This window comes from Miscanthus floridulus, chromosome 10, assembly GCF_019320115.1.
Source record: "Miscanthus floridulus cultivar M001 chromosome 10, ASM1932011v1, whole genome shotgun sequence".
Lineage (NCBI taxonomy): Eukaryota > Viridiplantae > Streptophyta > Magnoliopsida > Poales > Poaceae > Miscanthus > Miscanthus floridulus.
In genome coordinates this window covers 19,803,819-19,875,907 of record NC_089589.1, presented here as the reverse complement: position 1 = coordinate 19,875,907, position 72,089 = coordinate 19,803,819, and the positions used below count along the sequence as shown (strand labels likewise).

Sequence of the window (72,089 nt, the reverse complement as noted above, 5' to 3'; positions counted from 1 at the left end):
ATGATTACATAAGAATCGCCACAGAAGCTGCAGGAGCTCTATCATATCTCCACTCAACAGCTTCAATACCAGTCTTCCATTGTGATATGAAGTCCTCTAATATACTCTTGGATGGGAACTACACAGCTAAAGTTTCAGACTTCGGCGCATCAAGATTGCTTCCAGCTGATCAAACACACATTGTTACACATTTGGTTACTTAGATCTGGAGTATTTCTATACAAGGCAGCTAAATGAGAAGAGTGATGTGTATAGTTTTGGAGTGGTACTACTGGAGATGCTTGTTAGAAAGAAACCAGTTTTCACAAGTAAGGCTTGGTTCAAAACTTGTCAAACTATTTTCTTGAGGCATTGAAAGACAAAGAAATCACTAGTATAGTTGATTCTTAAGTTGTTGAGGAAGCAACCAAGGAGGAGATTAGCAGTGCTGCCTCTTGTCGGGGACCAATACTAGGGTACCCGAAGAGGAGGAGCTAATGGTCATCAACAATGATTCATCCGAGCAGTCAAGAGCACGACTACAGCTCCAACCGACCCCCAGGTGCGTGGCTCTGCCTCGCCCGACCTCTGGGGGCAGGCTCCGCCTCGCACGACCTCTGGGTCGGGGACCCACCTCGCCCGACCTCTGGGTCGGGGGCTCCATCTCGTCCGACCCCAAGGCCACAGGCTCCGCCTCGCCCGACCCCAAGGTCGTGGGCTCTGTCTCGCCTGACGGGGACCCATATCGCCGCCAACCACTCCAGGTCTAGGTGTATGGGACTGGGTCAAAACTCTGACACCAGGGAAAAGATGGGCATGACTCGATGTAACCCGAGGCTATGACGGGCCATACCTGAGGATTCACATCAAGAACAGCGCCGGACGTACCGGTGCTGTTCTGCCTAACCCTTGTAAGAACGCTGACAGGCGCGTCAGTTCACCACGACATCCGCCGGGACAAGATGGAACACCATGACTGGCAGATGACACCTACGCATGGCACCAGTGACGGACAGGGCCACGATTTGGAGCCGTTCCTATTGACATCTATAGGATCGGTGGGACCCGCATGAAAGAGAAGAAGGACCCGGTGATCCTGGAAGTCTTCCTCTCTCTGGTTCTTCTCCTTTTCCTCTACTGTAACCCATGCTTTCCCTTGGCCTATAAAAGGGAAAGCAGGGTGCCCCATGATGGGGACCCGAGCGATCCAGATTCGCACAAGACCGAACCACGAGATAAAACCACAAGATCATGACATGAACACACGGTTGAGCAGTGATCGAGCTCTCAGCACCTGTTCATTCCTTTCACTAGAGACTTAGGATCCTTTCCCTCTCTCGCCTGTTTGTAACCCCTACTGCAAACCAAGTACCAATAACACGAGCAACAGCAAACTAGACGTAGGGACATTTCACCCGAACTAGTATAAACCCTTGTGTCCTCCAAGCACACCATCCGAGCTAGACGCGTAAATACAAATTTACTCGTCGGTGGTCCAAAAACATCGATAGTTGACGCACCAGGTAGGGGCTTTTTGCGAGTCTCGATGTCCACATCAGGCCTCGGATGGCTAGTCACGATGTCAGCTGGGTCCTAGGCACGCACGTATGCTTTGGGAACTTGGACTTCATCGCCACGATGGGGGGAGAGTTGGTGCAGGCTCCCGGCGCCGTCCAACCTCTCCACTCTACCGACCTTGACAAGATCACCGAGGCGCTTGAGGAGCTATGGCTGCACGCACCAGAGGCCCGTGCCCTCGAGAGTGACCAGCTCCTCAGCTTCGATTACGGGAGGCTAGAACGCCAGCTCGGCGCCTTCCTGGGACCCCGACCGTCCCGGGAGGACCTAGGCCACCTCACCTTCTCGTTCGCCAATGTCATGACGCAGCTTGCTGAAGGGGAGCCGCTTTCCCTGGAATACCTCATCCAAAGCGCCTCGATAGCGCTCTCGCTCGGTCTGCCCAACGCCACCGAGACCATTGGCCAGCTTGTGGCGCAACGCACGGCCCCATCCCCTATAAACGATGAGTTTGTGGGGATGACCGAATATGTCGCGGAATCTTTCTATGACCTCCTCGCAGGAGAATCGAAGTCGCCCTCTAGCTCTGACTCCAACAGGGGGAGCCATCACCGCTCTTTTAATGTTTCATGGTAGGTACCCCCAAGGGACACGTCGAAAGCATCCACGAGGGAGAGGCTACCCCAACGAACGACTTCAACAATGAGGTCGAGAGGGATGCAGGACCCAACTCGCCTACGGGTAGAGCAGCTGAAGGCCCAGCACCAAGAGCTCGAGGAAGCACGACTCCAGCTCAAGCAGGAACGCGCGGAGCTCGAGCGAGAGATCAGGCACCACGGAGACGGTGGGCGTGCACGCATCGTGGCTCGTGACGTGAATCGGAGGATCATCGAGGACGTTGAAGCCCTCCCACACTTCACCCGGGCAATCCAGAACATTACCGCCGCAACGGCCTAGCTCCGAGGGCTTCTGGGGCCCGCGACGCTCGAGGATCGTCGGGCCCATCACGAGATTTGTAGGCTACTCGAGTGTGCGGCGGCGCAATAGGCCGAGAGCTCGATGTCCCGATGACGCGAGCTCCATGCTAGCCAGCGCGCGCCCTCAGAGCGACCCAACATGGACATGTCAGTGCACCAGGCGCAGCAAGGCGGCGATGCGAGGGAGGGGGCAAGCCGTGGCTACCACCCTCATCGTGGTAGACTCTACGACAGCGGCGAGGACCGAAGCCCGAGCCCCAACTTGCCGGGACCTCAGGCCTTTGGCCGACACATCCTCAACGTCGTCTTTCCACCGTGGTACCGATCGTCGACCAACATCCCAAAATACTTTGGGGAAACGAACCCCGAACTACGGCATGAGGATTATCGGCTTGCTTGCCAAGCCGGTGGAGCGATAATGATGATTTCATTATCCGCAACCTTCCATTGTTCCTGGCCGATTCGGCGCGAACGTGGTTGGAACACCTTCTACGAATAGAATCCAAAGTTGGACGGACCTGAAAGAGATCTTCGTGGGAAACTTCTAGGGCACAAACGCGCGTCCTAGGAACCCATGGAATCTCAAAAACTACAAACAGAAGGCCGGGGAAACTCTTCGTGGGTACATCCGGCGCTTCTCCTGGCAGTGCAACGAGCGGCCCAACGTCGCCGACGCTGAGGTCATAGGAGCCTTCCTGTCTGGGACTACCTGCGAGTCCTTGGTTCACAAGCTGGGATGTAAGGGCCCGCGAACCACCAAGGAGCTCCTCGACATCACCACCAGCCACGCCTCGGGCGAGGAGGCGGTCGGGGTGATTTTCAATCGCCTCAAAGGCAAGGCGAAGCAGGACGAGGACGCCGGCGAAGGCGCCTCCAACCATTCCAGCAAGAAGAAGAACAAGCAGCGGCGCGAGGGCTCGCTCGTGGCCGCCACCGACCACAAAGGGGGTCGGAAGCCCACCGAGGGCACCCCGGACCACTTCGAGAAGCTATTTAAAGGACCATGTCCGAACCATGCTTTCCCCGTCAAGCACCTATACAAGGACTGCGTCCTCATGAAGCGGTTCTTGACCGGAGGCTCCAACAAGGGGAAGCATAGGGGGGACCCCAAGCCGGCCGTAGACGACGTCGAGGGGAAGGACGGTGGCTTTTCGACGCTGGATGGCTGCCTCATGATCTTTGGAGGGTCGGCGGCATACGACTACAAGCGCCGCTAGAAGCTTGCGCGTCGCGAAGTCTATATGGCCGAGCCGGCCACACCTACCTTCCTTCGATGGTCGGAGTCCGCCATAACCTTTGATCAGACCGACCACTCGGAAAGCGTCCTGCAGCGGGGAAGATATCCGCTTGTGGTCGACCCGATCATCAATACGAAGTAGCTCACCAAGGTGCTGATGGATGGACGTAGCGGCCTTAACATCATGTACGCTGAAACGCTCGATGTCATGGGCATTGACCGAGCGCGCATCCGGTCGACCGGGGCGCCTTTCCACGGTGTCGTGCCAGGAAAGCAGGCCGTGCCACTTGGGCAGATCGATCTGCCCGTCACCTTCGGGGATCCGACCAATTACAGGACAGAGACCCTTACCTTCGAGGTGGTCGAGTTCCACGGAACCTACCATGCCATCCTAGGATGTCCACGCTACGCGAAGTTCATGGCCGTCCCCAACTACACCTATTTGAAGTTGAAGATGTCGGGTCCACGTGGGGTCATCACCATCGGCACCTCCTTCTAGCGCGCCTACGAGTGCGAGGTCAAGTGCTGCGAACACGTCGCGGCAATTGTCGCCTCCAAAGAGCTTGCGGACATCAGGGAGGAGGTCGTCGAAGAAGCACCCGACCCCAAGCGATCGACCGGGTCTTTTGAGCCTGTAGAGGGCGCCAAGGAGATCCTCATAGACCCCAGCGGCTCCAAGGGCAAAGTGGTGTGCATTGGCACCACGCTTTCCTCCGAATAGGAAAGCGCGCTCGTCGACTTCCTCTACGCCAATAGAGACATCTTTGCGTGGAGACCCTCGGACATGCCAGGCATTCCAAGAGAAGTCACCGAGCATGCCTTGAAGATCAGGCCAGGCTCCAAGCCAGTGAAGCAGCGCCTGCGTCGCTTCGATGAGGAGAAGCGTAGGGCCATCGGCGAGGAGATTGCGAAGCTTTTGATGGCCGGGTTCATCAAGGAAGTATACCACCCCGAGTGGTTAGCCAATCCTGTTCTGGTATGAATAAAGAGTGGGAAATGGAGAATGTGTGTTGACTACACGGGTCTCAACAAAGCATGTCCAAAAGATCTGTTTCCTTTGCCACGCATAGACCAAGTAGTCGACTTGACCTCAGGGTGTGAAACCCTTTGCTTTCTTGATGCATACTTCGGGTACCATCACATCGCAATGAAAGAGTCCGACCAGCTCGCGACATCTTTGATCATCCCATTCGGATCGTTCTGCTACGTCGAAATGTCGTTTGGTCTGAAAAACGTGGGGGCTACGTACCAGCGTTGTATGCTCAAGTGTTTCGGGGACCTCATCGGGCGAACCATTGAGGCCTACATGGATGACATCATGGTCAAGTCCAAACGGGCTGACCAGGTCATAGCCGACCTAGAGCAGACCTTCACGAAACTCCGAGCAAATGGCATTAAGCTCAACCCTGAGAAGTGCGTTTTCGGGGTCCTAAGGGGTATGCTGCTGGGGTTTATCGTCTCTGAGCGTGGCATCGAGGCCAATCCGGAGAAGATCTCGACCATCACAAGGATAGGCCCAATTCAGAACATAAAGGGGGTACAACGAGTTGCAGGGTGCCTCGCCGCGCTCAGCCGCTTTATCTCGCGCCTCGACGAATGAGGTCTCCCCCTCTATCAACTCCTGAAGAAGGCCTACCGTTTTGAATGGACGCCCGAGGCCCAAGAAGCACTTGACATGGTCAAGCGGCTTCTAACGAAGGCCCCGATCCTGGTCCCTCCGACCAACAGGGAACTGCTTCTGCTCTACATCGCGACCACCACGCAAGTAGTCAGCGCTGCCCTGGTGGTAGAGCGAGAAGAAGAGGGACACGCCCTCAAAGTACAGCATCCCGTGTACTTCATTAGCGAGGTCTTGTCCGATTCTAAGGCTCACTACCCCTAAATCCAGAAACTCATGTACACCGTCCTTATCGCCAATAGCAAGTTACGTCACTACTTCGACTCGCATTAAGTGACGGTCATGGCATCCTTCCCTCTTGGCGAAGTCGTCCAAAACCAGGATGCCACAGGAAGAATCACAAAGTGGGCACTCGAGCTGATGGACCAAGGCATTTCATATGCTCCTCGAATGGCCATCAAGTCCCAAGTGTTGGCTGATTTTGTCACGGAGTCGACCGAGGTCCAAATGTCGCCAGCAGTCATCGACCAAGAGTACTGGACGATGTACTTCGATAGATCGCTGATGAAGAGAGGCGTTGACGTGGGGCTAGTCTTTATTTCGCCCCTTGGGGTATGCATGAGGAACATGGTTCGCATCCATTTCCCCTCCTCCAACAATGTGGCCGAGTATGAGGCGCTCAAAACGGCCTACGCATCGCCATCAAGTTGGGTATCCGACGGCTCGATGTCTGGGGCGACTCCCGGCTGATCATCGACCAAGTCATGAAGGAATCAAGCTGCCACAACGCCAAGATGGCTGTGTATTGCCGAGAAATTCGCCAGCTGGAGGACAAGTTCGATGGTCTCAAGCTCAATCACATTCTGAGGTGTCTCAACGAGGCAGTCGACGCGCTGGTAAAAACAACGTCCAGCCGAGAGCCGGTGCCGACAAGCATCTTCACCAGCGATCAATACAAGCCATCAGTCCGCTATAAGGAGCCAGAACAAGCTGGTGACGGGCCGCCTGTCCTGGGCTCGGAGGTTAACCGGTCGTTGGCTCCATCCGACCCCGAAGTCATGGAGCTTGACGAGGATCCAGCGACAGAGCCCGACCATCTGGGCGACTGGAGGACACCTTACCTCGACTACCTCCTCCGTGAGGCGCTGTCGACGGACAAAACGGAGGCTCAGTGGCTCGTACATCATGCCAAGTCCTTTGTCCTTATTGAGGGCGAGCTCTACAGGCAAAGCCACACCGAGATCCTACAGCGCTGCATCCCCATCAAACAAGGAAAGCAATTGCCGAGCGATATCCACGGTGGGGTCCGCGGTCACCATGCCGCGCCTAGAACCCTGGTCGGAAACATGTTCTGACAAGGCTTCTACTGGCCGACCGCAGTAGCCGACGCTGAATAGATTGTGCGCGCCTGTGAAGGGTGTCAATACTACACTCGGCAGACCCACTTGCCGGCCCAAACACTCCAAATGATCCCCATCACGTGGTCATTCGTGGTCTGGGGGCTTGATCTAGTCGGACCTCTAAAGAGGGTGCCCCGGGGCTATACACACTTGCTTCTCGCCGTAGACAAGTTTACAAAGTGGATAGAGGCTCGACCGATCTCCGCGATCAAGTCCGAACAAGCCGTGTTGTTCTTCCTTGACATCGTCCATCGCTTTGGAGTCCCGAACTCCATTATCACGGACAACGGCACGCAGTTCACCGGGAAGAAGTTCCTTTGATTCTACGATGAATACCACATCCACATCAATTGGGCCACCATGGTGCACCCCCGCACGAACGGGTAGGTCAAGCGCGCGAACGGCATGGTCCTATAAGGCCTCAAGCCTAGGATCTTCAACCGGATGAACAAGTTTGGCGAACGATGGGTCGCGGAGCTTCCCATGGTGCTCTGGAGTCTGAGGATGACCCTCAGTCGGGCCACCAGCTACACACCTTTCTTCATTGTCTACGATTCCGAGGCTATCCTCCCGACCGACCTCGACTATGGAGCGCTAAGGGTTAGGGTGTACGACAAATAGGGAGCCAAGGCGTCCATCGAGGATGCCATGGACCAGCTAGATGAAGCACGCGACGTTGCCTTCCTCTGCTCGGCCAAGTACCAACAAGCGTTGCACCAGTACCACAGCCGTCGAGTGTAGGGTCAGGCCATCAATGTCGGGGACCTGGTGCTCCACCTCATCCAGAGCAACAAGAACCGCCACAAGCTCGCTCCGCCGTGGGAGGGACCGTACGTCGTCGCGGAGGTGCTCCGACCAGGCACCTACAAGCTCAAGACCATTGACGGTGAAGTCTTTGTCAACGCCTAGAACATCGAACAGCTATGTCGCTTTTACCCTTAAATTTACACATGCTTTCTCTTATTAGTTTCGCTACCAACTCCTCGATCTTTAGTGACACCCGACCCCAGCAACGACAGGGGGTCGGGCCTCACTCGGGAGTTGATAAGAACATATTTATCCGGTAGACATTCTCTATGCCCGACTCTTTCTCACGTTAAGACCTAGAAGCGAAGGCCGTGGAAATAAACACTGAGTAAAATTGGTCGGACTGTAAGAAACCTACGCCCCAGCGGCTACGGCGTTTTTGCTCACCAGCGTGATCAGAGTTTTTTCCGCACCCCGAGCTTCTTAAGCCTTAACTACGAAAAGAGTCAGAACACATTTAAGAGTATATCCACCTGGCAAACGTTCTCTATGCCCGACCCTCTCTCACGTTAAGATCTAGAAGCAAGGGTTGCGAAAACGAACGCTGAGTAAAACTGATCGGACTGTAAGAAACCTACGCCCTCGCAGCTACGGTGTTTTTGCTCACCAGCGTGATCAGAGTTTGTTTACTCGCACCCCGAGCTTTACGGCCTTAACGATGGAAAGTATCGGAACGTACTAACCTTTTTATACAAAAAGGGGAGAAGGGCTAAAAATCTATTTGGCCATAACGAAATCTAAGAGCTTATTCACTCATTACGAGTTCGCCGCCTGGCATATCTGCCTAACTAATTTGTTGGGGGGATGATCTCATCCTCTATCTCCGTAGGCAAGTCCTGTGCCAGCGGGTCACCTAAGTCGATCGGACGACTCGAGCCGCTGCCGAGGGATAAGGAGAAGTAGAATGCCCCATACGGGTTATACCGACTCCGTCACGAACGATGGACCCGGATTCCACTCGAACATATCCAGTAAGAGCTCCCCGAACTCATCACTCGAGCCATCAAGGTAAGTCCTGTGCTAGCAGGTCACCCAAGTCGACCGGACGGCTCGGGCCACTGTCGAGAGACAGGCCACCCTTAATTTATGCATATTTTCTCTTATTAGTTTCGCTATCGACCCCTCGATCATTAAGTGACGTCCGACCCCAGCAACGACAAGGGGTCGGGCCTCACTCGGGGGCTGGTAAGAGTATGTCTATTCGATAGGCATTCTCTATGCCCGACCCTTTATCATGTTAAAAAATGTAAAGGCAAGTTTTGCGGAAACAAACGCTGAATAAAATTGGTTGGACTGCAAGAAACCTACGCCCCAGCGGCTACGACGTTTTTGCTCACTAGCATGACCAGAGTTTTTTTTTTGCCCGCACCCCGAGCTTTAGCCTCCGCCTTCCCAGGAAGGGTTTGGAGGGGCCCAACGGCAGAATCTCCATCGAGGAGAGGCCAACGGGTCACGCAAGTCGATCGAACGGCTCGGGCCGCTGCCGAGAGATGGGTAAGGAGCAGTAGAATGCCCCATGCGGGTTATGCTGACTCCGTCATGAACGACGGACCTGGATTCCACTCAAACATATCCGGTAAGAGCTCCCCGAACCCGTCACTCGAGCCATCGAGGTAACTTTACCAACCCCCACTTTACTTTTCCAGTGCATGAGCATTCATTCATCCATTCCCATACATCTAAGCATCGCATATGCAATTATTACGTCACAACGCTTCGCGTCGCGTCACAAAGCGGTAGTCGTCTCATTCGATATGAGCGGCGACCGACCGAGGTTCGAAGGCTAGCCCGCGAAGGGCTCGAGGCCGCCTCGCGTCAAACAGAGCTAGGGAGAAAACGCAGATGAGCCCCAGCGGCCTTTGCCCGACCCGCTCAGAAGCGGACAGGGTCATCTCAACCTTCTCGTTTGATCCTAACCTCGAGCCAAGCCCACAGAATCTCCATCGAGGGGAGGCCAGCGGGCCACCTGAGTCGGTCTCCGGAATGACTCAGGCATCTGCCGGGAGGTGGGTTAAGGAGCAGTGGAATGCCACATGAGGGATATGCCGACCTCGTCATGAACGACGGACCCAGATTCCACCCGGACATGCCCGTTAGCGAGCTCATCGAGCGCGACACTCAAGCCATCGAGGCAAGTGTCGTTAGTTCAACCCCTCCAGTTGCGGAAACCACGGACGGGGTGACGCATAAAACTTGTCCGACCACTACCGAGCCCAACGGGGCTCGGGGGCTCGAGCCGCCTAACCCCGACTCGGGAATCTGACCGACTAAGGTTCGAAGGCTAGCCCACGAAGGGCTCGAGGTCGCCTCGCGTCGAACAGAGCCAGGGGAGAAAACGCAAATGAGCCCTAGCGGCCCTTGCCCGACCCGCTCAGAAGCGGACAGGGTCATCTCGACCTTCTCGTTCGATCCTAACCTCGAGCCATACCCACAGAATCTCCATCGAGGGGAGGCCAGCAGGCCACCTAAGTCGGTCTCTGGAACGACTCGGGCATCTACCAGGAGGCGGGTTAAGGAGCAGTGGAATGCCACATGAGGGCTATGCCGACCCCGTTACGAACGATGGACCCAGATTCCACTCGGACATGCCCGTTAGTGAGCTCACCGAGCGCGACACTCGAGCCATTGAGGCAAGTGACGTTAGCTCAACACCTCCGTTTACGGAAACTGCGGATGGGGTGACGATCACAAAGATGAGCCGACCCTCAACCGGACCCCCGCTACGCGCGGGGGCTTGAGGAAAGTTGGACTCACAAGGAGACCGAATGCGCGGTTGCAGAACGATGGCTCAGATCCTAGGGAGGAGGTGCATACGAAAGATAAGAATGACGTTTCTAAAACCAAAAAAATGCTTTCTCCTACGAGTTTCGATATCGTCTACTCGATCTTTAGTGAAACCCGACCCCGGCAATGGCAAGGAGTCGGGCCTCCCTCGGCGGCTGATAAGGGTATACATATACCCTTTCTGAAACAGTTGCCGTGCCCGACCCTTTCTCACGTTAAGACCCTAGAGTCAAGGTTTTGCAGAAACGAACGCCAAGAAAAACTGGTCGGACCGCAAGAAACCTATGCTCCAGCGGCTACGGCACTCTTACTTACCAGTGTGACCCGAGTTTCCCGCCCACACCTCAAGCTCTATGGTCCTAGTAACAGGAAGGGTCGGAACGCATTAACCCCTTTTTTACACATAAAAAGGGAGAAAGAACAGACTTATTCAAACGAAACAAAAGAACAGACTTGTTCAAACAAAACATAAGGGTCGGAACTTGTCCGCTTATTAGAAAAACGACCGCTCGACCTATTTAACTAACTAGCCCCTCCGGGGGAGAACTATGCCTTCCATCATGTCCGCCAGGTCCTGCGAAAGGGGAGCCACCGCTGTTTCCATCTCCTCCAGCTTGTGGACTTCATAACTGGGCGCGTAGCCGTGGCTCATCACCTCCAGATTGATGTTGTCCCCATAATGAGAACGAGAAATCATGAAGGACTAATGGACCCAGCGTGAAGGGCATTCCTCTCGAGCTGACACACCCGAGCCATAATCTCGACGGCACGAGCCGCGAGCAAGCTGGTCCCCTCCGACCGCACCACCTCAAGGTCGTCGCAAACCATTTCGAGGGCGACGCTTAGGATACCGAGCTCGTCACTCTCTGCCTGAAGATTTCTCCTTTCCTTGGCGAGATCCATAGCCAGCCTAGCAAAAACACTCTCGGCCTCCAGCTTCCGGGTCATCTCCCTTTCTAGCTCAGCCTGGAGGGAGCCGACCTTCTGCTGCGCGTCATCGCGCTCTTGGTAGGCCTGGTCACGCTCTCGGAAATCCTGGTCACGCTCCTCGAGAGCCACGCTGCATTCCGAGCAGAGCCTCTCCATGGTTTGGATCATCTCATCCCGCTCCTTGCGCAGCAGAGCGAACGCCGCGGCATCTAGGCTCGCCCTTTTCTCCAAGGCCCCTAGCTTTAGATCCCTTTCTTTCTCAACCTCACCTAGAAGGTCAAGGATCCGCTGACGGGTTTTGACGTCCTTCTAGAGCAACTCATCCCGCTCCTTCCTGACCCTGGCGGCTTCTTCATCATCCTTCCGTGACCTCACCGATAGGGCCTCGAACGCCTTCTCGGCCTCGTCAGCATCCTGACGGGCCTCGGCCACCCACGACCGAAGATTGGCTGCCTCCTCGGTGAGGGGAGTCAGCTCGACCACCCTCTGCTGGGCGGCAACGAGCTGAGCTATCACCTCCCCGTGTAGCCGTGCCTCCTCGACGAGGCGGTCCCAGGCTTCCTTCTGTTGACGAAGGAACCAAGATTTCCCCCAGCTACAAGCTATAAGGGACTGCAGGGACACGATGGTCAAGATACAAAAAGTATATAGAGGAAGAAAAGGGCAAGAAGCAGGACCAATCAATACCCGGTCGGAGGGAACAACAACGTCGCGCAATGCGCCCGTGGCGTGGTCCAGGGCCTCGAGCACGGACGCGATCCCGACATTGAGGCTCTCCAGCTCCATGCTCTCTACGGCGTCGTCAAGGGTAAAAAGCATCGACGACTCCCCGCCGGCCCCAAGCGCCGCCGACCCCTCTAGTCGTGACGTCCCCGCTGGGATGCCACCTCCGGCGATGGAAGGGGTCAGTGGTGCGAACACGATCCTCTCTCCCATCACCACGACTCCAGGGGACCCCTCGGCCGCGTACCCCTTCGTCCGGCCCACTCCAGGCACCATCGCTTGGGCTGCCGATGGCACGGGTCATGCCGATGCCTCAGGCGACGCTGCGGTTACGCACGGCTGTGACCCATCTATCATGGCCGCTGCCACCTCCACCTGCATTGGCGGGCTCACAACCGGCTGCGTCGCGCCCACCACCGTCGGCGCCACAAGTGCGGTCGGCGGCCCTGTCCGCCCTTCCGTCGATAGCGGTATCACGGCCGTCACCGGCTGCTCCGCGACCTCCGAAGGCGCCCCTTTAATGCCCGCGTCCGCCTGTCCCGCTGAGGGCATAGGCGCCACCATGGGCGGCGCCTGACCGGCCGGCGACATGATCACACTAGCGCCGCTCCCACCCCAAACGGGCATGACACCAGCCGACGGCCGCCACCCCGATTGGAGGGTGATGCTCTTCTTCGACGCCAGCGCCAAAGGATTCCGCTGCCTGTCGATGCTGCAAAGGACAAAAAACATAAGTCACAATGAAATCCGACTAAAACAGGAAAAAACAGAGAAATTGATAACTCACCTCAGCGCCATCGGGCGGCAGATGTGTTTGGGGGATGAACCCCCCGGCCATTGCTCCACCTCATCGGAACGAGGCCGTTTCAAGCCTACCCCCCTGCTCCTAAGAAAAGGGGCTCGCCCCTGGCAGCTCCTGGGGCACATTGGCGGAACGCCCCGCTCCCCTTGGCTCTTGCGGCACGACGGTGGAGCCGCCCGCCTCCGTTGGCACCTCGGGCGTGATGGCAGAGCCGCCTGCCTCTGTTGGCTCCTGGGGCAAGCCGACAGTATGGCCCGCCTCCACTGGCTCCCCAGATGTACCCTCCCCTCCATGGAACAGGAAGGGTCTCGACGCCTGCAAGGACTTATCGATGCCTGTCAGCGCATCCACGTTCTCCAGGTTGTCCCACTCAATATCGTCAGCTACCATTTCTTCTTCCTCCATCACCTTGTCATCGTCACCATCAGCATCGTCATCATCGTTGTCAGTGCCCTCCCCTCATTCCCGCGCCTGCAGCTTCCGCTGCTTCTTCCTCTTCTTGTCCTCCTTCGCCTTTCTCAGCCGCTCGCCCTCGACACGATTCACCGCCCTCACGGCCGAATCCCTTGGCAGCAGCGCCAGGTGATCCATGAGGATGAGGTCCCTCGGCTGGTCCGCCCCTCTCAAAGTTAGTCTCACGGGGTCGGGAAATCAATTGAAGAGAAGGCAGGAGGAAGGGAAACTTACGAAGACAACGTAGCCTGGCTCTGGCCGCATCGGAGGATAACCCGGCACCGGGTAGACGAATTCGAGGGCAGCACCCATGTCGTCCCGCAAAGGCTCCATCGCCTCCTTGATGCGTTGCGTGATCTTGGAGTTGGGGAGCGTTCCCTCAGTGAGCGTCGTTACGTCGAACGACGCCTCGGGTGCCATCGCGTATAGCGGGAGCACGCGCATCATCAACGGCGCCACCCTCTTCGCGTGGTAAGCCCTGATGACGCCCAACCCTTTCAGGCCATTCTCCTTCAAGATGTGGATGGCGGCGATGTGGTCTCAGATCTTCTTCTTGTCCTTCTCCGGGATGCCCCACTTCCTCCACTGCTCCAGGGCCTCTTCGATCAGGCACCCGGTGAACTCTGACAGAGGGGCGACGACGTTATTCTTGAGGTAGAACCACTGTGAGTGCCATCCCTTGTTGGACATTGAGAGCCGCATGGACGGGTACTCGCCGACCCAATTGTTCCGAAGTTGGATGCCGGCCCACCCCATCGGCATGTGCAGCTCCTGCCTGCCGCCTTTCTCCCTCTTCTTCTGGAGGTTGACGGCGAAGAAATACCTCCACAAGTCAAAGTAGGGGCTGATCCCCAGGATTCCTTCGCACAGCGCGACGAACGCCGCCATGTGCTGGATCTCATTGGGATTGAGATGCTGTAGCTCAATCGAACGGGCCACAACCCGTCATAGGTAAGAGGGATACAGAGCTGAAAACACTCCTATGCCCCGTTTAGGCCCAGGAGTTCGAAGGTTGGCCCACCAACGGTTCGACAACCGCTCCGGGCACCTTTAGAGTGAGGGGTGCAAAGGGATGGGCCTGCTAGCGGCCAGTACCTAGGCGCACGAGCGCCACGGGCATCCTAACCCACGTTCGAGTCTCAACCGGATACGATCCATGGTTTTTCCTCAAAGAAAGGCAGAGAGCCCTCGGGATCGGTCGAACGGACCCGAGAACTATATGGATTGATCGCTGAGAATCTGGAGTCGGTCAGCAGCTGACCCGAGCCAGACCCCCACGAACAGGATGCCGGGGCCCCACTCGGACTAGCCCGTTAATAGCTCACCGAGCAGCATGATTCATCCATAGAGGAAAATCATGGCACCGCTCGGCCCCTTCGTTTCTATCGAAAAAATTCTTGAAGGAAGACGATCACAAAGACGAGCCGACCCTCGACCGAACCCCTGCTACGGGCGGGGGCTCGAGGAAAGTTGGACTCGCAAGGAGACCAAACGCGCGGTCGCAGAACGACAGACCCCCGTAGGGGTCGAAATCAGGAAAGACTTTTTCCAACCCACCAAATCTCACACTAATACTAGGATACCCGACGAGGAGGAGCTAATGATCATCAACATTGATTCATCCAAGCAGTCAAGAGCGCGACTACAGCTCCAACCAACCCCCAGGTGCGTGGACTCCGCCTCGCCGGACCTCTGGGTCGGGGGCTCCATCTCGTCCGACCCCGAGGCCGCGGGCTCCACCTCGCCCGACCCCGAAGGGTCGTTGGCTCGGTCTCGCCCGACGGGGACCCATATCGCCGCCAACCACTCCATGTCCAGACGTATAGGCCTGGGTCAAAACTCTGACACCAGGGAAGGGATGAGCACGACTCAATGTAACCCGAGGCCATGACAGGCCATACCTGAGGATTCACATCAAGAACAGCATCGGGCGTACCGATGCTGTTCTGCCTAACCCTCGTACGAACGCTGACAGGCGCGTCAGTTCACCACGACGTCCGCCGGGATGGGATGGAACACCATGACCGGCAGATGACGCCTGCACATGGCGCCAGTGACGGACAGGGCCACGACGTGGAGCCGTCCCTGTTGACATCTACAGGATCGGCGGGACCCGCATGAAGGAGAAGGACTCGGCGATCCTGGAAGCCTTCCTCTCTCTGGTTCTTCTTCTTTTCCTCTACTGTAACCCACGCTTTCCCTTGACCTATAAAAGGGAAAGCATGGCGACCCATGAAGGGGACCCGATCGATCCAGATCCGCACAAGACCGAACCACGAGATAAAAACACAAGAGCACGATACGAGCACATGGTTGAGCAGCGATCAAGCTCTCAGCACCTATTCATTCCTTTCACCAGAGACTTAGGATCCTTTCCCTCTCTCGCCTGTTAGTAACACCTACTGCAAACCAAGTGCCGGTAACACGAACAGCCGCAAACTGGACGTAGCGACGTTCCGCCCGAATCAGTATAAACCCTTGTGTCCTCCGAGCACACCTTCCGAGCCAGACGCGCAAATACAAATTTACTCGTCGGTGGTCCGAAAACACCGACACCTCTCTTACGGAGATGTGCTTAAGACTACGTGGTGAAGAAAGGCCTACAATGAAGCAAGTGGAGATGGAATTGCAGATTTTACGAAAGAAACGGGTGAGCTTCTTACCAAAGTGGCCTAGAAAATGAGCAGCAAAATAAAACAATGTTGCTAGCTCGAAGAGCTGAAGCTACTTGCCAAGCATTTGCCATACAACCAGGTTCTAGTTTAGAGAAAGAGTTCATGGAATCTGCCACCCTACCGCGCTAGATGTGTTTATTGATTTGAGTATCGCTCGCTAGCAGGCCCCCTAATTGTGTTCACTGGTCATAACCAGTATAGTTAATGTAAGTCTATATATGGTTGTTCTTTCGCATTATCATAAACATTTACTCAGTGCTTTGAAAAACTGAGACTGTGTCAATAAATAATAATTTCATGTATCGCTTACCTTTTTCAGTACACATGTGAAATTTGATGACCTCGACGCTCTCGGTGGCATGGCCTTCGATGAGCCTATATTGTTGCTGCACGTCAAGCAGCACGATGCAGCATATCACTCGCATCTGGCTGTTGATTTGCTGCTCCCTCCTTGGTAGTCAGCTCTAGCCACACCTCGTCCGCTAGCAGGAGCACCCTAAATACCCTTTTTAGGGGAACTTCGTCCCTTTTGTTGTCCCTTTGTATCCACAATGCCCCTGATGTAAACCACATTAGCACAACATTCAGCTGATAAAAATCCCAGTTGGCAACTTACGCAAGATCAAGGCATGCCGCAAGATGGAGACTGTGGCCATGCATTTTTTTCGTTTCCTTTGGAGTTTGGATGGCCTTTCGATTCTAGAATTGAGTTATGAGTGGATGTCCTTTCGATTCTAGAATTGAGTTATGAGTGGATGTCCTTTTGATTCTAGAATTGGATGGCCTTTTGATTCGATCTATGTATATGTTGTTTTGTGTACAAACTAGAAAGGTGTTCAAAGATTGATGGATCCTTTAAAAGGTGGGTGCCAATCACAAATCACCAGAGCAAAAGGCCTTGAGAATTATCTATGCACTAAGAATGTTTAGGAGAGAAACGCTGCCTTGGATAAACCTCCTGAACAGCAACTCAGCACCATTCTCAAGATCTCCCATGCTGCACTCTTGTGCTTGCAACTGTTCATCCTTGAAGGCAACCTTCCTTTTCTGCAATCTCTTGGAGACAAGAGACCATGCTTGCATTTGTGGTGGCAGTCTGCTTTGCCAAGAGACCAGATATGGATTCAAGTAGAGAGAGCCATCTTTCTGGCTTCTGAAAACTAGCCTGATCAGTCTGCAGCCTTCAAAAGTTGTGTTGTTGCTGGCCTTCTTGAAAGACTTTTGTCACTTGTCAGTTTGTGCCTTCTTCACCAGACGCATAAAGGACACAACTTTGAGCTGAAAAGACAAACCGTCTCCTCTCCTGAGGGATAGTTGCAGCTCCTGGATAGTCATCTTCAGCTTTGCACAAGGGACTGCTCCAGCTCTTCCTCTACCATTTTCTTTTGTTGGGGGTATGGAGAGCGAAGCTTGATTGCTTGGGGAACAGACATGATCTCCTCTATGCAGTTGTAGATGTCTCCAAGCATCCTCAGACCATCACACATCATGTCAATGTTGCGCATGGCAAAGAGATGAACGCCTTGAAGCTCTGCAACTCTTCTTCTACTTTGGCCTCAGTGGAGAAAGGTTTTGAAGGCAAACTTGTAGACCTCTGATATGGGTAGTAGCCATGGTTCTAGATGCGATGGAAGATAAAAAGAGGAGTGCAATACTCTCCTGGAACCACTGTTGAGCATCCTATTTATTGGCAAGAGGCAGAAGCAATAAAAAACGATTTGCACGTTTGTTAGTGAAAGCAAGAGTTGACTCTGCTTCAGGTACCTAGTTTCAATTGTGGCAAGAACTATCCACCTCATAAAGCACCAGCGGCATGTCCCAGCCATCTGCGACAAGATCAATCAACAGAGTGATCTCTTGACCATCTGAAAAGTTCAAACGGAATTCATTAGTGAAAAAGAAAGACTGTACACTTCGACTCCTTTGTGGAGTTAAAATTGGACTGAACAAGATGAGCTGTAACTATTTAACTGTACACGTCGACTCCTTTGTGGAGTTAAAATTGGACTGAACAAGATAAGCTGTAACTATTTAAAGCCTAAATCACCTTATTCAGTTTCTGATTGAAGACAAACTTGTGGTGCTACCTCAGAGAGTGATCTCTTCTTGACAAGATCAATCAAGAGAGAGATCTCTTGACAATCTGAAAACGTCAAAGTGAATTCATTTGTGAAAAGGTAAGACTGCACACTTGACTCCTTTATGGAGTTATTAAAATTGGACCTAACAAGATGAGCAGTAACCGTTAAAGCCTAAATTACCGTACTCAGTTTCAGATTGAAGAGAAAAGGTGTGGTGCTGCTATCTCAGAGCTCCTAGCCTTGGATTCTATGAGACCATAACATGAGCTAATCTTTGAATCTGAAGCGCACACACACATCATAATGGAACATGCCGCAAGGGAAAATATATAGATAAATAACGCAAACATGATCCTACAAATAACGAAATTTGTTTCTACAATGTGCCATACTGACATCTCTCCTACACGAGCCTTCATTAAAACCACGAGCCATGACGACTGAACATCGTTGCTGCGCAGCGGGGGTTTGACTTTGATTCCCTTCCCATTTTCGACTCCTGTTCCATCAAACGCTGCTCCTAAAAGAGAGAGAAACTTACCCCTGCTGAAATCTACTCGGCATGCCGGCTCTGGAAGCCATCCCCCATCTCGAAGAAGCCTCCTTGCACTGCACATTGGCGGGTTCCGCGCAGATCCAGCGGCTCAGGGGACCGATAGCTCTAGCTCCGAGTTGTCCAGTAAGTTTCTGTGCCGCTCGGGCATACTGCTGAAACATGGGGGTGCGACCGAGGAGGACGGGTACGTGGATGTGGCGGATGAAAGCGCCGGCAGAGGGGGATGGCTCGCCGGCGGCAAGGCCTGGGGAAATACGATGACTGTTCGTCGGTTGCGATATGAGAAGCCGCGGGAGGAGACACGGACATACCAACGAACAAATAGGGTTTAAATCATCTAGTAGACAATATGGGCATTTGGTCTAGTGGTATGATTCTCGCTTAGGGTGCGAGAGGTCCCGAGTTCAATTCTCGGAATGCCCCTCGTTTTTTTATTTTTCCGAATTTTGTCAAATCGAAATCTAAAAAATGTACCTCTATCTTTTCCAGACATACTGTTTTCTCTCAGATATGAGTTTTTCTTCTTCTTTTTTCCTACGAACCAGCACGGACTTGCTCCATCAAGATTATGTTGTTCTCTAAAAACAGATTAAAAAATTACGTGCATTCTTTCGCTTCGTATTTTGAGAAAATTGAGTACACAAGCATGAATTCGTATATCATCCATGTTAGGACGAACAATAACAAGTTGTATGCCAACTCTGATATGAAATGATAAGACGTTTACAAACAATGTTTTAGTGGATTCGGAATAATAAACTTGGTGAAGTACGAAGATTTTCATCAAACTATCAAAGAAGCAGCAAGCCATAAGCTAGAACGATATACCCTGCTATCACGTCGGATGCGAAATATTCAATATTTTCACTCAATCGGTAGTAAGTGTAATGCACTCTCTTTTTTCTTTTTAAAAAAATGATGATGCACTCTTGTGTCCTAAATTATTGTACCCCTTTGCAAACACACCTTCCTACTTCAGACAATAGAAAATGTAAATGGGGCGCAAAAAATTTGCCCCACATGCCCTCATATGAATGGCGCCCTGTTTGCTTGGCTTATAAGTCGTACTTTTTCAGCCAACGAATAATATTTTTCTCTCACAATAAATTGGCCAACAGTACTTTCAGTCATGGCTTATCAGCCAAGCGAACAGAGCATAGATGCGTACGGGGATGCATATGCAGCAGGAGCACGCATTCTCATGTGCATCCAACCATGCATGCACATGGGGGCATATGCCATTAGAGGCAAAAACAACATTCACGTGCGGGTGCAGATGCAGCAAACTTATCACAACAGAGAAGAGGAGAGCACGGGGAGAAGAAAAGTGGCACATGCGGAGAAGGTCTTCTCCTAGAACAGTTGATATCACAAAAAAAAAACAAATATTTTCTCCCTTGAAGAGCTAGAAAAGACAACAAATAACTTTTCCCACACGCATCATTGGACAGGGTGGTCATGGGATGATTTATAAGGGCATTTTATCTAACCAACGTGTTGTTGCAATAAAGAAGTCTATAGTCATCGAGTATATTGTGAGATCAGGCAATTCATCAATGAAGTTGCGATACTTTCTGAAATAAATCACAGAAACATTGTGAAATTTTTTGGATGTTGTCTCGAATCTGAGATTCCGTTGCTGGTATATGACTATATTTCCAATGGATCATTGTCTCAAGTTCTCCATGCTGAATCACGAAATGATGTTTCTTTATTTTGGGACGATTACATAAGAATCGCCATAGAAGCTGCAGGTGCTCTATCATATCTCCACTCAACAGCTTCAATATTAGTCTTCCATCTGTTAGAACTAAACAATCATAGACTATGGATCTTAATCGCCTAGCTCACCATTTGATGCCCACATAAGCATAGATGCACATGGCGCTGTATACACATGGGGCATATGCCCTTAGGGGCAAAAACAACAATTCACGATGCGGATGCAGATGCAGCAGACTTCTCATAGTAGAGAATGAAGAGGAGGGCACGTGGAGGAGAAAAGTGGCCATGTGGAGAGGGCGATGTCACTATGTCAAAACTGCAAAGAGAAGACACCATTATAAGTGTCAGGAAATTGTGACGCAGGCAGAAATTCGAATCATTTTCTCGAGCCATACGAGGAGAAAACCTCCTATACGTTTCTAGGGGGTTGTTGTGGCAGAACCGCCTAATCTAATGCCTCACAGGAGTGTTCGTCTTCCTTTAGACACTAAGACTCAAGGGAGAACACCAAATTACACGGTCTCGTCTGGCACACCCCAAGGGAGAACCCGAAAATCCACATTTTTCCATCAGGATCACAAATGAGAGAATAAAGCTTACATCATCTGTGACCAATTCTTACATCACTTTTAATACAACATCAGAGTATAATAGTTAATGTATAACAGCAGAATGTAATCATATTATCATAGTATAATATTTATTATTTATAATAGCAGAACATGAACATGTTATCAGAGTTATGAACAATTTAATTTAACAGCGGAATATAAACAGGTGATCAGAGTTACAGCGGAAATAAACATCTATTCATGGCATGATGAATCATTGATATATAAACTATGACAGCAGATTATATAACTTTCATTTATAAAAACATTAAGTGAGAGTTATAAATAAAAACTATGATCGCAGCGTAAAGGAAATCCTCTCTGAGCCCACCAGGAGGAATCCACACACAAGGGTCAACTCTAGCATCCACCTGTCACCTGCAACAGGGGAAAATAAAACCCTGAGTACTCAATTGTACTCAGCAAGACTTACCCGACAGGAGGAAAGAAAAGACTCCAAGGATATGCAAGGCTATCTGGCTTGTGGGTTTGTTGCATCTGCAGGAAGCATTACTAAATGTGCGTCCTTATATTCGATTTTTATTAGCAGTGCATTAGTTCATTAACTAACTATTTTATGTAAGCACATGTTCTACTTTCAAGCAAGAGTTGAGCAATCAGTTCCATTTCATCACCTTCCATCTTTCAGTTCTTACTACGATGCTAGAGTTAAGACAAGCCATACCGACTCGGCGGCGATTCACGAATCAATGTCCCCAGCTGGGTACCCCGAACACACACGCCCCGCTTGTACCCCAAGCACAAGCAGGATTAATCCATCACCCCCCTGTCAAGAGGTCCAGATCCCCGTCCAAACTTGGACTCTAAGCCCCCGCCTCTAAGTCCCGGACTTAGTGCGGTGCAAGGACCTCCACCATCCCCGCCTCCAATCAGTCGGTCCGGAAAGAGCCAGAACCCACGACAAGAGAGCAACAAGTCTTTCCTGCACCCATACCCAAGTATGTGCTCAGGATAATAGATCTGTGACTTGCCTAGCATCCATTACAACGACCGGTCCTTAACCGACACAGACAGGAAAAAAGTGTAACCAAGCTATGCCCTGTTGGCCGCAGAACACAACATCTTACACCCACCAGTACCCAAACCACATCCCTGCCCGGTCACCACTTTTCCTTTCCACCTTTTTATCATGATTGATCATAATTATCACCTATTGTGAGTAACGGCAGGTTACTCACGCTACCGAAATCCTGAGCATAGCAGCTACTCGACCTGTACTAGTAGGACTCATAGGTAGGTATATTTATACATGTAGTTTCCATAAAATACCTGAAACGTAAATGCACATCATATATATATTCAGTGATCAGTAAAAATATGGGTTATGCACCGGGGCTTGCCTGGGTAAAATATAATCAGAAGTTAGCTTTCCATCATTACGACATGATCTCCAAAACCACCTTTTCTCCAGCAACTCCTGATGACTCCACGATCCAACAACGTCCCTATTATGATATGCAATGCGATGCAATGCAAAGACGTAATTAATCAACTACAATTATGACTCGTAATATACGATTTACGCCTCTCAAGTTAACGAGCTAGTTCTAACGACGACCGTACTTAGGCTACATAACCATGTTGTCAAATAAGGCGTTATTTCCCAACAGATGTTTTAGTTATACTAACCCAAGGTGTTTCTTTATTCTATTCGGTCGAATTAATCTTTATTCGAAATAGGACATCATTACCTATCTAGCAAACTAATTATTCTGGAGCCAAAAAAATTACAGTGAGCTACTATTAATAGTAGGAATTTATGTAAAATTTTTCAGAGTCAACACTATCATCATTTTACCGCAAAAATTCCTACAAGTTTACATTTTTATAATATTAAGCATTATAAAATAATTAGAGCAATCCTAAAAACATACCGAACCTATGCGAACAAAATACACTATTAGATAGATCATGATTTTAGAAACTCAACAAAACTGGTTTGTCATTTTTATGATTTTTCTATGATTTACTACGAATTTTACAAGTTTACTTGTGAAACTAATTTAACGATTGCTTCAGAAAACTAAAAGGCCAGCGGCCAGATCGGCCCAACGTTCCGCAGGCATGTGCATGGCCCAACGTGGGGTGGCAGCGGCCCAGCAGCGTGGCGCGGCCCATAGAGGAGGCCGGTGGCCCAAGCGGTCAGCGAGCGCAGACCGGCCCAAGCGGGCGAGGTAGGCCAGCCCAGCTAGGGAAACCCAGGGCGCCGTGACCTTTAAGCAAAAATGTCCTTAGTCTTCTACCTATTTGGTATGCTACTATTCATCTAAGTCACTGACTTAGCATTTAGAACCCTAGAAAGATTCTATTCTCACCATCTCACCCTTTCTTTCATCCTCAAGAGCAGAGGAGGCACGAGACGGGCGCGGCCGGCCAAATCCTAGCCACTAGCGCACCCGCCGATGAGGGAAGACGGCGCGGGACAGCGGTGGACCGCCGTGCGGCCGGGCGCTGCATCTGCTCACGCGCCACTAGCGCACCCGCTCGTGCGCGGTGGTCGGCGACGGCGGCGGTTGGCGCAGCGTGACGACGGCGAATGGGAGGCGCGGCGTGGCGGCGCATGACCACGGGTGCCTCGGGGTGGCTGCGAGGCACTGCAGGAGCCATGGAGGCGGGGCCCCGCGGCAGCAGTAGCAGGGCGGGCCGGGAGGACGATGGCGGAGACGTGGTGGGGCTAGGGCAGCGGATGAGCATCACGTGCTCTAGGATGCCTCGGCGACAGCGGCGGCAATGGCGGCTACGGTCCAGAGCGGGGAAGGAAAGGGACAACACGTGCCCAGGTGGCAGCGGGAAGAAAAGGGGAAGGAGGCAGCGCTTGAGCTCAGCCCCAAGCTAGTTCATGGCGGATGCGTGCTAGCAGCAGAGCGAGGGAGAGAGGGGAGGCCGAGCAGGCGTATGAGAGGGACGGCGCATGGAAGCAGCAGGCCCAGCACGGCTGAAAGGTCCTAATGGCTAGAGGGGGGTGAATAGCCTAATAAAATTTATACAACAACACTTAACAAAATAGTTAGACAATTATGAGGCGAAGCAAGTGTTGCGCTAACCTACTCAAAATGCAAGCCACCTACCATAATTCTAGTTTAGATAGTGTCGATTCACACAAGAGCTATGACACTACCCTATGTTATTGTGCTCTCAAAGGCTAACTAAAGAGCCACACCAACCAAGCAAGCAAGCTCTCACAACTAGCTACACTAAAGAGCTTGTCAACTAGTTTACGGTAAAGTAAAGAGAGTGATCAAGAAGATTATACCGCCACATAGATGAAGGAGCCAATCAATCACAATGATGAATAACAATGAAGATCAATCACCTCGGAATCAATGATGAACACAATGATTTTTTACCGAGGTTCACTTGCTTGCCGGCAAGCTACTCCTCGTTGTGGCGATTCACTCACTTGGAGGTTCACGCGCTAATTGGCTTCACCCGCCAAACCCTCAATAGGGTGCCGCACAACCAACACAAGATGAGGATCACACAAGCCACGAGCAATCCACTAGAGTACCTTTTGGTGCTCCGCCGGGGAAAGGTCAAGAACCCCTCACAATCATCATGATCGGAGCCGGAGACAATCACCACCCTCCGCTCAACGATCCTCGCTGCTCTAAGCTGTCTAGGTGGTGGCAACCACCAAGAGTAACAAGCGAAATCCGCAGCGAAACACGAACACCAAGTGCCTCTAGATGCAATCACTCAAGCAATGCACTCGGATCACTCCCAATCTCACTATGATGATGAATCAATGATGAAGATGAGTGGGAGGACTTTGGCTAAGCTCACAAGGTTGCTATGTCAATGAAAATGTGCAAGAGTATGAGCTTCAACCGGTCATGGGGCTTAAATAGAAGCCCCCACGAAATAGAGCCGTTATACCCCTTCACTGGGCATAACACGGGCTGACCGGACGTTGCAGTCCAACAGACCGAACGCAGCACTGGATGCTCTGGTCATGAATACCGAACGCGTTCGGTCGGCATACCGGACATGTCTGGTAGCCCCAGACTGCCACGTGTCTAGTTCAAACTGACTTAGCCATTGCTGCCCCTTCTGCTGACGACCGGACGCATACACCGAATGCAGAACTACAAACGACCGGACGCAGAGCCACCGAGTCCGGTCGAGTCCAGTAAGCCACCACGCCGACCGGACGCGTCTGCTAGAAAACGACCGGACGTTGAGCCTCAGTGTCCGGTGGAGTACAGTAAGCATCCTAGCCCGACCGGACGCGTCCGGTGATACCGGACCGGACGCTGCCAGCGTCCGATCGGCTGTCCTTCATATACTGCTATTTCTGATTCACACCGGACACGTCCGGTGTGGTGACCGGACGCGTCCGGTCGCTGAGTCTGTCGCCAAAATACCGAACGTGTCCGGTCATATACCGGACGTGTCCGGTCACATACCGGACACGTCCGATCACTCTGTAACCAGCGCAGCTAACTCCTCTTCGACTCTATCTTCCTCACCCTTTCTCAAATGTGCCAACCACCAAGTGTATCACCTTGTGCACATGTGTTAGCATATTTTCACAAATATTTTTCTAAGGGTGTTAGCACTCCACTAGATTCTAAATGCATATGCAATGAGTTAGAGCATCTAGTGGCACTTTGATAACCGCATTCCGATACGAGTTTCACCCCTCTTAATAGTACGGCTATCAAACCTAAATGTGATCACACTCTCTAAGTGTCTTGATCACTAAAACAAAATAGCTCCTATGGTTTATACATTTGCCTTGAGCTTTTTGTTTTTCTCTTTCTTCTTTCCAAGTCCAAGCACTTGATCATAATTATGATATCAACATCATCATGCTATGATCTTCATTTGCTTCATCACTTGGAGTGTGCTACCTATCTCATGATCACTTGATAAACTAGGTTAGCACTTAGGGTTTCTTCAATTCACCAAAACCAAACTAAAGCTTTCAATCTCCCCCTTTTTGGTAATTGATGACAACCCTTATACAAAGATATGAAATAAAATTCAATTGAATCCATGTTGCTTGCCCAAGCATATTTACCATGTGTAAAAGGATATGGACAAGTTTCATGAACCCCAAATGGTAGCATTTGCTCCCCCTACATATGTGCTAAGAGTTTGGATTGTAGCTTGCACATATGCTTAGATAGGAAATATAGGAGTCAATGTCTACCACATGATGCTAAGGTATAAAAGATGGACTTTTGAAGCGTGATACCAATCGGAGTGCACAAATATACCATCCTTAGCACCATGGTTAGCTCAATACCACTTAGAAATATTTGGAAGTGAAATTTATCTAATGATTTCATTTCATCATTCAATCTAACAATTAGCATACACCATACAAGCATAGATATTGAATTTTAAAACTTGTACCATGCAAGCAAACATATGAAATGCACATTCAAATGCACCATACAAGTTCATGAGCTTGCTCCTCCTACTTGTGTGGTCAAAATTTTAATTTATCCCTTTCCTTTTTCACTTTTCTCCCCCTATGTCATACATCAAGTATATCTTTATGTTTCTCTCCCTTTATGATATTTCTCCCCCTTTTTTACTATTTTTACTACTATCTTTGTTTCTCTCCCCCTTTGTCATCAATGACCACAAAGGTTCTAAATATAGATAGTATTATTTGTAGGGTCGAGATTATCAATGTCAATCAATGGAGTGAGGATCATTTTCCTAAATTTGGTCCAATCTAGATCATTTGCCAAAGATATTTAACTCGGTTTGATCCAAGGACAAGCTTCTTCACACCTCCAAATAAGGGTTATCTTGTACCATGTTGAGTTAAACACTTAGAGCTCATATTCTAGATTAAACACTAGGTTTACAAGTCCATAAACATGTCATATGCTACCACTAGATCAAGTCAAGCATAGAAGCAATAGTGATACCATATAGACATCAAAATCATTTGATTTTCATGAATGAGCCTAATAAAATAGAACCACTTGAAAGGTCCTAATAAAATTGAAAATGTGACTAGATGCACTAATCATGTCCTTAGCAAAGATGTATGTCATACCAATCAACTTTTACCTTGGATTGCTCGAAGGAGAGGCATGTCATATAAGTGGAGGGGTGCATCAACACATATTTGAGAAATCCAATACGTTCAACTCATTCCTTAGCTTGCAAAACCTTTTCTCATCCAATGGCTTGGTGAATATATCGGCAAGTTGATCTTCGGTGCCTACACTCTCAATGCAAATGTCCCCTTTTTGTTGGTGATCTCTTATGAAATGGTGGCGGACATCAATGTGCTTTGTTCTTGCATGTTGAACCGGATTGTTGGTTAACTTGATTGCACTCTCATTGTCATGTAGCAATGGCACTCTCTTGAACTTGATTCCAAAATCACTCAAAGTGGCCTTCATCCAAAGTATTTGTGCACAACAACTACCGGTGGATATGTATTCGGCTTCGGCGGTTGATAATACAACACTATTTTGCTTCTTTGATGACCATGAAACAAGTGATCTTCCCAACAATTGACATGTGCCCGAGGTGCTCTTCCTTTCAACCTTGCATCCTGCATAATCCGAGTCGGAGTAACCAACTAGCTCAAACTTTGCTCCTTTGGGATACCACAAACCAACATTTGGTGTATGCTTCAAGTACCTCAATATCCTCTTTGTAGCCTTCAAATGACTTTCTCTTGGTGAGGCTTGAAATCTTGCACACATGCATACACTAAACATGACATCCGACCTTAATGTGGTCACATAGAGTAGGCTTCCAATCATAGACCGATACAACTTTTGATCCACCATATCTCCACTTGCATCACTATCCAAGTTGCCATTGGTTCCCATTGGTGTGCTAATGACTTTGCTATCACTCATGCCAAACTTCTTGATCATCTCCTTGATATACTTGCATTGACTCACAAATGTACCATTCTTCAATTGCTTGATTTGAAGACCAAGGAAGTAACTCAACTCTCCAATCATGGACATCTCAAACTCATTATCCATCATCTTTCCAAATTCATCACAAAAGTCTTGATTGGTTGATCCAAATATGATGTCATCAACATAGATTTGCAATACAAATAGATCTTTTCCAATCTTCTTGATGAAAAGAGTGGTGTCAACTTTGCCCATTGTGAACGCTTTAGAGAGGAGGAAGTCCCTCAATCTCTCATACCATGCTCTAGGTGCTTGCTTCAAGCCATACAATGCCTTCTTCAACTTGTATACATGGTTGGGCTTCTTATCATCTTCAAAACCGGGAGGTTGCTCTACATATACTTCTTCATTGATGTAGCCATTGAGAAATGCACTCTTAACATCCATTTGATAGAGCTTGATGTTGTGGGCACAAGCATAGGCTAGCAAGATTCTAATTGCTTCCAATCTAGCAACCGGGGCATATGTTTCTCCAAAGTCAAGACCTTCAACTTGAATATAGCCTTGTGCTACCAATCTTGCTTTGTTCCTTACTACTATCCCATCTTGAACTTGCTTGTTTCTAAAGACTCATTTGGTTCCAATCACATTATGTCCCTTTGGTCTTTCTACCAACTCCCATACTTGATTTCTTGTGAAGTTATTCAATTCTTCATGCATAGCATTCACCCAATCAACATCCTTCAATGCTTCATCTATCTTCTTTGGTTCAATGGATGACACAAATGAGAAATGCTCATAAAATGATGCCAATCTTGATCTTATTTGTACACCTCTAGAAATATCACCAATGATAGTGTCCAAAGGATGATTATACCGCTACGTAGATGAAGGAGCCAATCAATCACAACGATGAATAACAATGAAGACCAATCACCTCGGAATCAATGATGAACACAATAATTTTTTACCGAGGTTCACTTGCTTGCCGGCAAGCTACTCCTCGTTGTGGCGATTCACTCACTTGGAGGTTCACACGCTAATTGGCTTCACCCGCCAAACCCTCAATAGGGTGCCGCACAACCAACACAAGATGAGGATCACACAAGCCACGAGCAATCCACTAGAGTACCTTTTGGTGCTCCGTCAGGGAAAGGTCAAGAACCCCTCACAATCACCATGATCGGAGCCGGAGACAATCACCACCCTCCACTCAACGATCCTCGTTGCTCCAAGTCGTCTAGGTGGCGGCAACCACCAAGAGTAACAAGCAAAATCCGTAGCGAAACACGAACACCAAGTGCCTCTAGATGCAATCACTCAAGCAATGCACTTGGATCACTCCCAATCTCACTATGATGATGAATCAATAATGGAGATAAGTGGGAGGACTTTGGCTAAGCTCACAAGGTTGCTATGTCAATGAAAATGTGCAAGAGTATGAGCTTCAACCGGTCATGGGGCTTAAATAGAAGCCCCCACGAAATAGAGTCGTTATACCCCTTCACTGGGCATAACACGGGCTGACCGGACGCTACAGTCCAACAGACCGGACGCAGCATCGGACGCTCTGGTTGTGAATACCGGACGCGTCCGGTCGGCATACCGGACGTGTCCGGTAGCCCCAGACTGCCACGTGTCCAGTTCAAACTGACTTAGCCGTTGCTGCCCCTTCTGCTGACGAACGGACGCATACACCGGACGCAGAACTACGAACGACCGGACGCAGAGCCACCGAGTCCGGTCGAGTCCAGTAAGCCACCAGGCCGACCGGACGCGTCTGCTAGAAAATGACCGGCGCTGAGCCTCAGCGTCCGGTGGAGTACAGTAAGCATCCTAGCCCGACCGAACGCGTCCGGTCATACCGGACCAGACGCTGCCAGCGTCCGATCGGCTGTCCTCCGTATACTGCTATTTTTGATCCACACCGGACACGTCTGGTGTGGCGACCGAACGCGTTCGGTCGCTGAGTCTGTCGCCAAAATACCGGACGTGTTCGGTCACATACCGGATGCGTCCGGTCACTCTGTAACCAGCGTGACTAACTCTTCTTCGGCTCTATCTTCTTCACCCTTGCTCAAATGTGCCAACCACCAAGTGTATCATCTTGTGCTCATGTGTTAGCATATTTTCACAAATATTTTTCCAAGGGTGTTAGCACTCCACTAGATCCTAAATGCATATGCAATGAGTTAGAGCATCTAGTGGCACTTTGATAACCGCATTCTGATACGAGTTTCACCCATCTTAATAGTACGGCTATCAAACCTAAATATGATCACACTCTCTAAGTGTCTTGATCACTAAAACAAAATAGCTCCTATGGTTTATACCTTTGCCTTGAGCTTTTTGTTTTTCTCTTTATTCTTTCCAAGTCCAAGCACTTGATCATAATTATGATATCAACATCATCATGCTATGATCTTCATTTGCTTCATCACTTGGAGTGTGCTACCTATCTCATGATCACTTGATAAACTAGGTTAGCACTTAGGGTTTCATCAATTCACCAAAACCAAACTAGAGCTTTCAGCGGCCGAGGAGCGTGCGCGCTCGCGGTGGCCAGGCGACGGCGGTGGGAGGCAGGGGAGGTCGCCCAGAGCAGCGGTGTTGGTGGTTGGTAGCCAAGAAAGAGAGATCGGACGGTGGTAAAGAAGAGCGGCGCGTGAGAGGGAACGGGGTGCCATGAGGTACGTCTAATCTCATAAACGTGGTGTGGGGCAGTGGCCTGGCACAACGTGGCCGGCAGCGACACGCCTACGCACGCACATAACGTGAAATGGCACGGCGTGGCAGGGGCAGAACCACGTGCTGCGGCAGGAGGTGACGCGACGAGATAGCAGCCGGCGCAGCCAGGCTGGGCAGGCCCACGCACGCGACGTCGTGAGTCCAGGTGCGGTGACCGCAGCCAGAACGGTCCGAACTGTGACTGAACGCAACTTAACTACTAAGACATCCTAATTAGCGCCTAAGATCAACACTAACCAAACCGACCATTTCACCATTGTAAAGTACTCGCCATGGTGCAATCAACAGTGCTAAAACATGAAGCTAGTGCCTAATAATTCCTGTTAGAATTCGAATGTCAAATCGGCATTGTTTACTATCCTCATTTCCGACTTAGAGAGAATACTAATTTAGTTAGAACTAACAAATTTTTAGCGTGTTTGCCGTAATTTTTAATATGCCCAAACCAAATTAATTTCAACAACTACACATTTCATACACTCGTCCATACGTCATACTAACTTGTAGAAACAAAACATCTAGGAACTAATTAACCTGTTGTTCAATATGATTCGCCAAAATGACATTTTTAAACATAAGTTAAATTTTTAAAATCTGAGAAAATCATTTCGGTAATTCCTCTTATGTCAAAATCTCGGTGCTAAGCAAAATCGTAACACCAGAGGTGTTACAGTTGTTTATCTACATCTATCCCAATAAGCTATCTATCGAATCGTTGCAATTGATGTTTGATCTCTGATGTATGATCATAGACGTGTCTAGTAAGAACGCGTCTCTGAGGTGTTGGCCCCAAAGAAATAGGTTGCTGGAGGCATATATAAGAGACGCGGATCAAGAAAATGTGTTTGTGATATAAGAATGAGACGCGTCTGTGATAGTTTTATATAAGTGACACGTCTAGATGGATTTTGGTCTGTGCATTTTTGTCTCGGGCCTAAAAAATATAAAGTCTAGTTAACTCTCGCATCCCCCTCGCCCCTTTCTCTCTTCCCGCCATGGTTAGCCACCGCTGCCACCGGCGACTATCGTCTCCTCCAATGATCCCACACCGCTGCATGCCGCCTCTTCTTGTCCCTCTCCCGTCCCTCACCCATATCCTCCCTCTGCGCCCTCCCATCCTGTCCCTCAAGCGGTGACGATGGTGAGGGACGCATTGGGGCATTGGCCACAGTGGCGGAGCGAGCTGCTCAGGCCGTGCGAGGGAGGCTAGATCTGTAGTAGCTCATGCGAGGGACGACAGCCTCTCGAATGAAGGAGGATAGATCCAGGGTTGCTTGTGCTTCGGAGATATTGTCGATGGCGGCCATGGTGGGCTCGTCTTGGCACTGGGGAGGCAGCATGAAGCTGAGCGTGCGGTTGTTCAAGCCCCCGCATTCGAAGAGGAGTCGTACCCAAGGAGGGCGTCGCACCACGGGGTCTACACAATCTGCGTATATGATAACCCCTCATCACAGACGAGTATAGTAAAAACATGACTGTGATAACCCTCATCATAGACGCATCTAAACAACATGCGTCTATGATGACTCCTTATCATAGACGCGTTTTGTCTATACGCAGGCATCTGTGATGTGGGGTTATTACAGATGCGTCTCCACGCGTTTATGACGAGGGGTCATCACAGATGTGCTATGGGAAACACGCCAAACCCACGTCTGTGATTTGGTTTTCTGACATAGTGTGTGTCGAAAGGGTGGTGCAGGAAGAGAATGGCATCGTGTGCACCTTGTAACAATTACTTAACAAGAACTTGGGCAAGCATAACATTATTCTCCATCATCCAACCCTGAATGGGATTGGTAGGATCTCTCTTTATACATAGGTGATGAAGATATTATGACAGTTCTCGCATTCATGCACGATATGATTATCTTGATAAGCAATGCTTTATTGTATATTTTTTTTCTTCAATAATAATGCCTGGAATGTTCAGATGCACATGTATGTGTGTTTCGTGTGTAGCACGGTTGTGCAGCGTCTATCATGAGTATACATAGAGATATATAGGCATAGTGATGTGCGGTGTCTATCACTACGGGATACAGTCGTTTCGCCGAGCGCTAGGCACTACGTAGAAAACGATTTTTAGCAACGGTTCGAATTTTTTGTAGGGGCGGCTAATGATGGAGCCGCCCCTATAGTGGCGTGCTAGGGTGCCCAGACACCAGCCACCCCTACAAACGGAATAGCAGGGGCGGCTGGTGTTACGAGCCACCCCTACAAATGGGGTCTGATTTGTAGGGGCGGCTCAATTACCAGCCGCCCCTAGAAATGGTATTTGTAGGGGCGGCTGGTGATTGAGCCGCCCCTACAAATGGCCCCGTATTTATAGCACCGATTTGTAGGGGCGGCTCAATCACCAGTCGCCCCTACAAATGCCCCCCATATAAAACAAATGTAGCTCCTTCTTCCTCCTCGAGTCACTCACTCCAACCCATGAAAAAAAGGTGGGGAGGCCTTGGGCACCTCTCAAAAATTGCTCTACTAAGGGGGGAAGGTTTTGGTCTCAAATCCTTTGGTGGAGAGGTTGTAGAAGGTAAGAAAATGCTATTCCAAACTTTTTTTGAAGTTTTAATGGTTGGTTATTGAGTAATTAGAGTTTTGTTTTTCTCTCTCTTCTATGGTGCTTGAGCTATTTATGAGCAAATTAGACCCAACTTTTAAATGTACTAGGGTAAATTAGGGAGGGAAACAAGATCATACCCTTATTTGGTCCATGTTTCTTGATTTTAGTGAACCATTAGTTAGTTTTATGGATGTTTCATGTGCATGTGATCTAGATCTAGGGTTTAGTTTTTTTATTAATTTTGTTTTTGTAAATTTATGTTTGATAAAATTGGACTAGGGTTTGTATGAAAGATATTGGGTAAAGTATAATTATTGCTAATTGTTGTCTTTGAAATTGTTTATTGTAATCAATAAATATGTATTTTAATTATTTATGGATAAATGGGCCATTAATTAATTTTTCTCTACCATGGTGTGTTTGTATGCTTCATGTAATTATATTAGATTTATATTCATATATATCTGAGGTATATACAATTATTCTCAAATAATTATTACTTTGATTCATTTTTATATATATCTAAATAAGTATTCCTTTAATGTTTGTTTTGTTGTTGTTGTAAAAGATGGAGTACAGGAACTCTTAGATGTATGGTTCGTTAAGGTTTAAGGCAGGTTTCCGTGAAGAGGTGGATAAATTTATTGAAGCCGCAACGAAGCATGCAATGACATTGAAAGAGAATAAGGATACAATTATTTGCCCCTGTAAAGATTGCAAGAACCGTATGGCATGGACAGATGTGACTATCATCAGATCACATTTGATTATGCGAGGATTTGTTGAGGACTACACAGTGTGGATTCATCATGGTGAAACGGTTATTGTTAACGACGAGGATGAGGAGGAATACGACGATGAAACCATAGAATCCCTGTCCCAATATTCAGCAGAGCTTGATGCACGAATAGATTTTGAGTTTGGCAATGAACAAGGTGGTGATGCTGGTGGTTGGGATGGTAACGACGAATGTGGTGCCAATAATGATGGAGCACGTGTCGGAGTTGAAGATGATTTAGATGACATGATTCGAACCCTTGGACCAGAGATTTTACGAAATAGCCCGAAAGGTCTAGAAAATTTGGAAAGAGTGACAAAAGCATCGAAGGAGACTGTGTATGGTATTGAAAAGGGTTGTCCGACACATTGGACATTACTATGTTTTGTGCTTGAGCTGCTCATCCTGAAGGCTAAGTATGGCTGGTCAGACTGTAGTTTCAATGATCTATTGCATCTCCTGTCATGGGTGCTGCCACAACCAAACTCAGTTCCCGCCAACACGTACCAAGCGAAGAAGGTCATAAGTCCATTGACAATGGGGGTTGAAAAAATATATGCATGCCCCAACCACTATATACTTTTTCGTGGCGAAACGTTCAAGTCATTGGATAAATGTTCCTGGTGTGGGGCCAGCCGATACAAGAACAATGACATTTACGGTGGGGACGAACCATCCACGGGGAAAAAGAGGAATAAGAAGGGTACAAAAAAGGTGGTACAAGAATCTCAGCCCCCAGAGGACACTCTATTAGGCAACGATGCAAAGCAGAGAAGAATTCCTGCCCTGGTAATGTGGTACCTGCCAGTGACCGACCGCTTGAGACGTATGTTCCTAAACCCTAAAGAAGCCGCACTCATGACATGGTGGGATGATGAGCGCAAGGTGGATGATGATAAGATTGCACACCCAGCTGATTATAGTCAGTGGCAAAGGTTTGATGAGAAGCACAAAGAATTCAGCGATGACCCAAGGAATGTACGGTTTGGCCTGAGCACCGATGGAATGAATCTCTTCAATGAGAGGATGAGCAACCACAACACATGGCCAGTGATCTTGACCATGTATAACATTCTAACATGGTTGTGTCAGAAGAGAAAGTACCTTCTCCTCACTATTCTTATTTCTGGCCCTAAACAACCAGGCATTGATATAGACGTGTTCCTCGAGCCCTTGATGCAAGAAATGGAGAGGCTATGGAGGCATGGGGAGCAGATGTACGATGCATTCCGAAAGGAGGACTTCATATGTAGAGCAATAATATTTGTTACTACCAATGATTACCCCGCGCTGTTTGCTTTGTCTGGACAGATCAAAGGGAAGATGGGATGCTTGGTTTGCTTGGATGGTACTACATGGGTGTACCTAGATGCATCCAAGAAGATAGTTTACCTAAGGAACCGACGCTTCTTAAAGACAAGTCACAAGTACCGCAGCAAATTGTTCTTTAGATTTTATGACAACGCCCCAGAGATTGAACCCCCTCCGGAGAGACGTCATAATGGAGAACATGTGTACAGAATGGTGAAAAACATACGCGTTGTCCATAGAAAGAAGAATCCGGATGGGACCAACAGAGATAGAAGCACACCTCCTATCGAAGGCGTACCTTTCAAGAAACAATCGATCTTATTTCAGTATCTGCCTTATTGGCCAGACTTGGAGGTCCCCCATGCCATTGATGCTATGCACGTGCAGAAGAATGTCTTTGAGAGTCTCATTGCTACCTTGATGGACATAGGCAAGTCAAAGGATGGTCTAAAAGCACGGAAAGACATGGTGCAGCTAAACGTGATGCCACAGCTTCACCCGGTACCTGAGGCTAATGGAAAATACACTCTACCCACGGCGTGCTTCAACCTAACACCAGACGAGAAGAGAGCAATATGCACTTTCCTAAGGGGGATCAAAGTCCCGACTGGGTTTTCAGCAAATGTGAAGAAGCTAGTGTTGATGAAGGACTTGTCAATAACACACTGCAAGGCTCACGATTGCCATGTGATGCTGACAGTGTTTCTACCTATTGCAATCAGGGCTATAAAGCCAGAGTTCTTGAAAATGGCCATCACCCGCATGTGCTACTTCTTTTCGAAGATCTCACAGAAGACGATTGGCAAGGAAGAGCTGAGTGACCTACATGAATTTGTGGTGGAGACACAAAACCAACTGAAGATGTGTTTACCTCCTGCTTTTTTTGATATAATGCCACATCTCATGATGCACATGGTTCATCAGATACAGGCGCTTGGCCCTTGCTACTTGCATGAAATGTGGTCATATGAGCGGTTCATGTTGGTTTTAAGTCGATATGTGCATAATCGAGCATACCCAGAGGGCTTCATGATAGAGGGTTACAGTACTGAAGAAGTCATCGAGTGCTGTCAAGAGTACCTAAAAGTACAGAAAGGGATTGGTAAACCCAATTCTCGTCACAAGGGTAGGCTGGCTGGGAAGGGCACCAGTGATAGAAAAGTGTTCATCGACCATGATTACAAAGAGGTGAGTCAGGCGCATTACAGTGTCTTGCAGAGTACACAACTGATGCAACCGTATATTGATGAACACTTGGCTATCATTATGGCAGAGAGAAATGGCCGTTCGGATGATTGGGTCATGAAACAGCACAAGCAATGACTAACTACATGGTTGAAGGACCAAAACATACCGCCTGAAGAAACCATAGACTCTATTACCATCAGTAGGTTGGCAGAGGGGCCATCGAGACAAGTGACATCTTGGAATGCTTATGACATCAATGGGTACACTACTATACCCACGCAAAGGATAGTAAATATGTGAACCAAAACAGCGGCGTTCGAACAGAGGCTCTCGATGGATTAGGGCGAAAGATCCAATACTTTGGCATCATTGAAGAGATATGGGAACTTGACTATGGAAGGGATATAACGGTGGCCCTGTTTCGATGCCGCTGGATCAAACAACACCAACTGAACGAGATCGGATTGAGAGTCCTAGACCTCGAGAATCTAGGCTACCAAGATGACCCTTGGGTGCTCGCTTCATGTGTCGCATAGGTTTTCTATATGTCTGACCCACAAAGTAACCTCCCCCCGAAGAAGAAGACAAAGCACGTGGTTGCCTTCGGGAAACAACACATTATTGGAGTCGATGGCGTGGATGATGTTGAAGCTTACAATAAGTACGATGAGATGCCGCTATTCACAAACTTTCCTAAGAAGATCAGTGTTGTGGAAAAGAACCTCCCTAAAGACATAATGCCATGGGAATGAAAAGGTGTCAAAGGGAAAGTCGTTACAGCGGGCTAGCTAGTTGTTGAACATGGAGTGTTTGTGTAAGTGTGTGTTTGTAAGACTTCATTTATGCATGCGTGTGAGACTATATATTTATGTACGTGTGTAAGACTACATATTTTTGTATGTGTATGAGACTACATTTTATGCATGTGTGTGAGACTACCCTTTGCAACATCTAGATGACTCTATTTGAACATCCACTTTATTACTACAAAATTCCATTTGTCAAAGTTTGAGCACTTCAAATTTTCAAATTAAAAAAATGACAAGTTCAAACGAGATTTTCAACCACTAAATGTTTTTGAGCTAAAAAAGTGATGAATACCAAAGGTGTATAACTCATCAAGATCTATAACTTTTATTTTGATCATTTCTTTATCTGACAAAGTGATAGTAAACATTGTTCACAAATCAACATGTTTCTCGTATAGTTCATGAAACTATGAGTCATGTGAATTTATGAACAATATTTACTAATACTTTGTCATATGAAAAAGTGATCAAAATAAAAGTTGTAGATAGTGAGGAGTTCAACAACTTTTTTGTTCACGACTTTTATTGTTGAAATCATTTAAGGTTTCAAAATCTTGTTTGAAGTTGCCATTTAGTGAAATTCAAAATTTGAACTATTCAAATTTTATCAAATGAAAATATGATCAAAATAAAAGTTGTACATATTGATGAGTTCTACAACTTTGGTATTCATGAGTTTTTCATGTGAAATCATTTACTCTTTCAAAATATTGTTTCAAGTTGAAATTATTTGAATTTAAAAATTTGAATCGTTCAAACAAAGTCACATGACAAGATGACCAAAATAAAAGTTGTACATGTTGATGAGTTATACAACTTTTATGTTTACAACATTTTCATTTTATTTCATTTAACGTCATAAAATTGTATTCGAAGTTTTAAAATTTAAATTTTTAATTTTTGTTTTTTTGTTTTCTATATTGTTTTGACTACAATTGTTTATCTATATATTTCTTCATATATAGAATAATAAAAAATATTATATTTGTGTATACACATAATTTTTTTATATTACTTTGTGTTTTTATGATATAAAAATATAGAATTTATAATTTTAAAAAAAATATTTGTAGGGGCGGTTGGATCAGGAACCGCCCCTAAAAATTCATTTGTAGGGGCGGCTGGATCAGGAATCGCCCCTACAAATGCATTTGTAGGGGCGGCTGGATCAGGAACCGCCCCTACAAATGGTACCTAGTATAAATAGGAGGGAAGCGCACAGGAGTCATCGTCTGGGCGCTGTCTTCTTCCTCCGACGCCGTCAGGCTGCCTAGGGTTTCCGCCGTCGGTCCCGTGCCCGCCGACACCCGCACCCGGTCCCTAGCGCCCGCCCCCGCGCGCCGACCCCTGGCGTCCCGTGCCTGGCCCCCGACGCCCTCCCCCGCGCGCCGACCCCCGACGTCTCGCGCTCGGCCCCCGGCGCCCTCCCCCGCGCGCCGACCCCCCGATGTCCCACGCCCAGCCCCCGGCGCCCTCCCCCGCGCGCTGACCCCCGACGTCCCGCGCCCAGCCCCCGCGCGCCGACCCCCGGCGTTCCGCGCCCGGCCCCCGGCACCCGGTCCCGCACGCCGACACCCGCACCCGGTCCCCGGCGCCCGCCCCCGCGCCCCGACCCCCGGCGTCCCACGCCCGGCCCCCGGCGTCCTCCCTCGCGTGCCGACCCCCGGCGACCCGCGCCCAGCCCCCGGCGCCCGCCCCCGCACGCCGACGACCTGCGCTCGGCCCTCGGCTCAGGTTTGTTCCGTCCCTTGAACCTTCTTCTTGTCTTCAGTTCCTTGCTATATTTTTTCACTGTCATGTGAAAAAATGTGGGTATCACTAATTCTTATATAGGGCAATGCTTATCAGTCCTACGTTAGTCCTTCCAAAAGCAGCTTAAAATTCTTCCTGTGCTTAAAAGTCTTTGAAGGCTTCATCCATGCTATCTCATTTATATAGGAATATGATATATTGCAAAGTTGACCTTGATGTGCTATGCATACATTTTTGGTGCTCGGGCTCTGCTACCTTGATTACTTTGCTTCCACTGGTGCAGTTCAGTACATGTCTCTAGCACACTTATGGTATTCAATCAGTTAGTGGATTACCTGGAATTTAATCACAAACATATCCAAGGGGCTAGTGGTCTGTACGTGTATGACACATGGTCAGTTTGTTGGTTTCCAGGTCACTTCTCTGTCATGATGCATCTATAGGACTATTGGTGGGTTTTTAGTCGTATCATTGAATTGATCTCAGCTTTTGTTCCAAAAAGTAAATTGCTGCCGCATGTCCTATGTTGAAAGATATTTCCTAATTTTTACTGTCTTTGAAGTATGCTAGTTTACTAGTTAATGGTGCTCTAGCAAGTCTGCAGTAATTTCGTGTTTCTGTTGATCACCCAAACTTGGTTTGCTTGGTTTTGTACTTGTATTTGATCCGAATCATGTTATTTATGAGCACGAGAATGGTCAGACACTATAGGAAGACATGGTCTTTCCAGATTAAGTGTGTGGAAAGCTTAAAGTTGCAGTGCATTTGTTTCATGTCCCTTTTGCGTCTTCTTTTTGTTTTTTGAAAATAGAAATAATTAGCCTATCTAACTGAGTAGTGGATGTTAGAGCTTGAAAAGAAGCCTTTTCTCCCCCTGTAGGCCTGTACTGAACTACTGACGAACTGAGTATGGTTGTGAACCTGCTACTGTTAGTAAACCTCATCAGTATATTCATATTGGGCATCAGGCCCAACATGACAAGTACTATAGAAAGAGACCTAGAGTTTTCGGCCCGTCATGGATAGCAGGACTTCTTAGTACCACTTCACTCATAACTAGAAGAGTTACAGCAGTGAAAGCAAAAGCAACATCACAGTAAAAAAAAGAGCTTTCATGACAAACATGAACACAGTTAAAAACAATGGCGCGCAAGTTGCAGGATTTGCAGCAAGCAATTAAGAAACCATAGAAAACTCACAGTTTTGCATAATTAAACAATCGAAACAACCCACAAGGCACGATCAGGGCAGACGCTGATGTCGTGGACATGGAGGAGCCAGCGGTGCTGCTTGCTGCTGCTGCTGACACAGCGGTGAAGCCAGGCACCACCGAGATGGAGCTCACCTCACCACCGGAGCCGACGACCGCCCGGCTGCAAAGTTTCTAGCTGGTGTTAAAAAAGGGGGCACAGCAGAGCAGAAGCAAAGCAGTTAGATAGATTTTGAAATCTCAAAGCCTTGCTAACCTATTTACATAATTATTGGTAATTTGCATAATTACTTGGCTTATCGGCTTACCGATAGTACTAGTAAGTCTATTCATGCATTGGTACTGAAAGTAACTATGCTAAGTGTCTGTAGTGTTGTGTTAGTACTATTAAATTTCTAAAAACTGGATAGTGGTCATTTCAGCTAAGTGTCAGTGCTCATTTCAGTTAAGTTTCAATGCTCATTTTAGTTAATTTTCAGTGCTCATTTCAGTTCAGTTTTAGTGCTCATTTCAGTTCAGTTTTAGTGCTCATTTCAGTTTCAATTTCAGTGCTATTTTCTGAATGTGAACTACTTGATGCTGTGATCTACCTAATGTTGTGATCTACCTAGTACCTGAATGCTGTTGGCTGGCTGTAATCAGGCTTGCTGGCTGCTGGCTGCTGGCTCCTACTACTACTCTACTTATTAGGCAGTATCGGGCTGAGATCAGCCACTATAAGAAATTAATTGTGTTGGTTGTAATGTGCTTGCTGGCTGCTGGCTAGTACCAGTGGCTGCTGGCTGCTAGTTGGTCTCCTACAACTCCTATTACTACTACTTGCTACTCCTACTACTGCTCTACTACTAGACTCTCCTCTACTCCACTCTACTCCTCTCCTCTCCTAAGCAGCTTTTGCTACTTCTACTACTACTCTACTACTTCCCTAATACTACTGTTTACTACTTCTACTTCTGTCTTCTATCAACTACTGCCTGCTGGCTGCTGGCTGGTCTCCTACAACTCCTATTACTACTACTTGCTACTCCTACTACTACTCTACTACTATACTCTCCTCTACTCCACTCTACTCCTCTCCTCTCCTAAGCAGCTTTTGCTACTTCTACTACTACTCTACTACTTCCCTAATACTACTGTTTACTACTTCTACTTCTGTCTTCTATCAACTACTGGCTGCTGGCTGCTAGCTGGTCTCCTACAACTCCTATTACTACTACTTGCTACTCCTACTACTACTCTACTACTATACTCTCCTCTACTCCACTCTACTCCTCTCCTCTCCTAAGCAACTTTTGCTACTTCTACTACTACTCTACTACTTCCCTAATACTACTGTTTACTACTTCTACTTCTGTCTTCTATCAACTACTGCCTGCTGGCTGCTGGCTGGTCTCCTACAACTCCTATTACTACTACTTGCTACTCCTACTACTACTCTACTACTATACTCTCCTCTACTCCACTCTACTCCTCTCCTCTCCTAAGCAGCTTTTGCTACTTCTACTACTACTCTACTACTTCCCTAATACTACTGTTTACTACTTCTACTTCTGTCTTCTATCAACTACTGGCTGCTAGCTGCTGGCTGGTCTCCTACAACTCCTATTACTACTACTTGCTACTCCTACTACTCCTCTACTACTATACTCTCCTCTACTCCACTCTACTCCTCTCCTCTCCTAAGCAGCTTTTGCTACTTCTACTACTACTCTACTACTTCCCTAATACTACTGTTTACTACTTCTACTTCTGTGTTCTATCAACTACTTGTATTTCTGTCAACTAATTCTACTACTTCCCTACTACTACTGTCTACTACTTCTGATTGTCCAATCTGCCTATTAGGTTCAGAAGATATTAAGCATGTGATGTTCATGTGTGATCGAGCAAAGTCAGTATGGCAGCTGTTGCTATTTTTGCCACCTTTCCTATCCTCTATATTTGGGAAGCAGCAGCTGCTTTTTTACACCTTTTCCTCTCTATGTTTGTTAAGCAGCTGTTGCTTTTTTTGCCAAATCTCCCCTCTCCTCTCCTCTCCTTTGTTTTGCCGATGATGAAATTGTCCAAGTCCATACATTATATGGAATATGAGCTGATGATTAAGAACTTGTGAGGAACTTGGCATCATTAGCAGCCGCCCCTACATTACCTTCTCCTCTCTTCTCTGTTATGATGCCTTGATGCTCCAAGTTCAAGATCAGATGATGATTGACATGTTTCTGAGGCCTCTACCACTGCTACTTCTCGTTTTTTATATTGTTGTTTTATAGGACTACTTTGGTTTATAGACCTTTTTGATTTCTTATACCTTCTCGCGTACCTAAAGCACACTTTCTTGCATCTTTTAGAACAAAGCGCGAAATAATGTCGTGGACAACAGACAGTGCAGCTCGATGCCCCGAGCATGATGAGCAGCCAACCCTTGAGGAGCAAGCACTAGAGGACCAGCTTACTCAGGAACAGTTCGATAACGAGGTAGAAAAGGATCTAGAAGTGATGCTTACTCAGGAGGAGTGTGACGAGGAGGAAGGCCCCGAAGGAGAGGCTGCTGAAGGCGAAGAAGAAGAGGATGATGAGTCAGAAGAGGGATATGAAAGTCCCGAGGATCCTTTCCTACCTGAAGCAAGAAGGAGGCCAACGGAGGAAGATTTGGATAAGGATTTTGACCCGAACGAGGAGGTAGGGAAGAAGCCTTAGCATGTAAATTTTGCTAAAGCTTTGGCTGTGTTACCTCTGCTAACACTTCGACCTGTCCTATATACAGGTCCCTCCTGAAACTCAGAAAAGACGACATCGACGTCCGTGACATCTCGCTGGACAAGACAGAGTAGAGGAAAGGAGAGCAGAGGCAACAACCACAGAGACGGATCACGATGGCTCTACTCAACAAACTCAAGACACAACCACGACTACCAAGCCTAAGAGGAAACGAGGGGATAGAAAAGGAAATCTATATCCAAATAAGGCTTGCTATGTGATAACGGAGGTTGGGCCAGTAGGGGAGATCCTTGAGCTGAAGGAATTAAGAGGACGATTTCGTAATGCGATCGGGGCCCTAGTAAGAGATAAATTGAACCCAGCAATCCCTAACTGGAAAGAGGTACCAGAGAACATAAAGAATGCACTATGGATAGGCATCTGAACGTCAATTTTAGATTTCTAGAGGGTAAGCACGAATTGGTAAAAAAATGCTATCAGGATGATGGGAGAGTCATTTCGACGTTGGAGATCAGAGCTCAACATAAAGTATATCCAAAAGGGGTTAACTCCCTTCAACGAGTTCGGCAAAATAACTCCTAGTCAATGGGAGGAGCTCATGGCTCAGAAGACTTCAGTGGAGGCATTGGAGCTCAGTGCCCGTAACACCGAGCTGGCGAAGAGGAACAAACACCACCATCATCTAGGCCCCGGTGGCTACTATGCCAAGGAAGAGTAATTTAGGAAGATGGATGAAGAGGCCGCAGCTGCTGGGAATATCGATGTGACGAACTTGAAGGTACGCTCAAGGAACTGGGTATATGCAAGGAGTACAGAACCATCCGGCAATAATCTTAAGTTTGATAAGCCGGAGACCCAAGAGGCGGTATCAAGGATACTGAAATATGCTGAAGACAAAGAGACGGGCTCATTCAATCCTTCCAGAGAGAGGGACGAGCTTAGCCTTGGCTTGGGAAACAAGGAGCACACAGGCCGCACTAGGGGGCTAGGGAAAAGGATGACCTGGAAGCAAGGATTCGAAGAGGACAGGCACATGTACAAGAAACATGGCCGAGACCGGGAGACTAGTCTTGAGCTCCAAGTGAAGGCTCTAGTTGCGAAGGCGCTAGAGGAGCAAGGAATGTCTACGGAGCCACGTATATTAGTGACGCCGCCAGGAGAACTGGCATTAGTTGGTAGCCCTCCGAAAGTTCCTAGCAGTCAAGGTTCCACTACAGCCACAACCCCAGTTGATCTCATACGGGAACCTACTAGTTGTACCTTGGTGTTTCTCAGCGGTCGGCAGAACACTGTGATGGAGGTGGCAACGGGTGTGGCACATCCTCCTGGTGGCTTACACCACAATAATAAGATATCGTCGGAATACACTAGGGTCGAGGTGCATACAGTGAAGCCCGAGTTCATGCAGTGGAGGATAGACTACGCAACTCCCGAGGGGCTGGTGTTACTCGAAGACGTTATGGGGCAGTTCATCCTCTGGCACAAACGGGACATTATATTGACTGCTTCTTCGCCGCCTCTTCCTCTCCCAAATTTGGAGCGAGTTGTTGAGGATGGGGAGATATTTTCACCGTCTCGTGACCCCCACATTCCTGAGATGCCACATTCTTCCCCGCCTCCTATCGAGCATGTGCCTGATGAGATGCCACAACCTTCTCCAGCTCGTACCGAGCAAGTGCATCATGAGATGCCACAGTCTTCTCAACAAGCACAACCGATACATGAATAACGAGTGTCTCCTGAAGAAGGTGATGCACAAGAAGATGAGGACGTGCCTGAATGGGAACTCCGAAAGAAGATTCCAATCAACATAAGGCCAGTTTATGTTCCGATCAAAGACGTCTCGTCGGTGTCCAAGTGGTATTCCCATGATCAGTTCAAGCCTGAAAACCAAGTTAAAAAAGTCCCATCACGGGGTTCTGAGGAGGCCGTCAGTAGCAAACTCCACCAAATTGCAAAGCAGTATCCAAATGTTGATGCCATAGAATGGTCAAAGGATTGCCCGAAAAAATATGAAAGAGGCAAGCCCTTCCTACCAAACCGGGACATCCAGCGCCTACCACTTGGAATGAGAAGGTTCAATGATTGGTACTTGCGTGTTCTCCCAACGAGCATAGATATCATACAAGCATGCTTTCCCACCGGCACATTTGGAAGCCCAGCCGAGAAAATTGTCTTTGACTTCAATGACATGCACACATGCTTTCACCTAGGAGAAATGGAGATGAATCTAATTCGCACGTGGTGGCTGTAAGTCCTTGTCCTCCCGATATGATATGAATGTAATCTTTGAATTATGTTGTAACTAACCCACGCCGTGATTTGTAGAATGCAAGTGCACATTGTCAAACAAATGCCAAGTGTGAAAGCCGGATATGTAGACCCTCAAGCTATAGCCCAAACAAATTTTAATTACCCTAAACGGTGGACACTGGATGCCAAAGAGCTAGCAGCTGCAAAGACTCTTCGGGAGAAAGAGCGCATCAGTAGTGTGAAGCTAAGGGAAGAGTCCCTTAAGGTTGCGGCATACATTGCCTTGGCTTTCAAAAATCTCCAACACCACTCTACTATATGGCTACCATACAACTTCGAGTAAGCTCAACTCTATACTTAAAGCTTTGTTCGATATATTTCATTCAATGCAAAAGGGCTTATCTAGTTCTATGATTAAATCCATACAGCAACCACTGGATTTGTATAGCCGTCGATGTCGGGAGGAGCATGGCATGGGTCTTTGATTCATTAGATAAGGACACGGTGACATACAAAGACTTCATATCGATTCTCAAGACGTATACATATCGACAATCCTCATTAGCTTATATGTTTGTATACATACTTGTAACGTTCACTTTTGGATACTAACAAGTTGTATTTGCCAAAATAATTCGAACAGGGCATTTAGGTTCTATGTCACTAATCATCATGGAAGGCATGATTCAGCAAGGAAGGAAAAGCTGGCTATAAAAACACTATGTGCGGTAAGTGTAACTTACTTCTTCAGTACTCCATTACATGGCTGTCAAAAGCATTACTAAACATTTTCATATGCAAAACACAGTGCCCCAAGCAGAAGCCTGGGAGTGTACATTGTGGATACTATATATGTTCTATGATGGGTAACACCGGTGCCTACAGGAGACACCCCTTAAGGGCAAGTTTGAACCTCTTCACCCATAGTATAAAAACTTCGTAAATGGTATGAAATACTAAACCGAAACTTGTTTTCTTATAGTGGAAAGAAGAGAAAGGAATGAAAAGAGACCCATACAAGGATGACCAACTCTTAGAGCTCGTCGGCGACCTTTGCAACTTCATATTGGACCAGATTGTACATGTCAGAGGCGCCTACCATGACCGAGAGTCTGAATTAGGTACAAATCCTCAGTACCAACACCTTCGTGAGACAGAAAGGCTAGCTCTAGGACGTTGATAACAATGTGTATGGAATTTGTATATTTAATGATGGATTGTATATATTCATGTGAATTGGACATGTAATTGTAGTTTATAGAATACTCTTATGTTTGTAGTCGCGGTCGCGGGGTGTTCGGCAACGCGAACGCTGGTCACGGGGCGTTCGGCAACGCGAACGCGGTTCGGAACGTTGGTTGTGGGATGTTCGGCAAAGCGATTTTGAATTGAAAAAACGATTTTTTTTGCGGGAAAACGTACTGTAGGGGCGGTTCTAGATTGAACTGCTCCTACAAATACCCGTTGGTAGGGGCGGCTGGTACTACAGCCGCCCCTACAAATCGATTTGTAGGGGCGGCTGGTGTTTCCAGCCGCCCCTACAAATTAATTTTTAGGGGCGGCTGGTAATAAGAGCCGCCCCTACAAATTTGTAGGGGCGGCTGAAAACACCAGCCGCCCCTACAAATCGATTTGTAGGGGCGGCCTGGGAACCGCCCCTACAAATACATGATTTGTAGAGACCCTTGCGTAGGGGCGGCTGGGTAAACCACCCCTACAAATGGTCTACAACCACCCCTACAAATGTTTTTTGACGTAGTGAGGGGCACTCGGCAATGGTCCAAAAACACTCGGCATACAATACTGCTTATCTCTACGTATACTCATACGTAGAGATAGGCAGTGATGTACATGTCTGCATACACATGCATGACGACATGATAGCATCTTAGCATATGTCTGCGCTAATACAGAATGTTATGAACAAGATACCTCTCACGTCAAAGAAAAATACTTGAGACGACCATTGCAGCAATTGCTACAGTATTTACAAATATGAACATAAACATGTTGATGGCATAGATAACGCCAAAGGGATACTGCTGACTGATGCGCTTCTTGAGACACCTTTGTTGTTTCGAGAAACCACCTACCACAAACTGCAATGCTCCTACAAACGATCCAGGCATTGCAAGTTTTGTAAGAAGACTTATCAGGACATACACCCCAGCGTAGATCAGCTGATATAGAAGAGACTTCATAGCTTTCCTATCAGTGCTTGTCACAGCTGATATGGCCTCAAAAAAGGCTAGCATCATGCAGATGAGTGACAGCCAAAGGAAGTGCATGGACATAATGAAGCCCTGCCAAGAACGATGAGACCGTGAAGCACCCCCATAAACAAGTAATATCGTCGCCATTACAGATGTGGTCATGGCAATGGTGTCCAGCACTAGGAACGCACTGTAAGTGTGATTCCCGTTCAGATTTGCCTTTCCGTCTGATCCATATGAACCAGGCACGTTGAATGCTGCTGAGAAGGCCTGTCGCCACAAGGGTGGAAACAATTGCGAGGTTTTTCGATGTAGCTTCTCGCCATTTCATGATGTCCTGTCCGTTCCATTTGTTTACTTGGTCTTGCCTTTGTGGCTTGAACTGTGCTCCATAGACAAACAGCGTTACCACTAGCCTTGCCTGCTAGTTCACAAATGTGTCATGGACATGAGAACAGGTTAGTTCAAATGAATACAATATGTACTTTTTTTTATATAAAACACAATCTAGAATTTTGTAACATTCCCTAAAAATAGAAGGATGGAAGTATTACTTACCATTAAGTAGAAACCCCTTGAGTTTTCTATCAGATTAGATGGGGTGTGGCCGTCATTGTTCATGATGTGAACCTGCATTTTTCCACTGGATAAAAGCTTAGAAACCACTCTGTATTCCCCTGCCTGCAAAGCTAAATGTAATGTTGTATTCCCTTCCTGGTCTTGCTCATTCAAAAGATATTCCAGCATTTGGTTTTTTATGACATAAGATATAATGGAGTGGTGGCCTCTCATGGCTGCAGCGTGTAGAAAATTTCTGCCATGGTTGTCACGAATGTCTGAAGACGCAGGGTGGTATTGTAATAACAAACGGACTGCAGGTAAATGGCCCATCAAAGCAGCAGCATGAAGAGCCGAGAGGCCTTGGCTGTCCTGCATGTATGCGGTGCTGGGTGGTGCATGTTTTAAGATGTCTTCGATTATAGAACAATCCCCACTGGATGCAGCAAAATGTAATGGGCTGCTCTTGTTGCTATCAAGGTCGCTTGCAAGTGTTGGGCGCCATTGCAGTAGCAAAGAAACCATTTCTACAAGAAATGAAAAATTTCATATTAATGTTAGTAGGCCTCAACACATAGTTCAATGTATCAGATGATGAGTTAGAAAATGATGAAACATATATATTATTGATTTTGTTTTGAAAAAAAAAGTCCATCTATGTCTCTAGTTACAACCATGTTACTACTGTTAGCCATGTTGCCATAATTGTAATGTTACACATTACAAACACATTCAGCTCTATTCTCAACTAGCATATATGACTTCAGCTTTATTTGGAGGAAAACAACTTTAAAATGTGGAGCCATCCAATGTTGCCATGTTGGCCTCATGGAACCTCGTGAAGCAACAGAGAAGAGGGCTGTAAGTGAATAATTGCCGATTGAAGATGTCAATAGTTACAGTTCATTTTAACTTTGTTTTAAATCAATCTTTTTAAAATTTGATCAAGTTTCTATTAAAATACAAAAACATCTATAACATTAATTAACTACTTTTCACTAAATTCTCCATGTCAATTTATGTTTCTAAAAACTTGGTAAAAATTTCGAGAAAATTGACTTAGGATAAAGCCAAAGTGAGTTATAACTTGATACGGCGGATGTATGTTTTATCTTAACGCTAATACTCCTTCGCGGGCATCCGTCCCGCGTCCGCGCCCTCGGACACTCCTAGCTGGGCCCGTTGACCAGGCCACTGGCCTGTCCCACCTTCAGTTCGTCCACACCATTATTTAATTAGTGACGTGGCCCCTTCTCATCCACATGACGGACATGCGGAGGTGCTCCACTTTCTACCTAGCCACGCGACACGCGCACCTGGCCCAGCTGCTCCCTGACGCAGCGGCGCTGGCGCCGGCGCGGGCTGCTCCAGCTCGGCGAGTGCGTCAAGCTCATGGCACGTGTGGCGTGGCAGCCACCAGGCGCTGCATCTTGCACGCCTTCCAGTCCATCTTGGGCGGCGTAGCGTAGCCCGTGCTGGTCGCCGGTGCTGGAGGAGGAGCCTTGCTGGACGAGCACGGCGAAGAGGGCGTCGAAGCGGCGGAGCAACATGTCGGCGCAGCGGGCGGACAGGCGTGCGACGGTGTGGGAGCAGGTGGAGCTCGACAAAATCAGCTCGTAGCCCTGCGCCGCGCCGTGCACCGGCCGCCCGAGGCCGCGCCCCATCCCCCACCACAGTTCCCCACCAGGTAGGCCATGGCCGCAAGCGACGTCGTGTTTCAGTAGTTTCAGACTTATGTTTCAAGCATTTCATCTGAATGTTGCAAAAGTTGATCTGGGATGTTGCATATGTTGCAATGACAATATACGCATGTTGCAAGCATATGTTTTCAAGTGTTTCAATTGTGTCAAAAGTATGTTTCAAGGGTTTCATCATGATGTTGCAGAAGTATATCTGGATGTTGCAAAACATGCATATTTTAAATGCATGTTCCAAGTGTTTCATATGTATGTTGCAAGCGTTTTATCTTAATGTTGCAAAACTAGATCTGGATGTTGCATTGCTATGGCTATACACGCATCATGTTTCAAGCGTATGTTTCAAGTGTTTCATCTGTTTTTAGTCACATATTGCAAGTGTTTCTCTACTGGATGTTTCAAAAGTAGATCTAGGGCAGCACATGTAGCAATGGCCCCGGTGGCTTGCGGACAGCGGCCTGCCATAGCCGCATGCTACTGTTGCTGGGGCGCCGCCCGTGGGTCACCGTGCGGGCGCCTGAGGCCTAAAGACACCTCCCGGCACGCATCCGTAGGCGGGGTGAGGCGGGCGTGGTTGTCTATTACGGTCCATCGGGGTAATGGTCCTCCTGTTACGCGGGCACGGTAGGCACGGGCGCACGCGTTTTACGCTAAGCACGTGCTGGGCAACGATAATATTCTCGTGAGCGGCGGGAGTGGCGCGGGCGTGTGGACGCGCGTTTTTGTCCGAACGTCCTGGTGCTAGACCCTCCCTTTTTATCTTAATGTAATCAACTACTCCGTTGGGTCGACTATCATTACAATAGTTGAAAATGTGAAATACATACTGTTGATTATTTATCATGTCACAAAGATCGCGTTGTTTCAAACAAACCTGGAGAGCCACACCTACTCTTCACATTAACAAAAAAACCAGTCCAAGTTGAATTGCGTGTTCGGGCTTATTTATCTTTCATTATTTTTTTAAGTTATACTAGCAAATTTGTCCATGCGTCGTAATGGATGAAATAAATCTACCTCTTATGTTGACACGTTCGTGATGGTATATGGAATTACGTCGGTTTAGTAAGGTTTCATCTAAACTTGTCGATATTTCGGAGATCATTCCAATTTGCTTATTGCGATGGAATATAATACACTTTTGTTTTTTCCTTTCTTTTTCTCTTTTTTTTAAGGCTCTGTTTGGTTTCTATAAGTCAGGTGACTTATTAAGTCAGGTGACTGAAAATCAGTAACTTATAAGTTATGCCTGTTTGGTTGTAGATGTCTTATAAGCTCATAAAAGATGTGGGCCCCACGCGAAAAATGGTGGCTTATAAGTTTTAAGCAGGGGTGAACCAGCTTATTTCTTATAAGTAAGGCTGATTTATAAGTTGGTGGTGTTTGACAAAATAAGTTCCTTATTTCACTTTTTAACTTATAAGTAGGTGACTTATTTGCCAAACATGCCCTTAATTTATTTTCTTTCTCGCTTATTTTTTTTTCTTTCTCCTCAATCCAATCCGGCTGGGCAGCTTCTCCACGGGTTCCTCTGAAAAATATCTCCACAGGAGCGGGAGCCTTATCCACTGCACGCAGCTTCTCGCTGCAATGGTCTGGGCAAGTCCGTCCCACCTGCACGCCGGGCCAAGCGGCGCCGCCGCACTGCACGCATCGCCTCAACCAACGCGCGATGGAGTCCGTCCGCGTGCCTCCGTGCCCGCGCGTCCGGCTGCGGCAAGCCGAGCGCCGAGGAGACAAAGCACAGCAGAGCCCAAGAAAGTGTATTTCATTCCCACATCCCAATCGATCGAATACAGATGAGAAGCGGGAAGCTGCTCCGCAATCTCCTTCCGTGCCTGCCCAAATTTACCGATACCCCCGCCCCAATCCGCGAGAGATCACACCTTTCCACCAAATCCGGCCAGGATGCGGCGCAATCGGCGGCCACGGACCCAGTCCGCGAGGTGTCGTTGCTGGCCGAGCGGGACTGGCTCGTGGGGGTCAACTCGGAGTTTGCCTCCCCGCTCCGGCAGCTGGGCCCGCGCTTCGTCGTCCGCGCGCTGCATCACGCTACCGCCGAGCCGCTCCCCTGCGCGCGCCTCTACCTCTGGGCGTCGCGGTTCGGCCATCACTTCGCGCAGGACCGGTCCGTGAGGCGCTGTGGCAGCGCGGGCCCATGGTACTCTCTGGTGGTCTAGATTCAACTCATTGGCTCTTTCGATTTCGTCTGATCTTGTCCGTGGTAGAGAAAATTGGGCCTCGTTTAGTTTGCAAAATTTTTAGTGAAATAGTATTGTAGCACTTTCGTTGTTATTTGATAATTAATGTCCAGTCATATTCTAATTAGGCTTAAGGGCCCATTCGTTTGGGCTGATTTCCAGCCGAAACGTTTCCGGTGATGGTCGACCGGTATAAAATACAGGTGCCTTCCGGCCCGGATCAGTTCCGGCCCTCCGTTCCGCTCGAAACGAACGGGCCCTAAAAGATTTGTCTCGTGAATTTCGTCTAAACTGTGTAATTAGTTTTATTTTTTATTTATATTTAATGCTTCATGCATGCGTCCAAAGATTCGATGTCACAAAAAATCTTGAAAATTTTTGCAAAATAAAGTGCAACTGAACAGTCACTTGATATCTGGGACTCCATCGTTGCGCTTCGCACTTTTGCATTCTAATCATTGGGCTTCGTGGCTTCGCACTCCCATTGGTCATTTGATTTGTATGCCATTTAGTGTATTTCTTCTCTTTTCTAATCTATGTACGTGTATTTCCCACCTAAAAGGACATCTCTACCCTTCTGGGATTTTCACGCGTGCATGGATACGATTAGATAGCGACGGACGTTTCGTTTTGTGACATGAACTTGTTTAGGCTAAATTCGTGGATTTGTGAGATGAACTTAACATTATTTTGCTTCTTATTGTGTGATATGCACATAATTTTTATGCCTATATTTTTTATTGTGCTGAGTACTTCATGTCTGACAAATTTTATGCTTTTTTTTTTATTGTTGCCCAGGTGGCGCCGGCCGGCCGGCCAGCCAGCACAGGCGGCGGCGACCAGGCTGCTTGCCTGCCCAGGCGTACAGGCTCAAATATTCAATAGGCGTGCCAGGTACAGGCTCAAATATTCAATACGTGCTCCAGGCGTACCATCCTGGCGTGGAAAGATAAACGGAGTACAACTCCATGTCTGACACAAGGGAAAAGTAAACATGGAAAAATAAAAACATGACCGTCATAGGAAAAAAAAAATAGAGTAAAACTATTGAGGATTTTTCTCTACTTATTATTTTCTCTCCTCAGATTTGTCTAATTTCGATTTTTATTATCTTCTACTTGATTAGGATTAGGATTACCTCAAGAACATATATTTAAGTCGTGCATATATATCAGAAGGGCTATAGATAGACTAACAGACATAGTTTCCTATTTTTATTTAGTTTATTCAGGCTCGGAGAGATTTATTTGTCCTAACTATCTAGGGTTATATAAGTCTCGACGGAAGAAACTCTAAGCTAGGGAGAGGTGGATGAAAAAAATAGGTGAAAATTTTATCTCTTTATTATTAGGTATAGATACGTATATAAGTTTGACCAACCCGTCCGCGTGACACATATCAAATCGTCAACCATTCAGTGTTAAAATAATTGGTCAATATTAAACGTGCACAGATAGCTGCTTATTGAGACAGTTTAGTTCGTCCAGCTTTCTCACTAACTTTACAGTGGCACGAGGAATCTTCAGTTTTTAGTAAAAAAAATGACGAGTTTGCAACTTTTGTTGTCCGAAACTGAATTGCTTCAAATTTTAAGGGGAAAAAAAGAGAAAACAGTAGTTTTCAGGTCTATTGTGGATGTGTGAATCAACTTGGTTTGTCAATTCAAGAACATTGACTACACACAACACTAGCTTCGTTTCAAAAAAAAACACACACAACACTAGCTGTTTCGTCTTCATAATTAAAGTAAACAATGTTTTTTCATTGGCTATGCATCTTCTAAGACACATGGATGGGGTTAATTAGTTATTAATTAATTAACCAAAAGAAGAAAAATTAAAGAGTGAACGAATTGACCTGCGTCGTCCCCGTACGCGACAATGGCGGCGACGGCGCGGACCGACCCGCTGACCACGGCCAGGTAGAGCGGCGACACGCCGGTGCCGTTGAGCTCCGCCGCCAGGCCCATGAGCGCCTCCACCGCCGCCGCGGCGCCGCGGCCGCCGTGCCTCGCGGCCACGTGCAGCGCCGTGTCTCCGGCCCGGTTCTTCGCCCCGAGCACGTCGTGCACGCCCCGCAGCCGCAGCCGCCGCCGGGCCTCCTCGACGTCGTCGTCGCTGTCATCGTAGTCCTCCCTGCTGGCGATGAGCCGGACGATGACGGCGACGGCGTCCGCGTGCCCCGCCCTCTCCGCGAAGTGGAGCGGCGTGTCCTGAGAGGAGGTCAGCGAGGAGAGGAGGTCCCGGTCACGACGGGCGAGTTCGGTGATCAGGCCGCAGCGGCCTTGCCCGGCGGCGATGTGGAGGAGCGTCCGGCGCTCTGCCGTCACCTCGCGGGTGCTGCAGCTTCGTCCGGGATGACTGGCTGAAACCCAAGGTGAATAAACTGAACTTAATAATTTCACCATTCATGATTTAATTGCTTGGAGTAAAATTAGTGTACAAGACTTCTTCTCCTGATTACTACGTGCATCATATCTTTGCCGGATTTTTCAAATGGATTGGAAGGCTAGACGATGTACCATTCGCCGGCGCTACTGCTGGGGGTGGCCGACCTTTCCGCGCCGCCGGCGATGCTGCTTGTCCACTTCCGGTGAGGATCCTGGTGACCTCCTCCGTCCGCCCCTCAAACGCGGCGACATAGAGTTTGGAGCACATGAACGTGGGTGCGGCACCCTCCTCCTCCATATGTACGTTGTGTATTTTTGTTGGAAGCCTGCGTGAGCTTCACAAGTGCGCTCATGCCATTACCCGTCCAACTTACGATAGCAGCATGTTCAAGAGATGGGACGACGAGGAGATATGGTGTACTCTGTTTTCTTAGTCCTTGTCGGTTTTTTGGTTAGACAACCACATGTATAGTATTTAGTATAAAATATATGCTTTGTTGAAAATGATACACATATATGGCATGCAATCACTCAACAATGAGACCATAGATGCATATTATCGTATATATATCGGGACGACTAGCGCCCGGACGTCCGGCCCGAGGCCGCGTCGGACACAGCTCGGGGCATCCGATTTGAGGAACAAGAGTCGTTCAATCTCAGCGCATAACAGAAGAAACGAGCGCACCTATCCCTCCCCCACATAACGGAACAGAAGGAGCGTGCGCCCGCGGGAACTTGAGGCGGTCTGTCCCCCGCTGCGGTGCCAGCATTGAGAAGAAGGGGAGCGGGCGGCGCCCGCCTGCGCCTCTGGTTCGGATGCCCAGCCAACGCTGAGAGAAGGTGGAGACATCGAGGCGAGGCAGCCGAAGGCGAGGAGGGAGTAAGATGCAACATCCGATCTACTTTTGAAATATCCGGATATAACACTTGCAACATACATCTCAAGACAGATGAAACACTTGAAATATGCATCTAAAACACTTACAAAAACATCTCAAAACCACTGTAAAACATACGCAACATCTAAATAAACACACTTTGGCAACATACGTCTGAAAAAATAGATGAAACATTGGAACAAAAGTTTGCAACATACGTGTACAACCATTGCAATATATGCAACATTCCGATCTACTTTTGTAATATCCTTATGAAACATTTGCAACATGCCTATGAAACATCTAAAACATAGGCTTGCAACATACGTTTTCACTCTTCTTCTTCTTCCGTATGACGCAGCGCAAATGGGGGATGGACAAGCAGAGGGCAGCACCATCGTGACCCCTTATGGAGACGAGCGGAGGGGGTGGCGGGGACAGGCCGCCGGCAAGCTTTGGCCGTGCGAGCTGCACCGTCGCAGGCATGCGGAGGGGAAGGCGGAGATAGGCCGGCGATGGAGGAGGCCGGCAGCACCGGCGGGCTTTGCCCATGAGCTCTGGCTGGGTGGGGGGAAGAAGGGCCCGACCGGGAGCTCTGGCGGGGCAGGGGATGGGAAGAAGGGGGCCGGCGACGGGCGCAGCGACCGGCGGCGGGCTGAGGCGCCACAGGGGATGTGCAGGTTGGAGGTACCGCGGGGAGTAGAACGAGCGGACGGGGATCTTTTCTTTGCGGGAGTGCGTCCGGACGGGAGTCATGGGGCGGACGTCCTCATCGTATCATTATCGTATATTATACATGTTTATTAGTCAAAAATACCGCATTGTTATACACACTATTATAAAAAAAAACAAGGTTCCACTGCTGACCATCATTACCGTTTTAAAAAAAGAGAAAAAAAGGGATTGTTACGGCTTGTTCAAAAGAAAAATAGTACCACCACTGGATTTAAGAAACAATCGATCATAAGGATAAGTCCTTACAAGTGCCAGTTTTAAGGAAAACTGAGTGTGGTACCGGCTACCTGGTTTTTCGCAATCGGTAATGAAGGAGGGTAACGGCAAATTCCAACAAAAATGCACAACGTGGGTGCTCATGAAGTTTGGAGCACGTGAACGTGGGCGCGGCACCCTCCTTCATTACCACTTTTGGTTAAATCGAATCTGCCGACGTTTAACCAAAAGTGGTAATGAACTTGCTTGGGTCAAGCTGTCCTAATGATTTGATATTTTCATGCACCAATCACTATGCACCAACAATTCCTCCTCGGCACTCATCTATCGCGTCATCTTTCTCTACTAGAGAAATAGGTGTCCTTTCAATGCACCGCTCTCAGTTGACTACAGACTAATATTAATACAGAAGAGCACTGAAGTGTATTTACAAATTTACAAAACCAAGAAAAAAAGGTGCCAAAGCACTACGGCCCTATTTGAATCCCTCCAATTTATGCTAGTTTTTAAGAATATAGCTTTTGGAAACTGGGTGGGATCCAAATGGACTAGTTGAAGCTGTTGATACCCAGCTTTTGTCAGTTTCTTGTGACCTAGTGAGCAATGAATGATATTAGATTCTTAAAAACTGGGGGATCTAAACATCCCACCACTAGGCTACCCCATAGTTAAGAATGATTTGCTGATTTGCCTCCATCGCTTTTGCTCCTGCTAAACTCCATGTTATCACCTCTTCCTCGATTTTTGCAATTAGAGACTCTGGACTCAAATGTCGTCATTGAAAGACGCTATGGTCAAGTCAATATATTAGTATCAATTAGACTAGTAGGCATGTTAGAAGGGCAGGCCGGGGCATCAGAGGGACGATATGGTCGATGAAGGACGTGTAGTGGTTGGAGTGTAGTGCATTGAGGAGCGGTGAATCAGGAGGAGAGCACGGGGAGCGGCGGGTTTTTCCCCACTCATCTCGCGACGTTAAAACTCATGAATTGATTTGTGTTGATTTCGGCGAGGAGCCAACGGGCAACCCAAATGTATACTCCATACTATGCACAGAATGTGTTCTGTTTGAAACCTAAACAATGCATGCTACAAACCCTGACTTGTAAGTTTCACATAATGTAACTCAATCTTCTTTGTATGCTGACCCTGGTGACCCATTTTACTAGATTCGCCACTGTTTGTAGTATAAGAAAATATATTACGAACCCTGAATTGTAGTATAAGAAAAATATAAAAAGTTGTTCTTTGCTCTAGACTCATGTGAATCCACGCCACAATCTAGCTGTCCTGTCCTCCGTTCTAGTTCAGTATCTTCGCCTGTCCGGAATTATCGGCCCAAAGACACCTAGTAGGACTTTTGATGCGCCACTACGGGCTCCACATGTCGCGGCAGGCATGATTTTCGTTATTGACCGTTAAACCAGCCACTCCAGCATCCCACCCACTGACACGCCGTTCCTTTCCAATCCAACGGCTGAAACAGTCACATGAAAGGCCCCACTCGTCAGCGTGCAACGTGGCAGGGGCATCCCAGCAGGCTACTGGGACCCACATGGCATTCGCCTACACGCATCCACTAGCGTGGGCCGCACAACAGAACACAAAGGCGGGTTCGACCCGGGCACGTTTTTATACGGATTTTCAAAGAAAATCACAAAAAAGGCAGAATAATCCCAGAAATAAAAATCGCCGTGGAGACGAGTCGCCGCCGGCACCGCCCGGCGCGGCCTCCTTCTCCGGCGATGGCGGAGCCCTTTGGGGTGGGGGATTCCGCATCCGAATCGATCCCACCGGAGCCCCCCGCCGCCTCCCACGGGCCGGGCCGCGCCGCGGCGCGCGCGCGCGCGCAGGCCGAGATGCGGAAGAGGATGGAGAGCGTCGAGGATCTGATTGAGGAGGCCAAGCTGCGCACCGTCTGGTGGGCGCTCTGCATCTTCGCCATCTCCTACGTCCTCACGCGTGAGCACGCCCACTCTCTCTCTGCTTTCGTATCTCATTTGCGACCGAATTGGTTTCCCTCCGACGCAATACAAATGTTCCGCAGCATCCGCCCAGCGGCCCAGACGAGGGATTAGATTGGTTCGGTAGTGACTACCTTGCCGTTTCGTGTTTATCTGCGGAACAAAAGCATAGGTGTGAGAGATTTTGGGTAACTGCTGCTGTCCATGCTGGGATTGCGATGTGATTTGATGGCTCATGCGTTACAAAACTTGAGACCTTTTGTTAGCCGGGCAGCTAGAGGTTGTAGTCACACCATCTGATAGCTCCTGAATCTATCCAGTAGTGACCTCTAATGCCTGTTACGTGGCATTTTTTGGATGTTAGCTATTACTTTGCTGCCTGCATTCTATTTTAGTTATTAGTTACCTCTACTACTTTCAGGTTACAGTTACTAAGAAAGCTTGCTGGATTTTCTTGAAATGCTGAAAAATTCGAATTAGGATCCTTAATTAATTTCATTTTAGGAACTTTTGCATGCATTATTTATGAAACTGCTGGAGATGGGAAGTGTAATCTAGGGTTTCCTGAGATTCTCTTTGTGAGAATTTCGTTGTGGATAGAGGGCTTCTGGATGGTCTGGTGCAAAAGATAGATGTTTTAGTGGTTATTAAAACGTGCCGAGTATGTAGCAGAGGTTTTGGCATTAGCTCTTGGATAAGTTTGAAAAGAGAGTGATGTTCATTCTGCTCTGAGGTGAGGTACAGTTTGAGTGTAAATGTCCAAGCCATAATCACTCAGGTGCCAATTTTTGAAATTTTCCGGTACTCTGGGGTTGAAGATGAGTTTTTGTGTTACACATTTCTATGTCATTTACCTATAGTGTGAGGTCTAGGGCATTGCTCTTTCAAGCTATAAATTGTGTTATGACTTATGAGTAGTTTTATGCTATGATGCTTCAGAGATTTTTAGCTTTAGCTTTAGTGACCACTCAAATGATGTAGTGGATATGTGGGCATCTATCTAGTTGGTGTTGGCAAGTTGTGGTTTTATTCAAAAAGTAAATGATGCAGGAAAATTGTTTGGTACCAGGATGGGATTGAAGTAATGGTTGAAGTTGAACACAAATGTAAACAGCAACTAGTTTGTGTCCTTCTGAATCATATAAAGAGTATCCCTTCTTTGTCTTTTACTCGACTTGCACAGAGTTCAGTCACGGTACTATAATGATTTCTTGAGCCTTCATGATGTCAACAGATGAAAGCAAAGGGAATCTAGTGAGAGATGTGAAATGATTTTTGCTTGTGTATTGTTTAGATATTGGTGAGTTAGCTTGGAGATAAATAATTGCCTATAGTCCGACCACTTGGGAACCATTTCTGAAGTGATTGGCTAGTTGTCAGCGGAAAGTAGCTTCAGATAAGTTAACGTTTTAGCTTCACGAGGGTGGAAATGTAAGTGAAATAAGTCACTATTGAGTCATGTATAATTTTATTTATTATTATATTTTAAATTAAGCATGCGTATATTTTTCTCTGATCTTTTTGCTTGTCAAGATAGCCTTCTTTCCTTCCTTCCTTTTCCATTGTTTTACTTTCTACTCTGTGAATGTGTTGGCAATCTTTAAACACTTAGTAATTATTTATCTTTCAACCATTATTATTGACTCTTTTTTGTGTGCAGAGGTTTCTTTATGTTTGTATATGCAGTATATTTCTTAAATATATAGTCCAGTCACTTGTATCCATGCTAAGATCCATATCATTTTGTTTCAAATAGATACAAGTAAATCAATGTGGACAAATGTGCCCATGTCAATCCTTATACTTGGATTTCTCCGGTATCTCTCCTTCAAAGTGGAGTTCTGTTGGAGGGAACAGCCTGTACGTAAGCAGACATATTTGTCTCAAGCCTCAAAGAGGCAGTTGTCTGCAAATGATCATCGCCTTTCGACTGTACCACCAGTATCCAGATGGAGAAGAAAAGTTGGTTCACCTTCTGTTGAGGCTGCTTTTGAAAGTTTCATTGAGAATATTTTGCGAGACTTTGTTTTAGACTTGTGGTATTCAGATATTACTCCCGACAGAGAGGCCCCAGAACTGATACGTGGCTTAGTACTTCATGCTCTTGGTGAAGTATCAGGCAGGGTGAAAGAGATGAATCTAGTTGACATGCTAACAAGGTGACTAAAGGCTTGATATACTATCTAGTACATACCATCATTATTGAGTAATAGTTCTATGCTAATTTTTTTTTCCTATTTCAGGGATATGGTTGATTTGATTGGTAACCATTTAGATATTTTCCGGAAAAATCAAACTCTAATTGGTGTTGATGTCATGAGGACTTTGTCTTCTGAGGAAAGAGATGAGAGACTGAAGCAGCACCTAATAGTTTCACAGGAACTTCATCCAGCACTGTTATCTTCAGAGCATGAGTACAAGGTAATAGCTAACCATTTTAGCTTTCATGTTATACAATAATACAGCCATTAATTAATACGAATTTTAGGTTCTTCAAGAAATCGTTGGGGGCATTATGGCTCTAGTTTTGAGACCACAAGATGCACAGAGTCCACTAGTTCGCTGTTTCTCCAGGGAACTGATGACCTGCCTAGTCTTGCAACCTGTTATGAACTTCGCAAGCCCTGTGTAAGTTGTCTGCTAAAACGGCTGATTTATGGCAATATATATGCTTCAAGCAGTCTACGGGCTGCTTAACTGTAATTTAAGTTATCGAATTTTAGTTTCCACCTTTAGCTGCACCTAAGCTTTGTTCCAAATCTTTATTTGTTGTTTGTTTGTTTTTGTTTCAGCTACATCAACGAGTTGATTGTCTACCTTCTAAACATCAAAGATACAGGTAATGTTGGAGGAAATACAAACATGGCTAATACGGAACTAGTGCCTTACAAAGGAGGTTCACAAGGTTGTCAAATGGAATCAAGGAATTTGACTGTAGAACCTAGCAGCTTAATTCCACCAAATAATTCTGGGATGAGGTCACTTGTTACTTCTGAATGTGGAAAGTCGAAAATGTCAGAGGATGACAATGATAGTACCATCCAACCTCGTCAACCAGACTGGGCGGTGGTATTGGATGCAGCTACTAAAAGGAGGTCAGAGGTTCTTGCCCCTGAGAATCTTGAGAACATGTGGGCAATCGGAAGAAATTATCAAAAGAAAATGATTAATGTAGACCAATCATCTAGGTTGAAAGGTTATGGAGGTTCCGATAACAGTCCAAGTGCAGGGGCAGTGGCTAAAGAGCTATCCTCTAACTTCAACGAGAGAATTGCATCTGTTGATTATAAATACATGGTCAATTTGATGCAAAGTAAAAATAGGAATGCTCAATCTACTTTCGTCACAGGTAGTCATCCACTTGCTCTACAAAATACGAATGAAGTGAAACCAAAAGAGGGGAGTCAAGTTCATTTCAGCAGCAAGGAGAAACCACATGAAACCAGCAACAGTGTAAAAGCTCAACTAAAACGATCTAATAGTACTCCTGATATTGAGAAAAGATATTTGGCAAAAAGTAACCAGCCCATGGTTCCCAGTGAAAGGCTAAATGTGAGGAAAAATCAGGATGAGAGAGGTGCTGGTCCTGCCTCACATGTTGAGGTGCTAATGCATGTTCCGAAGATAAGATGCCGGGTAATTGTTTTCTAATCCTATCACTAGAACAATTCCAGTATCATCATCTTAACCACAAGCATCAAGTTGCTGGCTTTTACTGAATAAATTTGATCAATTGGATTAATTGAATAAATTTAACCAACCTGGTCAGGGTTATGTTGCTAGTATTCACCACAGTTTCTTGTGAAATTTTATTATTAACAATTATACCATTAGGATCATCTCTTGTGAGATAAGTTTCAGAAGTTTGTAACAGTTGGCAAATTGATCTCTGATTTTGTTGTGTTGCATGTTGCTGTTATTTTATTATTCTCTTTGCGGGCAGTGATTTTAAAATATTTATGGGCATGGGGTTTGCATCTCACGCGCTCTTAAGCTTTTTCATCCTTCCATAAGTAATCTAAACTATGGGAATATCTCTTCGTTTTATCGTATTCTGCATTTTCTGATTAGCACGTGGGTTCCATGGTTTCCATTGGTTTTACATTTTAGTACTTGGTGTCCGATTAGAATCAGATCTGTATAATCCTGTGCTTAATTTGTATCTAGTCCTCATTAAGAGAAAATACATAAGATGCCACTGAATGACTACATGCATGATCCACAATGTGGCACTCATTGTAAGGCTGGTGTGTGAGGCCCAGCCCACATGTCAGTGAGTGGCATATATTGAACATAAGAAGTTATTCAGCGTCATATGGGGGAAAATTGGTATTTGTGGTGGTTTGGTCTGATAATTACTAATTAATTTCTAACAGTTTCCATTCCTGCATGATTACATTATATCAGGCCTAGCGGTTAATGTCACCATCAGTTCTCTTGTTCTTGATACAACATCTATTGATGTGAAGTAATGTCATTCTCCACAGCTGATGTGATTTGTTGGGGTCTATTTCTTTGCAGGTTGTTGGTGCATATTTTGAGAAACTAGGTTCAAAATCTTTTGCAGTTTATTCTATCGCGGTGACTGATGCAGATAACGAGGCCTGGTTTGTGAAAAGAAGGCATGGTTTTACTTGGCATATTTGTACATTAATTGCAGCTTCGAGAGAGGAACATGTATGATCCTCACCTATAGCTTCTATTTGTAGATACCGGAATTTTGAACGTCTTCATCGACAACTGAAGGAGATACCTAATTATTCATTACATCTGCCTCCAAAGAGTTTTCTTTCATCTAGTGTTGATGATTACCTTGTGCACCAACGATGCATTCTCCTGGACAAATATCTTCAAGTATGATTGGTTCTCTAGCATTTTTGCTCATCTTTTACTTCAAATGTGTTTATAATATTAATTTTGTGTTCAATAGGATCTCTTGTCTATAGCTAATATTGCAGAGCAGCATGAAGTTTGGGATTTCCTGAGTGCATCCTCAAAGGTGTGTGATTTACACCAAGCAAATCCTTATAGCCTTGTCCTTAATGATAAGGATTGCACACATTTTCATTCAGTGCTTTCTTGAGGTTCTTAGCACTTCATTTCTTTTCCACTTTGTAGAATTACTCTGCTGGAAAGTCCACCTCTGTTATGAAAACCTTGGCTGGTATGCATGTCTCCACACTTGTTTTCTCCCCTTAAAAGCTATAACTTGCTATGTTCTTTTCTTAAAGACATTTTATTTGTTTTAAAACAGTTAATGTTGATGATGCAATGGATGACATTGTTCGACAATTTAAAGGAGTTTCAGATGGTTTGAAACGGGCGGTCGGCACATCGCCTTCTAGCGCAACTGCCCAATTTGCAGATAATAGGATGTCTCTATCTTGGAACCAGGAAGAGAAAGATAACCACAACTTGCATCAAAGAAACTTGGAAAGTGCTCATAGCCTATCAGATGGTGATAGTAACTACGAAGATCACACCTCATCTATGAATAGTGGATGCCATTCAGACAATGAGGTCAATAATAGAGGCCATACTTCAAATGATGTTAAGCACATCGAAACATATTCCAGTTTGGATAAACAAGCCAGTGACCAAATAGGAAAACCTACAAGTGCATATTTTGATTCTTCAAACATGTCATCTCTAAATACATTCGAGGATCCAACAGGAATTCCTCCTGAGGTACACCACACCCTACTACTACATAATTTATTTGATGCAGATCATAGGGAATGGTTGTTCTTACTGTTTTTCCTTTTACTGATAAACCTTCTCTTCTATTTTGGCAGTGGATGCCAACAAATGTTAGTGTGCCTTTATTGAACCTGGTTGACAAGGTATTCCAGCTAAAGCGACGGGGTTGGATACGGTATGTTCCTTTATAATGAACTTTATCAAATTTGTTCCTCAGAATTTGCTTACTAGTTTCAGACCACTGTTACATAGTAACAAATTAAGGGACTGTTTGGAACAAAGGAATAGAAAACACAGGAATGAGAGAAAACACAGGTATAGGAAAGGAAAGTAGTTGCAAAACAGAGGATTGAAAAAACATAGGAAATTTTCAAGATAGGTGTTTGGAATGCAGGAATGAAAAGAGTATAGTAAACTTTCAAACTTGATTGCAATATGAACTTTTTTATACTAATCAAATCCTTAAGAAAATATAGTTCAGAACATCATTTTTAGTATATAAACTAGAGAGAGAGAGCCATACCTACCAAGCGGACAAAACTTTTCTTTTGTGTGCCATGGGGCTCAAACAGGAAGCTGAATGTTGTCTCGCTGTTAAGGCTAGATTAGCATTATAAGCATATTCAGAGAGCGAGCGAAGCTGCAGTGGCCACAGGAAAGCTTTCCATTGACTCGGAGCTCATTTTTTGTTTCCTGCAAAAGTACATGCTTCTCCACTGTTCCTATGGAAAGTTCTTTGCCGATTCCTCCAAACCAAACGCATAGTGACGTCAGCAAAACAACGGTTTGGCATTCCTCTAACCTCCATTCCAAACAAGGCCTAAGTGAATGATACACTATAATACTGTAGATGTAGAAACTTGTGACCCAAAGGCAATTGGCCTGATTGGAATGGTTACTAGATATCAGCATATAGTTCCCATTTCATGTATTTTGGCAGTATATTCTCTGATGTTTGTTTAGATGATAATAAAATTTGGGTGGTTTATCGCCATTTTTCCGTGTTTATAGCCATGCACAGACCACTTTTATTTTCACCATCTATGCTTCAGTCCTACAACTTAGTCACTTCTGCAATCCAGCGGTTTCTATCTTTCAATTACAAAACATGATGTTTTCCTTGATATGTTACGGAATCTGCAGGAGACAAGTTCTTTGGATATCAAAACAAATTTTGCAGTTGGTCATGGAAGATGCAATCGATGAATGGATCATAAGACAAATCAATTGGCTACGAAGAGAAGATGTCATTGTACAAGGAATACGTTGGATTCAAGATGTAAGGAGACACATTATCCCCCCCCTTTTTTTTCCTTCACTGGATTTATCTTGGTTCTCTTTTAAGTTTTAGTTTAAAATTTGATATTTCCTTTGATGCCTCTGTGGCACTATTTTTTTTTCTCTCGAACGTGCAGGTGAGGTGAGCTGTGTATCTTATGTTAAAGAGAGGAGGAAATGATCCCTTAAAAGACCCTGAAAAGCAAACACTCTAACTCCACTAGAGATCAGAGGGGTTGTAACACTGAAAAAAAAATCGCCCAAGCAAACTAGGATAATGACCATATAAAGAATATGCAGCTAGTCCTCATCACGACCTAGGCCCAGTTCTTCGAGCTTTTTGGCTCCGGCATGACCCCCAAAGTCTCAACTCTTCCTTGAAGAATTGATGTGCAACTTGTAAAGAGGGGGAGATGCCATAGAAAGCATATTTGTTCCTATGAGTCCATAAAATCCAGGCCCCCCAAAGTCACAACGCTATTAAATCCCTTCCTTTGAGCTTCGTCAATGTGACGACCTGCTTTTCTCCACCATTCAGCAATGCTTGATTCAGATCCCTGGTACTTCTAATTGTGTGATTGGGCAAACCATGTGAAGAGCTGTTCCAAACGCATAAAGTTTCACATGGATATATCTTTGTAATATGTGCATCTCAATAGTTTCTTTATCCTTTGTGGTTTATAGGTATTATTGCAGAAGTAATGGATTCCAAACTTTGTCTTTCTTTTTCTGTGCAACTAATGGATTTCTTATTTACAGACCCTTTGGCCAAACGGTATATTCTTCACCAAGTTGGATGGATATAAAGGGAATGCAGGCACAAGTCAATTTGACAAGCAGTCATTTGGGAGTCCCAACCAGGCTGTTGGCAACAGAAAGAGCACAAGCTCTTTTGAACTTCAGCTTGAGGCATCCAGAAATGCCAGTGAGGTCAAAAAACTTCTTTTAGGTTAGTCTATTGACTGTTTCGGGCTCATGGCATTTTTTTGTCTTTCTATTTATGTTTTTCCCCTGAAGATGTTAGGATGATGTATGTTTGCGACTCTACATGACTATATGTGGTGTACGAGCATGCTAGTTCTGTTTGTGTGTGCAGCAGTAATAACTCTGAATATCTGATCCATAGGTGATTGCCTTCAATGGGGTCACTTAGAAGTAAAAAAAGGAAAACATCATTGCTGTATTTTCTTCCAGACTTCCTAAGAAAGGCACCACTTAGGAAACACATCTAGAACTTGAGCCGTTACCTCAAGTTTATATCTGTCTATCACATGCCTTCAGTACCATGCCATTTAACTAACATAATTTGCTCCTCTAGAAAGTGGAAAATAATGACTTGCAAATTGCAATGCCCTTTCAGATGGAACTCCATCGACCTTGGTCAGCATAATTGGATACAAACAGTACCGACGCAGCGCAAGGGACATGTACTACTTCCTCCAAGTAAGTAAAACTCAAAATCCCTGTAATCTAAGCTCTACGATTGGACATCATTCTGATCTCCACGATGCATTACCGATGTGCTGTAGTCCAACGTCTGCATCAAGCAGCTCGCATATGCAATGCTAGAGCAGGTCCTCGTGACAGTCTTCCCAGAGCTTCGCCAGCTAATAGACGACATACATGAGAAGGGGCGCAAAGAGCAAGCCTCTTTCACATACCAACTCTGACCCAAGAGACTGTCAGGATAAACATGCTACTTCAGATAGAATCGTAACAGTTTTGAACCCACTTGCATTGCTCCACGGTGAGTTACTGGCTTTGCAATTGTATTTCCGTGGTGCAAAGTTGGATTGAGGAAGCGCTTGGTGTTTAACGAGGCTTATACCCCAACAACGATCTGTACAGATGTATATCAGAAGTTGTGTAAATTAGCCCCCTGATGTAGTAAACCAGAACAACTTACAGTAAGATCTTGTAGGTGTTGAATGTATGGTAGCATTCTTTAATTCTTTCCCCCAAGATTTAAGCTATTCCCTCCCTGTATTAGGCTGAGGCCCCAGGCCTGTAAAGTTTTGAAGGTCAAGTGTATAGCTGTACTGTATGTGTTGCTGAGTGCCTGAGTAAATCAAAATGTTGTACGAGGTGCCACCTCGGTTTTCACATATTTGTCCGGTCTGCATACTTAGGAGGCAAAAGGTATGTAATTTTTTCTTACCAAATTAAGTGATTCTTTATTGTTTTCGATAAAATATAGCTACTATAATTATCCAAACAGCGCAAATTTACTTGGATTTTATTAAGTATTACTCAGATATTATGCCGTCTAGGTACGTGTATCAGTGTCAGACAAATATTGTGAAAGGAGCGAGTGAATACTGCAAGAGACAGCAACCTTACATATATGTCCGTGTCTGATGATTCCCATGGGCATATATGCTTCAGCAACGTAGGAGACATTACTTGATGGATCATCCTCCTGATTCTCGAAATGGCTTGGGGGTCGCATTTCCTACTGAAAATGCCAGTCGTTGCTGTCTCATGTCTCATGTCTGACATAAGCTATCCTTGAGATATTACCAGACACGGACATGGACCATCGTGATCATGGGCAGTTGAGCTCGTTCCTTGGTCTTCCTGGCATTGGCTAACTGCTCTGTGGCTTGACTCCGATCCATATGGACTTGGACTTGGGTGACACCTCTGACCACTTGTGATGAAACGCTTAAATGCATGCATGTGGACAAGGCTTGGCTGGCTCGTGCAGAAGACTACGAGACCTTCCCCTTGCGCCTGGGATCTGTGCGCACTCCTCTCCTCGGCGTGCACCTGTTTTGGTTGGCGGTTGGCCTTGGAGCTAGTCCAACTTGCCATGGCGTCTACTGAGGCAGAGGTCCCCCATAGGACCTAGCTAGCTACGCCGCACAAATGTCGTTCTCAGTGTGGAATCGAGGCCAAGGTGACACCAATAGTGCACAATGTCGTTTGTTGAAGAAAAAAATGTTGAGCATGGGGATGGGTGAGGATGATATCTGTGATGAAACCGACACCGACGGTCACTGACATGCTGGTCCGGGTTTCGCACCGTAGTGGTGTGGAGGTTTAGGGTCGCCGTCGATTAAATCCTATGATCAAGCACGCGTAACAGTGATGTATGATCCAGAATGAAAAGAGGATGAGACTCGGCAAAGTTCACTCGGATTGGATTACATGATGGATTTGGAACGGAGATGTAGATATGCATCATCTATTCATGTGTGGTATGGTTATATATATCCTGTGTCAGCAATACTATGTGTTACCTATTGTGATGTCTATTGATATCTTTTTGTTTTGTGAAACTATTGAGGGGCGCATTGCTTATCACTGAAAAATAGAAAAATAGCGAATTGCAGTACAGTCATGCAGACGATGCAACCATAGGTGGCACATTGTCCATCACTGGAAAAAAATAACGCTGTTAAATCTCAAAATAAACTTAGAAAAATACGAGCACCCGTGTCAAGTTGAGGATTTAAACTCGGACAGGTTTATCATGAGGAACCTAAATAGCTGAGCTACGCTCTGTTAGCATTTACACCGTTATAAATTGTAATCAAAGATATGGTGGTTGCCCTATCGCTCTCTGGCTGGCTGTTTCAAAGGATGAACATTACTTAAATATTATATCATATATTGTCATTGTACCTACAGTTCGTTGTTTGGAGGGAGGCAGGGACTTGTTTGGTCTAAATGCACTCCATCGATCAATCTGCGGTGGAATATGCAAGTTTGAATACATATTTATCTGCAGACAAGTCGGATCAGCATAGTACAAGTGCATCCCCTTCTCCAGTGTATCAAGGGACTTGGACCCCAACCATAGAATGCAGAGTTTGTTGTTTTGCTTGAGTGGAATAATAAGCTTATTTAACAATAATTCTGATCCATAATGATGACCTCTGCAAATGTTTGATCTCAGCTTTTATGAAAGAGTACATCTATAGATTCAATGAGGCTAGGGTTTATATATTTATCGTCTATTCACAACGGTAATTTTGCTATCGATCAAGAGGCTAGATTAATTTCCCTATAAAACATATAGAAATTCATTTTTCACCATGTGTTCAGTTGTTTCCTTGTGTGTTTACCGATAACTGACAGAATAACACGTAATTTTTTTTTCGGTTTGCCTATAACCATAAAAACAGTCTTCACCCAAAGGGAGATTTATTCCTGTTTCTAGTAGTGATTATCAGTGCAACATTTTTACATTAACTATGCTACAATACTCCTAGTTATCCCAAACACCATGCACAAGATAAGAAGATTAATTCTTATTTGGAGATGTCATCTACACCGTTTGGAAATAGATGCATGAGAAGGGGACACAACACACGGAAACAATATGTATGTTGGAATATATATATATAGTACAAGCGTTAAGAGAAAATCTCTCTTAAACTTTCGTCTTACTTTATGTAGAAGGATTAATCTGAAGTTGCTACCCATGTATGTAACGACAAGGATTATATGTTACCTGAACATGTTGTCTCGAGTTAGGATTAATTCTATCAGAACAGGACACATGCCACAACAGGCCGAGCCAAAACACTAATGAACCAAGGTATTACGATTACATAACCCATGGACACAACTACCAAATTCCATGGTTGTATTATTGGATAGGAGCGGGTTTATGCTCTACTACAGGCCCTAAGGCAAATCACAACTGGAACGAGGTTCTTTGCCGAGGGCCGGATACGCTCGGCAAAGAAGCCTTTGCCCTCGGCAAAGGCTTTGCCGAGAGTTGCTCTCGGCAAAGGCCGGTCGGCACAGTACCTCACGGCAAAGGCTACTTTGCCGAGAGCCGCATCTCGGGCTCTCGGCAAAGTATTTGCCGAGGGTTAGCCGGCCGTCGGCAAAAATTTTCGTCGTGACGGGGAGAGGTCACGGTAAAGTTGATCTTTGCCGTGAGCCTTAGCAAGCTCTCGGCAAAGAATTTCTGAATTTTTTTTCCAAAAAACTTTGCCGAGCGTCTGTCAGAAGAGCTCTCGGCAAAGAATATTGATAATTTTTTTTTGACATTTTTTGTGCCGAGAGCTATGGCTCAGCTCTCGGCAAAGGCTTCCTCTTTGCCGAGCGCTATGGTCATGCGCTCGGCAAAGCTGGGATTCTGTGTGTTCCAGAATTCCCAGCTTTGTCGAGGGCATGACCATAGCCCTCGGCAAAGCCACAGCCAGTTTTAATTTTTTTTTGCATTTCTAGTCAACAAATAAACATATATATGACATCCACATCCCAATAAGCACATCCACATATCAATAACCACATCCACATCACATAATTCACATCCACATCACATAGAAGTCTCGAAGTTCGAAGTCACAAACAAATCTCGACACATAGACAACCACAAGTGTAAAGTTCGACAAGCAACATAAACAAGAGGCATAGGAGGCGCCAAACTGGTCACGGCGACGGTCCGGGCTGAGAAGGCGCCGCGTGCGATCCTGGGGAGTTGACGAGGAGAAGGTTAGGGTCGTTCGACGCCGCCGACTGACGCTACACAAACAAAGAAGATGCAGAACGTGTTAGACAACATAAATAGATAACCAAGCACTATATGTACTTTTTACCACCACGACCACACTACCACCACCACCACCACCACCACCACACCACCACCACAACCACACCACTACTACCACCAACAACAACCACACCACCACGCCACCACCTCCACCAACCACGCAGCCACCACCACCACCACGCCACCACCACCACCAACCACGCCGCCACCACCACCCACCACCATCACCACTAGCACTAGGTTTCACTAGGTTTTACTAGGTTTCACTAGGTTTGACATTTAGAGAAACTAAAACATTTGTCATACTCACCGGAGTAGAATCAAGCTGAGGTGGAGGTGTAGGCTGTAGCTGATCGAGCAGGAACTGTGGGACCATTCCACCTTGGGTCATCACGAGCTCTGGATCAAGCCGCTCCTCGGTGGTCAGGTCGTAGTCTGGCCCATGGACTGACCTTGCCATCTCTGTGTACGCAGAGATGCGAGGGGCAATGCTGGCGTTGGTGAATGACTCGGTAGGGACTTTCAGGGTCCAGTCGGTGGCGGACGTCGCCTTGCCCAAGTGGGACAAGGCATATGCCTTGAGGTGACCACAAGGGCAGCCACCATGTGACGCCGACTGCGAGAAAGACAATAACATTGTTAGAGTTGTTATAGAATTGAGTGTTAGGTTAGAGAAATAGTTTTGCCTTACCCAAGCTTCTGAGAATTCGGAGAGGTTGCGGCTACCTTGATGGTGTGGTACTCCTTGCATCAGCAAACGGCGCTCGCGTGCTTCATCATGCACCTTCTTCTAGTCCTGGCTGAGCCACATGTCCACAATCCTCTCCCAGGCATCCGGATGCCGATTGCACCAGTTAGGAATCGCCTACAGGCCATCAAGCAAACGATATATCAGAAGATCAAATTAAGGAAACTTAATCTCAGTGTGCATTACATCAATGTTATGTGGTAGGGCCAGGTGCTTAAAATAGGGAAGCCTCTCCAAGCCCGACTTATGAGTCCACATATGTTGAACACCATACCCCACGAAACCAACTCCGTCTTCCTTGGCGACAAGGCCATCTATCTGAGCAAGAACCTCGGCGCCAATCATCTTCTGCGGTTCAGGGTCTATCACTACGACACCTTTCGTAAAGTTCTTAATGTCTCGTCTGAATGCATGGTCAAGAGGGAGGAATTGTCGATGTTTGTCGAACGAGGAAAACTTGCCACCACTCTTCAACCTAATGAACTGCAGAGCTGCCTTGCATACCGGGCATGGGAACTTCCCGTGGACACACCAGGCGCTGAATAGACCATACGCCAGAAAGTCATGCATCGAGTAGTGGTACCAAACGTGCATTGTGAAGTTCCTCTTTGTAGCACGGTCGTATGTCAGTACCCCGTGATCCCATGCACTAATCAACTCATCAATCAAAGGCTCCATGAACACACCCATATGTTTCCCCGGGTGACCAGGAATTATCAGCGACAAGAATATGTTCTGACGTTGAAGAAGGATGCCGGGGGGGAGATTGAGGGGGATAACGAAGATTGGCCAACAAGTGTATGGGGCCGCCATCATTCCAAAAGGATTGAACCCATCTATTGCAAACGCAACACGCACATTACGAGCCTCTAGAGCTTTGTCAGCATAAATGCCATCAAATGTTTGCCATGCTTCACCATCT

At 46.9% G+C, this 72,089-nt stretch overlaps 2 protein-coding genes, 1 non-coding gene and 2 pseudogenes across 3 annotated transcripts; 4 read left to right on the top strand and 1 right to left on the bottom strand.

Annotated features, from left to right (window-relative positions):
- The window catches only part of LOC136488137 (wall-associated receptor kinase 17-like), a 611-nt pseudogene extending 256 nt beyond the window's left edge, over positions 1-355 (top strand).
- Positions 356-6,123: 5,768 nt separating this feature from the next.
- On the top strand, positions 6,124-6,684 carry LOC136488136 (uncharacterized). Its single transcript, XM_066485162.1, has one exon. It carries the CDS (start codon positions 6,124-6,126, stop codon positions 6,682-6,684), a length of 561 nt encoding a protein of 186 aa, XP_066341259.1.
- Positions 6,685-17,673: 10,989 nt separating this feature from the next.
- LOC136488135 (ankyrin repeat-containing protein At5g02620-like) lies at positions 17,674-55,357 on the bottom strand (annotated as a pseudogene).
- Positions 18,892-18,963, top strand: TRNAP-AGG (transfer RNA proline (anticodon AGG)). The gene has a single exon. It is a non-coding gene; the product is annotated as a tRNA-Pro (tRNA).
- A 2,220-nt stretch (positions 55,358-57,577) lies between the features above and the next one.
- On the top strand, positions 57,578-67,012 carry LOC136486334 (uncharacterized). The gene is made up of 15 exons (XM_066483201.1): positions 57,578-57,927; positions 59,686-60,088; positions 60,173-60,350; positions 60,418-60,557; positions 60,722-61,565; positions 62,451-62,551; positions 62,639-62,783; positions 62,860-62,928; positions 63,048-63,093; positions 63,184-63,617; positions 63,725-63,804; positions 64,773-64,908; positions 65,667-65,856; positions 66,268-66,350; positions 66,437-67,012. Exons 1-15 carry the CDS (start codon positions 57,711-57,713, stop codon positions 66,575-66,577), a joined length of 3,207 nt encoding a protein of 1,068 aa, XP_066339298.1. The 5' UTR covers positions 57,578-57,710; the 3' UTR covers positions 66,578-67,012.
- The last annotated feature ends 5,077 nt before the right edge of the window (positions 67,013-72,089 follow it).

Excerpts from the sequence above, each read along its gene's own strand:
- LOC136488136 (XM_066485162.1), top strand. The coding sequence starts at position 6,124 with ATGGCTGTGTATTGCCGAGAAATTCGCCAGCTGGAGGACAAGTTCGAT.
- LOC136486334 (XM_066483201.1), top strand. The coding sequence starts at position 57,711 with ATGGCGGAGCCCTTTGGGGTGGGGGATTCCGCATCCGAATCGATCCCA. Across the intron at positions 57,928-59,685 it reads CATCTCCTACGTCCTCACGC|ATACAAGTAAATCAATGTGG; the intron begins GTGAGCACGCCC and ends TGTTTCAAATAG. Across the intron at positions 60,558-60,721 it reads ATGAACTTCGCAAGCCCTGT|CTACATCAACGAGTTGATTG; the intron begins GTAAGTTGTCTG and ends TTTTTGTTTCAG.